Source organism: Gossypium arboreum, chromosome 1, assembly GCF_025698485.1.
Source record: "Gossypium arboreum isolate Shixiya-1 chromosome 1, ASM2569848v2, whole genome shotgun sequence".
In the NCBI taxonomy this organism is placed as follows: Eukaryota; Viridiplantae; Streptophyta; class Magnoliopsida; order Malvales; family Malvaceae; genus Gossypium; species Gossypium arboreum.
The window spans coordinates 4629285-4682423 of record NC_069070.1 but is presented as its reverse complement, the minus strand read 5'-3'; the positions used below and the strand labels follow the sequence as shown (position 1 = coordinate 4682423).

The following is a 53139-nucleotide window of genomic DNA, read 5'->3' as shown; positions in this document are numbered from 1 at the left end:
TAGTACTATCGAAAATAACTCGATTGGAAAACATCTTTTTCTATAAGTAAAATAAAGATTAGATCGGATCATACACATCACACTATCACAAATTTATATAGCATGTATTTCTAGACACTTTACACATCTCATTTGTTTCGAGAATCGGCTAAATCGAAGCTCTGATACCAATAAATGTAACACCCCTTACCCGTATCCGTCACCGGAATAGAGTACGAGGCATTACCAAGGAGTACGAAACACTTACAGATAATTTAAATATATTTTTATAACAACTTGTCTTGATTTCATACTATTTCATACTATTTCATATTTAAGCTTTATTCACCATAGTATTTGAAATATCATCTTTATGCAAATAGCACACATGAGGTACATAATTCCATAATTATGAATGAACATATTTATCAAACATATTCCACATTCATATATCAATGTCTCATGTCTCCATATATCCGTAATATCCTGATTTTGGGCCTAGTCGGAATAGTGGTTTCGTGACCACAAAATCCGAGATATAAATAATTATTTTATGATTATTTTAAGGTCTATGATATGATTGCATGATTGTGTGAAAATTTCGTGAAGAAATTTTATGCATAAAGTGCTTAATTTGAAATTTGGGACTAAATTGAATAAATTGCAAAACTTGTGTTCTAGAAGTATTTTGCATAAAATTGAATTAGATTATTAATTAGAGGTCCTTAAAGAGTAATTTTACCAATTTCTAAGTCTATGGACAAAATTGGACATGGATGGAATTTTTGGAAAGTTTAGTAGTAAGGGCATTTTGGTCATTTAGGGTAAAATGAATTAAAATACAAAATTAAAAGCCAATTTTGCTCATCTTCAACCCCATGGCCGAATATAGCAAGGAGAAACCATGGCTAGGGTTTTTCAAGCTTCCAAGCTCGATTAGCAAGGAAAACTAAAATTCGGGCTAAAATGGGGAAAATACCAAGTTGTGGACGAAATGGTAAAAATAGCCATTTTCGCATACGAGTGTTGACAAGCCAGCTCGAAATCGGAAACGGTCGGAGGCACGCCACACTATCCGTATACCATCTTGGCATAATGGCTTGTATATTTTGAGTATGGCATGTATAGCATTATAATCATTTTGTATATATGGTCTTATGATATGGTTATTGAGTGGTATGGAAATAGAATGTTAGTAATGATTAGCCATTGGAATGGCTAATCATGATCATATTTGGTATTATGTATGTCAAATTGCTAGCTAATCCATGGAAACCATGAAATAGGTAAAATTTACCATAAAATAGATTCAGACAGCAGCAGTGACGTGAGTTTAAAAATCACTAAAAATAGTATAAATGGAATTAAATAATGAATAAGTTATGGAATCGAAGCTTGATGAGTCTATTTTCATATGGAATAAGCAAAACAGGTATATGAGCTATATTTTATGAGATGTTTAAATTTTTGTGAAACAGGGCCAGAGCGATTTCTGGATCCCCTGTTCTGAATTTGGAAATTCACCATAATTTTTACAAAGATAATTAGAAGTCATGCTTTATATGTACAGATTCCTTATTGAGTCTAGTTTTATTAGAGATAAACGGCATAGTCATTGAAGCTCTGTACAGGGAGATATCTGATTCGTAATACACAGAGGTCAGAGTAGTTGAACCCTGAAATAGGGGAGACTTTAACTAATAAACTGTACTAATTGGCCCAACCAAAAATTCTAGAAAAAAATTAGTAGATATATATATGAGTCTAGTTTCAGGAAAAATTTACGGAATTGGATTTCGAGTTTCGTAACTCGAGATATGATTTTTAAAGCGACTGTGATGCAGTTAGCCAGCTTGTCTGGAAATTTTAAAATGAATTGTATGAGCTGTTTAATTAATGAATTAAGTCCGTTAACACCTCGTGTTCGACTCCGGCAACGGTCTCAGGTACAGGGTGTTACAATAACCGTCATTTTTCTTGTTTTTCAGATAATTATGTGTAACCATTCATAAGCATGCAATTCACTGTTTCTTCCTATCAATCACAATTTCAAATAACAAATTCATATGAATGAGCTCAACCTTAATAGGTGTTTAAATTCTGTCACTTTGATTCACATACTCATAATTTACTAACATATACTGTCAAACACAATCTCTGAATGACGAAATCACATAGTTGAGCTCAATAATAATAATGATAACATTATTTACATTTCTTTTTCCACACGTTACATTTATGACTTACCAACTTGTCCATTCAAGGAACGACTTACGGATTTGAGTACATCGTGATCTGAAGCCCGAAGGCTAACTGAAGCACATAAGTGCTAAACGGAAGCCCGAAGGCTAACTGAAGCTCATCAGAGCTGAATTGAAACCCCAAAAGGGTTAACTGAAACTCATATGAGTTAACGAAAGCTCGTAAGAGCTAAACGGAAAGCAAACACGAGAATTTGCAACAAATGCTGAATCTCAATTTATTTGGATCATTTACCATCAATTCATCTTTTTCACTGAAAGATCGTACTCATTTCCTGTGTTCCGTTCCTCCGAAATACTAAGTTCAATTTCATAACTTTTGTACATAATTTACTTATTTTCAACAATTAACATACATAAATATTAATCACCATTCATAAAATAATATTGAAATTTAATAATATTAACAAATGGTCACTAAAATTTAGTTATATAAACTCACAAGTTCGATTTTTGTATTATAGCGATAATCATAATTTCATAATAAATATTCCAAATAAAACATTATATCATTTCTAATTCAATACTTATCGATTATAATCGGGCATGTGATCAATTTATACACAAGCCATTCATATATATATGTATATTTTCCTACTCCTCCTCTCCATCCACATCCTTAGTATAAACAACACACTTGTAAGTAACATTATCCATAATTTTCACTATTTACTTATGTGAATATTCAAGCTATCCATCCGTGTCATAGTCACTAAATTATTTTTATCTTGAGCTACAGAACTCTAAATTAAGATCTGCTAATTTTTCCTGAAACTAGATTCACATATCTTTTTAGTATAAAATTTAACCAATAAGTACAATTTATTCTTTAAAGTCACCCATGTTCTGCTATCTGACAGTTCCGACCCTTTTTCACTAAAAATTAATTATCTCATCGTACAGGATTTGAATGATGTTCCCGTTTGTTTCTCTTGAAAATATACTTATTCAGGATTCTAAAAGTATAAATTTAAGCCCCTAATTATTTTTATTAAATTTTTTATGATTTTTCAAATTCAGAACAAGGGAACCCAAATTCATTCTGACATTATCTTACAAAATTTATTATATCTAATGATTTACAATTTTATTGCTTACATCGTTTCTTCTATGAGAAACTAGACTCAATAAGATTTAATTCCATATTTTTTTCATCTTTTAATTCGATTTCTACAATTTATGATGATTTTTCAAAGTTAGCTTACTGCTGCTGTCCAAAACTGTTTTAGTGCAAAATGTTTATTACCATTTTTCCCCTAAGCTTTTAATAAATATTAATTTCTTCCCTACTCAATTAGGCTTTGAATTGAGCTGATTTTTCTCAATTAAAACTTTATTCTATCACTTTAAATTACTTTATAACCTTTGGAAATTAGAATTTCAGCACTAAACTTTAATTCCAAATATTTTCACAATTAGGTCCTAAAAATCAATTTCTATTGAAATTACCTAATAAAATCAGCTCATAAACAAATTAAAGCTTCAATTTCATGCTATTTCATCATAAACTTACAGCACTCAACCATGATGACTTTCAATTTCATCCATGAAATCAAAAACTAATGAATTTAACAGTAGGACGTAGTTGTAAAATTCTTAAAAACACAAAAACTATAAGAAAAAGGCAATGATTAACTCACTTGGTGAAACAATTATGGAATACCAGCTTATAGAACCCCTCCTATGGTGTTTTGGCTGATGAGAATGAAGAAAAAATGAAGAAAATTCTAGATATTCCAATTTGGTCTCATTTTTATTTAGCTAATTTTGGTAATTTTCCAATTTTCCCTTCTTTCACCCTTTTCTTGATTTTTTCTCAGCTATTGCCGCCCAAAATATCTCCTTTAGTCTTATTTTCACTTTTAGTTCTTCCTCATTTGACAATTAAGCTATTTAATCCTTTTAGCAACTTTTACACCTTTTTCAATTTAGTCTTTTTTTTAATTAACCACCCAAACGTTAAAATTTTCTGACGAAATTTTAATACTACCTCACTAACACTCCATAAATATTTATAAAAATATTTATGGCTCGGTTTATGAATTCGAGGTCTCAATACCTCATTCTCAACCCAGTTTACCTAATTGATTCTTTTAAATCGCCGAATTCACTAACTCAAAAATACTTCTATATTCACATTTGACTCATAGGTATTAATTTATTAAATTTTCGACTCACTCGTCGGATTTAGTGATCTCAAATCTCTATTCTCGACACCGCTAAAAATTAGGCTGTTACACTAAATACGTGTCAAAAATCAAATTTGATTACCAACTTGAATAAAAAAAGAAGAAGAAGAAGAAGAAAAAAGAAGAACTTAAGTATTAATTTGAAAATTAAAACAAAATTCAAATACTAAAAAATAAAATTTTCTTTTCATATTTTTTTTTATTGACATTTAAGGGGAGTTAACAAAAAGCTCTTTGTAAAGAGCGCTCCCTAAAAACTCTCGAAAAATTGGTTGGAGTTCTAGGGAGCACTCCCATGTAGAGCTTCCCATCAATTGAATCTATTAAACTTTCAAAATTTTAATTTAACCAGTTAAACTAAATAATTTAATATTTTATTAAATTTAAAATATAAATTAATAATAATTAAAGTAAAGTAAGTGAAACATTAAATAAAATATATATTGAAAAGAATCGAAGATAATATAAAACATAAAAGAAAATATTCATTTTTTAAATATTCAAAAAATAAATATCTTTTAAACAATAATAACTTTTTTGGTTTTTTTTCTAGTTTAATCCATTCTTTAATTTTTATTTAATTATAAGATAAATTAATTCAATTAATTTCTTAGTGGAGTTTACTTTATTCATAGAAAACTTTGGACACTCAATTTTTTCTAACTAAATTATTGCTTTATTGTTGGTGGCGCAGACCTTCAAGTTGGTTGCTGGTCACAGTTTCTCCAACGTTTTTGTCGTAAGTTTATTTTGTTTTTAATTTCAGTGCACACCGTTGTGGTTTTGTCCACATTTTTTTAGTTTTATTTTGTCCATATTTTTCGTGATTTTTGTTTTGTCCACTTTGTTTTGTTTGAAAGTAAATGTGGTTTTATTTGTTCTTTTAATTTTGAGGCATATTCTGGCATATATGTGAGATTTGTCAATATAAGGGTGCCTCCAGATCTATTAGGAATTGTTCTCGATCGGTTTTATCATGATAGATCATAACGATGGTGATAGATTCAAGATGATCAAAATGATAAATTCCCTGAGACTTGACCTTTTGTGCATCGCTTATGCAATGAGTCTCTTTGAACTTTTGGAAGTTTTTTCTTGGTTGATTGGTGTTGATGTCAGGTTGATTTGATGATAATAAGGCTAGGGTGTAAATTTCAATGATTTGATCAAGTTGCATATTTGGTTTGTTTCTAAATTATTCCAGTGTTGCAATTATTATCAATTTGTCTTTTTTTTATTACTTTGTAGGCATGACATTTGTACATTAGTTTGTAGTGATTTATTTATTATTTGTATCATGTGCAATGTCTTTGTACTTTTTTTTCAAGGTTCCTATTAATAATAGTTATTTATTCAAAAAATAAATAAAATGATTTGTTAAGACTATTTTAAAGCCATAATATAATTTTTAGTCCCAAAACTTGATAACTAGGTCTATTTTGGACCCTAAACTTGAAAAATGTAAAAGTTTGTTGAGACACTATAAAATTATACCACTTTATCACATAAAAGTGATGGCGTGGTACAACTTTATAATGTTGCATCCAATATTTTAATAATTAGATTTTTGGTTCAACTGGTTAGATTATTGATTCTCAATTCAACTTGATAATCAAATTTATGTCTATAAGTCTTAGTGAATTGAAAATTTTGTGATGATTATGAAAAATGACCTTAGTGACCGTATCTCGTTCTAAAAGCAGTTTTAGGTATATCTGAGTCTCGGGCTCGCAACTGATAATAACCCGATCTCAAATCTATCTTTGAAAACACTGAGGCTCCCTTCAGCTGATCAAACAAATCATCAATACGCGGTAATGGATATTTGTTCTTTATTGTCACTTTATTCAATTGACGATAGTCGATACACATTCTCATGGTTCCGTCTTTCTTTTTCACAAACAATACTAGTGCACCCCACGGTGAGAAACTCGATCGAGCGAAACCTCTATCCGTCAACTCTTGCAACTGAGTTTTCAATTCTTTCAATTCCATTGGTGCCATACAGTACGGAGCTATCGAAATTGGTGTAGTCCTGTACAAGTTCGATGTCAATTCTACCTCTCGAACGGGTGGTAATCCGGTAATTCCTCGTGAAAACATCTGAATACTCACAAACCACTGGCACTGATTCAAGTTTCTTTTCTGACTCTTTGCTATCAAGTACGTACGCAAGATATGCTTCACACCCCTTTTTCACATATTTCTGAGCCAACATCGAGGATATTATTGCTGGCAATCCGTTCAGGTCAGTAGACTCAACTCAGATTATCTCATTATTTGCACATCTCAAATCAATGGTCTTTCTTTTGCAATTTACAACTGCATCATGTACAGTCAACCAATCCATACCGAGAATAACATCAAATTCATCAAACGGTAAAAGCATCAAATCGGCTGGAAAACAGGAACCTCGGATTATTAGGGGGCATTTCTTACACACCTTGTCGACAAGCACATATCAACCCAAGGGATTCGACACTCGAATTACGAACTCAGTAGACTCAACAGGTAGAGTCTTACTGGACGCTAATGTTTCACATACGTAAGAATGAGTTGAACCAGGATCAATTAAAGCAAGCACACTAGTACTATAGAGAGTAAATGTACCAGTGATAACGTCAGGGGAGGATGCCTCCTCTTGTGCACGAATGGTATAAGCTCTGACGGGGGCACGAGTCTTAGATCGAACAGTCGTATTAGTAGTCCCTCTCTGATTACCACCCCTGCCTCCTGCATTTCTCGGTGGTCTACCTCTAGTTGTTGTACCACTCGACCTCCCACATTACAGTTTATTTTTCTCGTCAGATTCCGTGCAATCTCGAACGAAATGATCCCGTGAACCGCATCTATAACAGGCTCTGTTAATAGATTTACCCCAACATTCACCTACATGTCGTCTTCCACACTGTGGACATTCAGTTTTTCGCCGATTGTTGCCAACACTAGCAACCGAAGTAGCTCGAGAGTCCGTTGATGGTCGCTCCTTAATAGAAATTCCTGCAGTCGTCTTTGATCTATTAGTATCGTCTCTGAACTTCTTTGCAGCCGAGAAAGAAGTTTTACCAATCGATCTTTTGCGAAAATCTCTAGCTTCAGTTTCAGCTTTCTTTTTCTCATTTCCAAGCTCTTCAGCCTTGCAAGCTCATTCAACCAGTGTTACAAATTCTTTTAGTTCTAAAATACCCACCAGTAGCTTTAAATCTTCATTCAATCCCTCTTTAAATCTTTTACACATGGTAACTTCATCAGCTACACACTCCTAAGCATATCGACTGAGCCTTACAAACTCACGTTCATATTCGGATACCGTCAAACGGCCTTGTTTAAGCTCCAAAAATTCTTTGCGCTTTTGATCAATGAATCGTTGACTGATATACTTTTTACGAAACTCTATCTGGAAGAAGTCCCAAGTAACTCGTTCCTTTGGAACAATCGAAATCAAAGTTTTCCACCAATAGTAGGCCGAATCGCGTAATAAGGATATGGCACACTTTAGACACTCATCGGGTGTGCAAGATAGCTCATCAAAAACACGGATGGTATTATCAAGCCAAAATTCAGCCCTTTCAGCATCATCAGTAGCGGTGGCTCGAAATTCCTCGGCCCTGCGCTTTCTAATCAAATCAACAGGAGGTTTACTCAGCCTCATAGGGTCAGTAGTTGCTGGTATTATAGGCACCGGAGAAGGATTATTCAAATTCGGGAATTGTTGAGCAGCCGGGTTTGTTCGGGCATACTGTGCAACCCACTCATTCATCATGGTAAAAAAGGCTTGTTTAGCCCCATCATTTTGATTACTCGCAGATGGTTGAGGTTCAACAGGTGCTGTCCCTTGCGTAGGAGCAGACGTTACACTCTCAACATCATTCGCTAAGGCTCTCTCTGGAGTGGATTCCATTTACTAATCAAACAACAATTTCAACCGTCAGAAGTCATCACACTATCATATCCTAGCATTATGGCATGTATAGCTAGACTCATACGCGCTACGGTAGTCCTAGAATCGACTAAACTGTGGCTCTGATACCAATAAAATGTAACACCCAAATATCCGTGTCGATTACTAGAGTAGGTTCATAAAACATAACATGCTCAACTTTTCAATAGAACACTTGAGATACAAAAGAAAATTGAAAAGTAAAATCTTAAAATTTACGAATAACATTACCCGATTAAAACCCTTCTATTCATTTTATGATTTATCCCCTATTGACCGAGTGCACATACATAATATATATAATTCAATCATATCACAAATATGAAGTTCTAAATCAAGATTTATAACCAAAACATTTTCAAATTCATACATAGAACTTTAGCCATATTCGTATGGCTTTATATACAATTATATCAAAATAGCTAACCTCCCAAAATTACTATCCTATACATGCCATAATGTCTACTAAAGTTTCAAACAAAAGTACCAAAAAGGTTGACAAAAGTTGCGATGACTTCGTGATGGTTCCCAAGCTTTCCTCGAATAAAATGATCTATACCAAAGCGAAAAACACACCGAGTGAGTTATTAACTCAGTAAGTCCTAAGAGAATTTCAATACTATAATAATTCAATTATCTACAAACTAAATAATTTACTCAATACTATTCAAACTTAGCCATGATATCACAAGGAAATATATTATGTCACAAACGTACCTTATGTATTTGGTACATACTTACCCGAATACACCATATACTCCTACTCTAAATATTCACAATTAAAATACCATGGCAATGTCATATACAACCATTGACGTATATATATATATGTATATATATAATATACAAAGCCTAAAATTTAAAGCATAAACCAAGCCACTCCATCTATCAATCAAATCTCCAATTTAATGTTTAGTTGCATTCTTAATTGCCACAAATAATACTCCATAATCAACATTTCACACTTAGTGCTCGATTTGAAAGTCCACACACACAGTGCTTTTACTTATTCGCACACATAGTGCAATGTTTTCTCGCACACATAGTGCCACATAGCTTCGCACACATAGTGCTGTATTTTCTTATCTTTAATCATCATATTATCATAGATTGATCAATAATTTCACATTCGATTCCCAAGAACATATATATACTATGATATCTTATCTAACTTAATTTGTCTCATCTATGGTCAAAGTTAACTATAACTTGATTACCTAAGGACTTACCTTTTTAATCGGATGACAACTCCGATCGGCTACTCCATCACTCTTGCTTTCCCTTTTTCCGAACTTGGCTCCCTTTGATCTTGAGCTCCAACTCCAGCTAAGCAAATAAAATAACTAAATCATCGTAACCACAATTTATACTTCTTCCTCATAGACACACACACACAAAGATTCGGTATTTGCTCATACATAATTTAAAATTTAAATCTTTAAACTTAATGTATATCCAACATACTTCTCATATATTCCTATAATTCAATACATTATAAGATCAATTTCGGCAATTCACATTTCCAAATTTTATTAGCTAAGTTCATTTTCGGTTAGTGCTCTTTTAAAATCTATCAAGCTCGTATTCCTCTAATTTCATGAGTTCAACATCTTAGTGCCCATAGTAACTACTCAAATAAATTTCGAATACATAAATTAAGTCACCCCAAACTATCTTGATTTAAAATCGACAAACATACATATGTCAAACTATTTTAACCAAATTTTACTTATCACTTATACTAAAATATGCACTTAAACTTACTATGTTTACATCATGCCTTACACTCCCAAAACATAAGACATCAATCTATTTTCTTCTTCCATGTCTCAGTCAACTACTCATTTTACCTCATAATCTTGAATTTTGCATTTTAACGTATCTATCATGACTTATTCGGCTTACATTGAACCATTACTCATACAAGAAAATAGCAAACAAAATGAATATTCCATTCAAATCCTCATATGGCCGAATACACAATGTACTACCCAACTAATAATTCAACAAGTTCAACCTCATTCTCTCATCTACATATTCAAAACAACATGAAAACAACCTCCAATTCTACTACATTGATATACGGCTTAGTGCCCAAACTACCATAGAACTTTGATTTTTTTTTTTTTTGACATGGCCAAGAGATGCATTTACAATTAACTTAAACATATAAAGGAAAAATTCTAAAAATAACTTCAAATCTTACCTCCAACTAGCCAAGAAGGTGCCGAATTGCCCTAATGAAATTTCTTTTTTTTTTTCTTTTGTTTCGGTTTGTAACCAGGAAGAAGATGAACACTTTTCTTTTCTTTTATTCATATTTTTATTTTTTTATTCATTAAGATTTGAATATTTTATTCCTTTGCCAATTTAATATACAAATTAATTTAAATTAGTGGAAGGGCATCATTACTTGACTGGCCACTTAGTGCAAAAATGACCATTTTGACATGCAAGTCCATGCTTTTTCACCTTATTGTTATTTAATCCTTACAATTTACCTATCATCTTTTCTAAATTTCTCAACTAATTCCTTTCAAGAAAATTCACATTCCTAAGGCTAATTTTAAGCATTTAAATTTTTTTCACACATACACTATCACACATAAATATATACAATTAAAACAAAAATAAATTTTTGTGACTCGGTTTTATGGTCCCAAAACCACATTCCGACTAGGGTCTAATTAGGGCCGTCACATAAATAATTTGGTGGAATGTCTTCATGCTTGAATTGTGTTAGTTTGGCATGGTAAAGTAGTTTTTATTTGGTGAATGATTGTGTGATAGTATTTAAGGTTGGTTTGAAAGTAATTGACTTGATATCAAATGTGCATTTTGTCAAAATAAAGGCAATGTCGTGACTAGGAGATTTCGTCATCGCAACCTTGTCTGACAGTGAGTGGGGTCGTGACGTGGAGATGTTTAACATCACGATGTAACTCACTGACTTGCGATGTGAAAAACATGGTGTCGTCATGTTGGCTCGAGATTTTTCAAACTTCACAATTTAGTCATATTTCATGCTCAGGTTAACAAAAGAGTTTTCGTAAGATTGAGTAGGGCCCAAAAATGATTGTGTATTACTTTATGTACATGAATGATATTTAGTTATGTATTTAAATGATGATATGTTACATGATGTTTTAAATTTTATGAAATCGATAATCATAACATCTCGAAACTCGGACTCGACGATCAGATCAGATATAGAATGTTACAACCTCCATTCTAGAGTTTGGACTTTAATATTCACCTATTCGATTCTGATTATAAGTGACACTATTATACTTAATCTTTTTATTTATCTGATAACTATATCCAAGCACAGTCAATAGATGGCTAAGTCTGCAGAATGACATAGCTTTTAGCTTGGGTTGATGATGCTAGCCTAATCATGAAAAACTTTTATAATCATTCTACCTTTAGGAGGTTGTTGTTGCTGGTTAAGAGAGAGCACTATTTTGATTTTATACATAGTTTCTTTCCTCCGTAGGCCTTGGATTGACTTCAATCTTATATGGTTTTTTTTTTGCTCGTGTTGCTCAATTGATCGTTTATAATAAAATGAATTTTTAATGTTACAAAAAATTAGAGGAAGTAGGCTTTGACCTGATTATGGGTTGAGCATGTTTTCTAAACGGGCTGGACCTCGAGTTGTTTGTCTAAATTTGCTCAAGTTTTTTTCACTATTGTTTACTAATGTTTCACTACTATTTTGCTATTGTTTGCTACCATTTTGATGTAGTTTTGCTATTATATTGTTATTATTTTGTTGTTATTATTTAAATATTATATAACTTTTATTTTATTAATAATTTTGCTACTATTTTAGAGGTATTTTTTGCTAAGTTGTAACTATTTTAATTTTATTTAAATATAAAGAATTTTTATAACATATTTTTAATTTGTTGAGAAATATTTATTTTAATATTTTTAGTGTATTTGATGTATTATATTTTTAAATTTTTTTCAAATAAAAATAATATAAAATTTTTAATGTGAATAGCCCAAGTTAGGGTTTAGCATAAAATTTTATATCCAATTTTCAAACTCAAAACATATTAAAGGAGAAACCAATTTGGCCATGATTAAATCTAAGTAGGCCTTATGAGTGACACGTGTTGGAGAATTGTATGCGATGCGACTCACCGCACAAAAAGAAAGAAGAGGGCAAGGCAAATAATCTATCGTCTCTTAGACGGGCGGCCTTTATATATTCCAACATCACACATTTTTTAATTTTACTGAACCCTAAATATTTCTTTTTTTTCTTGTTCTCTGTCCCCTAAAACGAACGACACAAACAAAACAAAAAAGCCCTAGATACATCGTTAAAGGATGTACGGTCAAGACGGAGGCGAAGCTGCTCCGCCTTCATATGGTGGTGGTTATGGCGGTTCTGGAGGCTATGGAGGCGGCGGCGGGGGTTATGGTGGAGGCGGACGAGGTGGAAGTGGAGGTCATGGGGGTCGAGGTGGAGGCGGCAGAGGAGGTGGTGGAGGATATGGCGGTGGTTATCAAAATCGAGGTAATTTTGTTTGTTCTTAATATTTTTTGTTAGATTTGTGGGGTAGCGTTGTTGAGTGTTCGTTTTCTCGCAAATTTGATATTGGTTTTTTGGAGATCAATCCGCTTTTAAGGTCTTGTTATGTTCTTAGTTTAATTAATGAGATCTTGATGCTGCAGGAGGCGGTGGAGGCTATCAAGGAGGAGAGCGTGCTGGAAGAGGTGGCGGAGGAAGAGGTGGTGGTCGTGGTGGAAGCGGCCGTGATGGTGATTGGCTTTGCCCTAACCCCAGGTAAACGATCTTCCACTGCTTTTGATTTCCTTATGGGGGGAGGTTTTCCTTTCCGTTGTGGATTTTGCATTGTTAATTAGTCAAATATTCAGGTTTTGGTTTGCTGCTGATATTATGATACTACTGTTAGTTGTTAGATTTGTGTTTATTTGAACTGGCATATGTTTATGTAGCTGTGGGAACTTGAACTTTGCAAGAAGAGTTGAATGTAACAAATGCGGTGCACCATCTCCTGCGGGTGCTGGTGGTGATCGTGGTAGTGGTAGTACTGGTGGTGGTTATAGCAGAGGTGGTGGTGGGGGATATGGCGGTAACCGCGGAGGTAGAGATGGGGGTAGAGGTGGTTATGATAGTGGGAGGAATAACAACTATGATGGAGGCAGAGGTGGAAACAATGATAATAGAAGCAGTGGTAGTAGAGGTGGTTCTTATGGAAGTAGTCAAGGGGGAGAAGATAGTGGGTACGGTCAAGTTCCTCCTCCAGCACCCAATTCTTATGGTGGGAATTATCCACCTGCTCCTAATGCATATGGTGTGAATGCAAATTATGGAATGGACTCAGTCGCTCCACCTACAAGCTATACTGGTGGACCTACATCATACCCTCCATCTTATGGTGGCCCTGCAGGTGGTTATGCTGGTGAGGGTTTGAGTGATGCACGGACTGGTGGTCGCGGTGGACCTCCTGGTGGATATGACGGTGGGTATGGTTCTGGTGGTCCTCGAAATCAGGGAGGTGGTTATGGTGGTCCTCCTGTTGATGCACCAGCTAAGATCAAGCAGTGTGACGGCAACTGTGGGGATTCTTGCGACAACTCAAGAATATACATAACAAATTTGCCACCTGATGTTACTATTGAAGAATTAAGAGACCTTTTTGGCGGCATTGGACAAGTAATGGCCAAATCTTATACTTTAAATCCATGTGCTGTCTAATGGGGATTATGTCGTCTACTTCATACTGGTGTTTCTGTTTTCTTTTCAGAGATGGTATTTTTGGTTTATGATAATTATTCTTTGAAACTTATTTTGTTCTCTAGTTCCATGTTTTCATGGACTTAGGGGTGTTTTATGTACGTGGTTCTATTGACAATTTCTTTTTCTATTTTGCATGAATATTTTTTTATCCTCACTAGTGTTTCTAACAATTCACTTCTTGTTTAGGTTGGAAGAATTAAGCAGAAGCGTGGCTATAAAGATCAATGGCCATGGAATATTAAAATATACACAGATGAGAAAGGAAACCAGAAAGGCGATGCAGTTTTGTCTTATGAAGATCCTCAGGCTGCCCACTCTGCTGGCAGTTTCTTTCACAGTAAGTACCTACAAACTTCTTCGTTTAGTTTGTTGCCTTAAATATTTCACCTCATCCTTGTGGAATCTTCTCTCAGATCATGTCATGAGAGGCTATTCGATCGGTGTGGCTATGGCAGAGAAGACTGCGCCCAAAGTATATGATCATGGGTATCATTTTAACCTTTGACTACCTAACTATAACCTTTTCATTTAGATGCCTTTTCCTGTCTCGAAGTGATTGAGATGTCCCATTGGGGTTTTCTTTGGATTGAGTTCATCTATATTGCAATTAGATGCTTTGCTTGACCATGTTATTTATGAATATACGATGCCGATAGAGCATTTTTTTCTGTCTATATTTTATATTGCCCTGTAGGATTCCTGCTTTTAAGGTTTTTTTTGCTTTCATTTCCTTTTGAAACCAAATATTCAAATGAGCACCTTTGGTTATCGTTAACAGCCTATGTTTTACTTCTCTTATCTTGAAAATCTGTGTATGGTTTGCATGTGGCAATATTTGGTTGCCCCTTTTCACTTTGGAAGTGAACAGCAAAAATGATTGCATAAAAGTTCTCACTTGTGTTTATACCAAGTAAACTTGTTCTTTTCCTAAATAAGTTCTGTTTTTTTTTTTTTTTTTTTAATTTGACAGAGGTGGTAAAGGTGGCTATGGAGGTGGTGGCGACAGGCGCAGGGATAGTTACAGAGATGGTGGTTCTGGGCCAGATAGGCATTACCATGGCGGAAATCGTTCGCGCCCATACTGAGAGGCTCTCAGCTTCAAGTATTTTATGCACTAAGAATGTGGTCTAAGGGTTCTAGTTGTGTTGTATTGACGGGATTGTTCTTGAACAGGAGACTAAGAGGTAGGTTGTTCACTTGTCTGGGCAATACCCCTTTTTTCTCCTTTTCCTCCTTTGTCTAGTGTTAGCTGGGGGTTCTTTCTTTCTAGTTGTCGCATTGATTGAATTTGCCTCAATGTTTTATAGAGGCAAGTGGATTAACTCCAAATTGCTTGCTGCTAAGGTAGGTTGATAATTTCAGGTGAGTGCGGCTCTTTCAAATCACATATTTACCCTTTTTATTTGGTAGTTAACTCTTAGTGGTGGACTTGATTTTGTTTCCTGTCTGCTGATCATGTTGGAACAAGCTTGTTATTTATATGCCTGCATGGGTATCTTTTATATCGAAAACGTGCTTGATTTAAAAGATGATGGGACATAGTATCCCATGCTGGAAACTAGGTGTTATTAGTGACAATCTCAAGCTCATTAATCTACTGGACATAATGTGACCTAAACTATGTCAATATATTAAGTCTCTATGCCATAATGTTGGCGAATTAGCTTGGTTTGGGCTTTAATTTTTTGTCATGTTGCCAGTGTCGTCAAGGCGTGCGCCTTAGAATTTTTCAACAAAAAACGCCTTTGACACCTCCAGGCAAGGTCGATTTGATCAGGTGCACGCATGATGCTCCTAGACATGCCTTCTTGTAAGGCTATAGGCATAAGTTTCTCATTTTATATACCTGTAATGGCAAGAAATGGATCATCTCAAAGTCCTCAATATTTGAGCATTCAACATCATGGACCATAAAGAAATAATGCATATTTTCTTTTAAGGAAATTGCATGTTTCATGGATAAACTAGACCGCACTTTCGAGACTGTAGATCTAAGCTTTATTATACACACACACGACTTCCAAAAACTCGTACACATACATGACGGTTGTGCTTTGTGCCAAAGATGCATCTTTGGCCCTAATTAAAAACTAGTTAATAGCTTGTACATAGTTGATTTGCTAAATAAGTTGGGAATGATGAGTGGTTGAAATGGCATCGGATGATTGAATACACGCTTGGTGGTGGCAGCTGTGTTATTGGTGAAGTATTTGAAATGCAGAACAATGGCTGAAGGGTTGTGACATTCCTTCATGATCTGGTTTCGTTGTAGCTTTGAGCCTAGGATATGCGAGCAACTTGTGATGCTGCATGATGTTGTTTAATAGTTTTAGTACCGATGGTGGTCGTCATGGATATCCATAAGTGTTCTGTCTAGAATAATGTCTTAAATCTTTATGCATTTAGCTCCACTGTTTATTTTGTGAATGTTATCAATGGGATTTCTTCTGCTTTTTAAATAATGGAGACGCATGTATTTCAAATGCACTAATTAGATAATTCACTGATTTGGTATTTCTTTGTTTAAATTAAAACTTAAATATGAAGGTTGTGGATTTAATTTTGTACTCTACTTAGGGTTTTTATTGTATTTATCAATTTAAAAGAAAATTGTTCTGATAAATTTATGAAGTATTTTCAAAATTTTATGCAGTAAAATTATTATTATGTGTTATTATTCACCAAATTTGTGAAATGACTAAAAATTTAAAATTTAAAAAGTATTGAGATTTACTATGATTTAATTGGTGAATTAAATTCACAATTTAAGTGTAATACAAGATTACTGATTGGATTATTGATTGAATAAAGGATAGGATTACATGTTAAATTTTTATTTATAAAGTAGTTGGATATTAATATAATATTAAAGTGCAAAGATTAAGTTTATAATTTTTGCAAATTAATAGTAGGATTTAACCTAAATTAAATTGATATATTTGTGAATGCTTAAAGAATGTGTTAAGGAATACGTAATTGTACGTTTTCACAAATAATGAAGAATTCATCGCAAATAATAATTATAATTAAAAATGGAATAAAATAAAATATAGAAAACGTATATGATTGGCGTACATTATATGTCTTCTTAGTGTTTATCTTTTATATTTATTTTATGATTGACGGTTTTAGCTTCTCTTTTTAATGATGTCCTCAAAATTTCGTTTTGTTAGGTTCAAATTATAGGATATCATATTTATTGTCAAAGTAATTGTGATAATTTATTTTCAATTTATATTATCATACATTTAATTCTCGAGCAATATACAATATAATATGTTATATAATTATTTTCGAGTCTTATATGAGCTTACAAAAACTCTATTGGTAACTTGAATTTCAATTATGATTAATTTATAATGTTTTTAAAGTTCAAGTTAACGTTACGACTTCTGGGGTTTCTTATCGCATTTTTTATAGAGGAAAGTAAGGTAAAAAGATTATTGCCGGTTCCTGTACATCAAATTTAGCTAAACAGTCACCCATGTTTACTTATGCTCTTATTTTGATTACTCATTTAAAAAATTTGTTCTTTTAGTCGTTTTTGTTAGATAAGTTGTCAATTTTAGTCATTCTATGGATAAATATCTTTGGTCAAAATTTGTTAGATATTACTCATTTAATATTAATTACTTAAAAATATTCAAAATTTGTATTTCATGTATCAAAATATTAATAATGAATTAAAAAGTATTTTTATATTTCATTGATATCATAATATAACAAATTTAAATAATATTTAAATGTTTTTTAATTTAGTATATCATGTCTAAAATGACATTTTATTTTTCAAAAATATTTTTGACAAAGAAGTGTTAAATACTTAATTTTAAACTAAACTTTTAAAAGCAATACTAAACTAACCGTTAGAATTTCAGTTTTTTTTGGGTTTCCATTTTTATATTTATTATCATATAAAATTATATGAAAAATTATTTGATACATTACCAAAGTGGTATAGAGGTTGATAAATGTCCTATAAATTCATTGTAAAACATAATATATAAATATATATATATATTAAAAAAGAGACATGATAATTTTTAAGTGCTTATGGATAAAAAATATACTGTTAATGTATCAAATATTAACCCAAATTATATTTTTATTTGTTACCAAATTGTTTATTTAACTAAATATTTTAATAAAAATTTCATTTATAAATTAGATATTTTTATATTTACTATCAAATTAATTTATTTAATAAGGTATTTTAATAAAGACTGTATTTTTATATGTTTTTAATTTAAATATTATGTATTTTTATAATACTTTTTATTTTTTAAGTTTTAATTATATATATATATATATATATATATATAAATATATTTAGAACTAGTATCAAATTTATAAAATATGCAAATGTTGTGGGTAAAATTTGTTATTATACCAATCAAAAGGCTACCATGTAAGTATTGCATCTGGTGACCATATGTGTTTAATAGTAAAGTGACTAAAGTTGACAACTTATCTAACGAGAGTGACTAAAATAATAAATTTTTGAAATGAGTGACCAAAGTAAGAATACAAGTAAACTCGAGTGGCTATCTAAGTAATTTACCCAAAGAAAGGTGAATTTAATAGAAGGGCAAACAACACCACAAGTTACTTAACTATGAGCCATTTTCTTATGTGGTCATCAAATTATGAAAATTTTTAATTTGATCACTGAATTATGGATTTGTTTTTTTTTTTTGGTCGCCCAACTAACCAAGATTGTTTTTTATTTTGTCCATTTCTGTTAATTGCACTAATGAGAGAGTGATGTGACCATTAAAAAATCAGTATAATAACAAATTTAGCTATCAATTTTTATACATTATATCGATTTAGTCTTAATTTTTAAAAATTAACCCTCAAAATTTACTACCTCTTTCGCTTCCTCCATTGCCACTACCATTGTGGCACGATTTCGCTACAATTTTGTTGCAAATATAGTTGTTCTTTATAAAATTGCCACTAAGTGAATAGACTTAAGGTGGTTATGCCAAGATTGATAGTTAGCTTTGTTTCTAGGAGAAACATCACTGATAATATCATTTTTGTCCGGGAAGTGATCTACTTGATGAGAAACCGTGAAGGTAATTAGTGTTGGATGACTATTAAAATTGGCTTGAAGAAAGCCTATGACAGACTTAGATGGAATTTTCTGAAAGATTCTCTCTTTGATGCTGGTATTCCAGTTGATATGGTGCAAACTATTATGCCCTGTGTCTCTACTGTCAATATGCAAATCTTGTGAGATGGGTGTTTAATTAATGAATTTACTTCGTCGTGTGGCATTCAATAAAGGGGCCCCATCTCACCGTATCTCTTTGTTATCGGTATGGAATGATTAGGCCAAAACATTTATAACTCAGTGGAATGTAATTAATTGTATCCGATTAAACTTGTAAGGAATAATCCCTCCTTTTCTCATCTCTTTTTTGTTGATGATCTTTTTTTTTTTTTTTTTGTAAAGCAGATTTAGACCAAGCTTATGTGGTGAAGAATATTATGGAACTGTATTGCCAGACTTTAGGTTATAAAGTGAGTTGTTTTAAAACAAAGACATATTCCTCAACTATTGTGAAGGAGGACAAAGTTCACACTATTTGTAGTATCCTTAATTGCAATCGAGTTGATGACCTGGACTCGCATTTAGGGGTTACTTTATTCCATAAAAGTTAAGAAAAGCACTTTTCAATTTATTATTAAAAAGGTCTGCAATTAGTTGAGTGATTGGAATGTGAACTTACTTTCAATGGCGAGAAGAGTGCACATTACTAAATCTATCCTCTTAGCAAGCCCTAACTATTTTAAGCAAAACTGTTGGGATTCCCTTACGGGTTTGCAATGAAACTGAAAAGATTGTTAGGGATTTATTTGGGGTTCTAGCATTAATAAAAAGAAAACCATGCTTGTCAATTGGACTTCTTGCTGCCAGTCACTTGCTAGTGGAGGCATTGAGATACGTAAACTTGACTAATTTTGATGCTTTATGGGTGCAGGTCTTGCGTACTAAAGATTAAATTACAAATGTTTGTCCCCACACTATCCAGAGGAGCTCAGCTTCTTATGTTTGGAAATCTCTAACTCATGTTTGGAGCTTCCTTTAACAAAATGTTTGTTGGTCTATTGGTGATGGTAAAGACACTCGTTTTGGGGAGGATGTTTGGGTCCCAGATGTTGGCCCTTTGCACAATTATTGTAGGGACCCTAAAAAGATTTTGAAAGATAATTGAGCAAGTAATTTGGGCAGTGAGGAGGTTATTGGATATGGAAATTATTTGCAGATCAGTTAGACCATTCTACCATCTTAAAAGTTAGGGCTATTAGACCTCCTAATAAGGTTGTAGGGAGGGATATTTGTATTTGGCTTCGGGCACAGAATGGAGAATTCTCTGTGGTTGAATCTTATAAACCATTTATGAAAGATAGTTGGTCAGCATCTGATGATTTATGGTAGAAAATCTGGAAGCTTAAATGCCCACAAAGAATCAAACACTTCTTGTGGCTGGTTATGAAAGATAAGACTTCTTGCTTATTTTGCGGACACTACAATGAGACTATCATCCATATTATTAGAGACTGTCGCTTTGCTCAAGTTATTTGACAAGACTGTTCAAAGGTGGCAACTACAACAGCAATATGCATGCTACCATGCAATTATGCACGAGCATACAAGTGACCAAGCAGTCTAGCTGAGGCATTAAAATGTCCATGGTGTAATTTGGTTGAAGAACCATTTTTGTAATAATTGACTTTTATTAGTTTGTCTGTTATCCTTTTATGTAATGTTCAACTAAGATTAATCATATTCTTAGCTGATTTAGTAGTCATTTTAGGTTGTCATTATGCTGATTTTACAGCTTAGCTACTTGCACAAGCAAGCCTTGTTTTCTTTCAATGTAATCCATCTACTTATGTATCATGTAACTTTACTTTTCAAGTAACAAGTATAGCCAACTTGTTCTCTCATTTTGTTCATCCGATTTTGCTTCTGTTTTGAGCTTTCAAACACAAAATTTCTTTGCTTTGTTTCATCGAACATTTGATTGAAACTTAACACATACTTTATCCGGGTTTATTACTTTGTTGCTCCAAATTCAACAAGAGGTTCATATTTTATTGGGGTAAATTAGATCTGTTTCTCTTCCTGTGTGAAAAAACTCAACAAATGGTATCAAGAGCCTGTTGTCTTTGAGGGCCTTGGTTGTGCACAGTTTGTGGCTGACTCCTGTTTGAAAGAAAGAAGCAGGAGCTGTTGTTATTGGCCTGTTTTTAAGTTGCTGCAAGTATGAGCTTCTCACCATCACCACCACCTGTTTTTGCTGGTGAAAATTACAACATCTGGGCTGTGAAAATAAGGACATACCTGTAGGCACATGACCTGTGGAATGTGGTTCAAAATGACATTGAGCCACCTCCCTTAAGAGCAAACCCAACCATTGCTCAGATCAGGCAGTATAATGAAGACTGTGCAAAGAAGTACAAGGCCATGTCATGCCTTCAAAGTGGAGTTTCAGATGTGATCTTCACAAGGATAATGGCCTGTGACAGTCCAAAGCAGGCATGGGACAAACTCAAGGAGGAGTTTCAAGGATCTGAGAAGACTAGGCAACAGCAACTAATAAACTTGAGAAGGGACTTTAAGAATCTGAGGATGAAGGAGTCAGAGACTGTCAAGTAGTATGCTGACAGGATAATGGCCACTATCAACAACATAAGATTGCTTGGGGATGATTTTAGTGACAAAATGGTAGTTGAAAAAGTTATAACAACCCTGCCAGAGAAGTATGAATTAAAGATCTCTTCTTTGAAGGACTCGAGGGACCTATCAACTATTCCATTGACAGATTTGATAAATGCTCTCTATGCACAAGAGCAAAGAAGAGCAAACAGAATGGAGGAGTATTCTGAGGGAGCCTTTCAGGCCAGAGGCAACGAAGGTTCAAACTCGAGCTCCAGCTTCAAAGGCAAGAAGCCTTGGAAAGAAAAGAAGGACAAAGGCAAGAAAGAAGTCACCAAAAGAAAGTTTCCACCTTGTACTCATTGCAAAAAGACCAATCACCTTGAAAAATACTGCTGGTACAAGCTTGACATTCAGTGTAGAGGGTGCAAATAGCTTGGACATATTGAAAAGGTGTGTAAAAACAAACCAAAACCACAGCTACACCATCAGAATCAAGCTCAGACTGCTGAAGATGTTGAAGCACAAGAAGAACATGTCTTCACATCTTCTTGTTTTGCAAGCACGAGCAAGGTTAGCAAGATGTGGTTGATTGATAGTGGGTGTACTCATCACATGGCTTCAAACAGAAGCATGTTCAAGGAGCTAAACACCATAATTGTGATCAAAGTCAGAATAGGGAATAGTGAGCTCATAGAGGCCAAAGGCAAAGGCAAGACAGTGATTGGCACAAAGTCAGGAAACAAAACTATATCTGAGGTCCTCTATGTACCTGACATTGACCAAAATCTGCTAAGTGTTGGTTAGTTACTGGAAAAGGGGCTACTCTCTCATTTTTTAAGGCAAGGTGTGTGTGATCAAAGATGCTGTTGACCAAGTGTTAGCAACAGTAGCCATGAGTGATCGAAGTTTCACTTTGGATATAAATCTGCTAGAACCAAAGACACATGTGGCTCAGGCTGATGAGTCAAGTTTGTGGCATAGGAGGCAGGCCATGTGAACTACAAGTCACTTGGCCTACTGCACAAAATGAGCCTGGTTGAAGACATGTCCTGCATTGAGCCAAAGAAGAATGTGTGTGAAGTCTGTCAGCTTGGCAAGCAGACTAGACTGTCCTTTCCAGCCAACAAAGCATGAAGAGCTCAAGAGAGGCTCCAGTTGGTTCATACAGACATTTGTGGACCCATGAAGACCACTTCCCAAAATGGGAACATGTACTTTGCACTCTTTATTGATGATTGCACTAGGTTCTGTTGGGTAACTTTTTTAAAGCAAAAGTCAGATGTTGCTGACTTCTTTTACAAATTCAAGGCTTTGGCTGAAAAACAAGCCAACTGTAAACTGAAATGCTTAAGGTCAGATAATGAAACTGAGTATGTATCTCAAAGGTTCTAAAAGATATGTGATGATGCTGGAATTCTTCATCAGCTAACAACCATCTACACACCACAGCAAAATGGTGTCTGTGAGAGGAAGAACAAAACAGTTCTTGATATGGCCAGGTGCCTTTTGTTTGAGGCTAAAATGCTTAACAATTTTTGGGTTGAGGCAGTAAACACTTCAATTTACTTGCTGAACAGACTTCCAACTAATGCAGTGAAAGAAAAAACACCCTTTGAAGCTTGGTTTGGATAAAAACCAATAGTGTCACACTTGAGGGTATTTGGTTGTTTGTGCTATGCACTGGTTCCAGCAAAGAAAAGGACTAAGCTTGAAAAAAGGTCCATGCCAGGGGTGTTTGTAGGCTACAGCAATGTGAAGAAACGCTATAGGATCTTTGATCCATTGACCAAGAAGATCATTGTGAGCAGAGATGTAAAGTTTAATGAAGAAGGGTATTGGAAATGGGATGGAACTAATGCAAGCCTACTTGAGGAAGATCAAAATAGTCCTGACCTGCAGCTTACTGAAATTGAAGCTGAAGCTGAAGATGACTATGATGATGCACCTATTCGAGGCACTAGAACTCTGGCAGATATCTATGAAAGGTGTGCCATGACCATAGTTGAGCCATCCTGCTATGCTGAAGATGTAAAAGAGAAATGCTGGCAAGAGGCTATGGAGGCTGAACTGAAGATGATTCAAAAGAATGACACTTGGAAGCTGGTCAATAGGCCAGAAAATAGAAAAGTCATTGGTGTTAAATAGGTGTTCAGGACCAAGACAAATTCAGATGGGTCTCTGAACAAACACAAGGCCAGGTTGGTTGTGAAGGGCTACAGTCAGCAGCAAGGGGTCGATTTCTTTGAAACCTTTGCACCTGTTGTAAGGTTGGATACCATAAGGCTACTATTTGCCTTAGCAGCTCAGAAACAGTGGAAAGTGCACCAATTAGATGTGAAATCAACATTTCTAAATGGACTTCTCAAGGAAGAAATCTTCATTGAGCAACCTGAAGGATTTAAGGTCCTAGGTGAAGAACACAAGGTCTTCAAGCTCAAAAAGGCCCTGTATGGCTTGAAACAGGCTCCAAGAGCTTGTTATGATAGAATTGATGCCTACTTGTCAAGGCTCGGGTTCACAAAAAGCATAAGTGAACCCACTCTTTATGTCAAGAAGGATGAAAATGAGACCCTGCTGATTGTGTCATTGTATGTTGATGACCTGCTAGCCACTGGCAGCAAAGATGAACTGATTGAAAACTTTAAGAAGCAAATGCAAGACATTTTTGAGATGACTGATCTTGGTTTGATGACATACTTCCTTGGTATGGAGGTAAATCAGGAAGAACAAGGGATTTTTATAAGCCAGCAAGCCTTTGCACTAAAAGTTCTAAGCAAATTCTGCATGTCAAAGTGCAAACCTGCTAGCACGCCAGTTGCACTAGTACAGAAGTTTGGTTGCTTGCTTGCTCTACCTAACAGCAACAAGGCCAGACATCCTATATACTGTCGGCTTACTCTCAAGGTTCATGCACTGCTGCAATGTAGCACATTTTAAAGCAGCAAAGAGGGTCCTAAGATATGTCAAAGGGACTTTGAATTTTGGTGTGAAGTTTGAAAGGTCAAAGGAGTTGAAACTTGTTGGTTATTCAGATAGTGACTGGGCTGGTTCAATTGATGACATGAAGAGCACATCAGGCTACTTCTTTAGTCTAGGTTCAAGTGTTTTCAGTTGGAGTTCAAAGAAGCAACAAACAGTAGCTCAATCCACTGCAGAGGCTGAGTATATTGCAGTTGCTACAGCTGTTAACCAAGCCATCTGGCTTAGAAAGTTATTGGATTACTTAAATGTTAGACAAATGGAAGCAACTAAAATTAAGGTTGACAACCAGTCTGCTGTTGCCATTACCAAGAACCCTGTGTTCCATGGCAAAACAAAACATTTCAAGATCAGGTATCACTTTGTAAGAGAAGCTGAACTTGATAAGGAAATCTGCTTGGTACATTGTTGTTGGAGGGATTAGCTTGCTGATGTTCTGACCAAGCCATTGGCTGCTGGAAGGTTCGAATGTTTAAGGAAAGAGATTGGAGTTTGCTACCTTGTAGCCAAGGAGGAGTGTTCAAAGGTGGCAACTACAGCAGCAACATGCATGCTACCATGCAGTCATGCACGAGCATAAAAGTGACCAAGCAGTCCAGCTGAGGCATTGAAATGTCCATGGTGTAATTCGGTTGAAGAACCATTTTTGTAATAATTGACTTTTATTAGTTTGTCTGTTATCCTTTTATGTAATGTTCAGCTAAGATTAATCATATTGTTAGTTGATTTAGTAGTCATTTTAGGTTGTCATTATTCTGATTTTACAGCTTAGCTACTTGCACAAGCAAGCCTTGTTTTCTTTCAATGTAATCCATTTACTTATGTATCATGTAACTTTACTTTTCAAGTAACAAGTATAGCCAACTTGTTCTCTCATTTTGTTCATCCGATTTTGCTTCTGTTTTGAGCTTTCAAACACAAAATTTCTTTGCTTTGTTTCATCGAACATTTGATTGAAACTTAACACATACTTTATCCGGGTTTATTACTTTGTTGCTCCAAATTCAACAAGAGGTTCATATTTTATCCGGGTAAATTAAATCTGTTTCTCTTCCTGTGTGAAAAAACTCAACAAAGACTTATTCCTAATGACATCTTAAACAGATTCTTTGAGGTATCTTTATCAGTTTGGATTAATGATAATACAGAAAGCTCTCTTAATTTGCTTTTGGATGATTTTGAATGACCTGTTTTTAGACTCCTCTGCTGGTTCATTTGGAAACAACGTAAGAACTTTGTCTTTGCAAATGAGAATTGTAATGCAGATAATATCATCCTACAAAGTAGGATTAGAGCCATGATCGGCATTTGATGGGTGCCACCAGAGGATGTTTGGGTGCTATTAAAGGAGATGAACAAATTATGATGGTCTTAATTCGGCCTGGAAAAGGGCTTTCAAGAAGATACTTGTAGAAAGTGATAACATGCATGTAGTGCAACTTCTAAGTATAAAAGAGGTGAGCTCCAATGTTGGGCTGGTGCGAAGCATTGTTGAAATGATGGATAGACATTGGACTGTCAAGTTTTCTCATGTTTATAGAAAGTCTGATTTTATGGCTAACTTTGCTGCATCTTCGACTCCCGGAATTTCCCATGAAAGGGATTGCGTAATTTGAACATTTTAGTTGATATTAAAAAAAAAAAAGAGGAGACTTTCAAATTTATATGAGTACCGACAGTTGGACTTGGAGCAGAGTTTCCAAAAAAAAATCAAACAAATCCCTTGCCCGCCAATTCCCATTCCATTCTCCAATCCAAATATGTCAGATACGGACTCTATGGTAGCTCAGCAAATCGCTCTTTTCCACTCCCAAATCAACAAGAAAAGGTTCATTCAATGTCGCAGCGAAATCTTCATTTTTCCATCATCTTGCTTTGATTACGTTTAATGCTTTTTTCCTTTCGATCTTCGCAGATTCAACGACGATTCTCTTCGCATTCTGGAATCAGTTCTCGCCTCCAATGACGTTAAATCGCTTTTTCAGCTACGATCCACCTTGAAAGAGTTCATCAGATCTGAATCTCTCTCCGCTATTCGCCATATTGCAGCCAAAACTGTGGATCAGCAGCTCTCAACTCTCGAATTCTTCGTCGGAGCCTTCGCTATCATCGGCGATATAGAGGTTACAAAATATCCTTAATTTCCTCTGATCGTTGCTATTACCGGTGTTTAATTCACTCGGTGTTGTCACGGTGATTGGCATAAAAACATCCGATTGAAATTTTCATCATCATCATCATCATCATCATCATATATGCTTTTACTAGCAAGAAATGAATCCAACTCTATACTTTTTAATATTTGAGTATTCAACTATCGACTAGAACCATAAGAAAATCATGCATTGATCAATAAAAAAAAAACACGTTTGGTAGTTAAATTGGACGAAGAAAGTCATGCATAATAGAGTTCTTTTTTAGTCTATCTAAAATAACATAGATCATATGGAAATGTAAACGTAAAAACCCACACACATATGTATAGCGTTGTACTTCAAGCTGGCAATATAAGGATTTTACTATTTTCCCTGTCCTTGATTTTTTCTTTCTTATGGTTCAGAGTTGTTTGGCATTGAGGTACGAGGCTCTGGTTCTTCGCGAACACAAGTCTCATATCCATCAATGGTTGCAAGTTTCACCTGTGGAATGGCTCAATTTTGCGGAGCAATCATTAGATAACTGTTTCTATGCTATTGCTGCAAAGGTATTTTTAAAAAATGAATGTTTTTCACCATCTATTTCAATTATAAAAATAAAGGTAAACTACAAAAATAATCACTTTTATTTATTTAAGATTACATTGTAGTCACTTATGTTTGAAATATTACATTTTAGTCACTTATGCTATTATTATGTTATGAAGTGGTCACTCTACCGTTAAACCCCGTTACCTCCCTAACAGTGGTCCTACGTAGTAGTCCAAATGGGTTTTAAATTCTAACTTAGATATCTTACGTGGCAGTTCAAATTAAATTTATTTAATTAAAAACCTATTTTTATCCCAGCAATTGAATATCTAAGTTGGCATTTAAAACCTATTTAAATTGCCACATAAGACTGCTGTTAAGGAGGTATCGGAGTTTAACAATAGAGTAACCGCTTCGTAACAAAACGATAACATAAATAATTAAAACGTAACATTTCAAATATAAATAACTAAATTGTAATTGTAAAAAAATTGACTATTTTTATTGTTTATTTTTTTAAGCCTTTGGGATTTATTCTTCAAGTTAAATGAATAGTGTGGGTTTCTCGATTAATTTGATTATGGCTTCTACAGGCTTGTGATTATGCATTATCATGCTTTCACAGGAACGAAATTGTACGGTCCAAAACAGATGAATCGTGTGAAAATTTGCAACTTACTGAAAAAATAACCAAACTCAAGAACTGTGCTCTAACACTGGCAGCTTCCCGCTCTGGTATGTTCCTCGGTACATATTTTATTAGTTAAAATTAGGATGTGCAATTTTCAGTTGAATTGAATTACTTCGATTAGTTGGCCATCAAATTTAATTTGATCAAAGATAAGTTAAATTTTTTAATTTTAATTATCGATTAATTTTATTTAAAATTGAATAATATCAATCAATTAGCAAATTTTAATAATATATGTTGTACATCTATGAAACGATAGCTATATGCCTAATATATTATAGATAAATTGGATATATAGTATAAAAGCCCACCATATAAAAACTAAGGAATTGTAATTATTGCATTTTTTAACTTTTATAAATTAATAAAATAAAGAAAAATATTCATTGTGTTTTTATCATGTTTTTAACTTGTTTGAAGAAAAAACTACAAATTTCAGTTAATTTCATTAAACGACTGAATTAATCAAAATTAATTTAGTTTAGTTAATAAGTTTCAAAAAAACTTTCAGTCTAATTAAAAGTTAAAAGTTTCAAAATTTTGATTAATTCAATTAATGATAGCTTAATTCAGATATTAACTAAACTGACTATTTGAACATCCTTAATTAAAATATGCTTCAAGTTCTTATACTTTTTGTATATTTATTTAGTCCTGCTTTTATTTCTAACCTATCTCTCAACTTTTCATATTTTAAAATTCATGTCCAATTGTTAATACCATTAAAATTCCTGTGTTAAACTCACTAGTGTGACACTTTAAATAAAAACACACTCAGTTGATAGTCATGTAATAAAAAAACTTAACGTTGCAATGAATCTAAATTTAATAGAAGAATTTTAACAACTGAACTTGCATTTTAAATCCTAACTTGCTATATTATTTGTAAATTTGAAATTTAGTCCCTCTACTTTTATTTTTAAGAATCTAGTTCTAGTTTGCAAAATTTCAAAATTCAGGTTTAATTATTAACATCGTTAAATTCTTTTGTTAAATTTGTCATGCGACATTTTGAAATAAAAAATACTCAAAACTTTTTCATTTTTATTTCTAATACTAACATTAGAAAGTGAAGAAAGTGAGGTTTTATAGTTGAAATAAAATGAGCTGTATTTTTAGTTGTTTTATTAATTCTCTCTTGATTTGCTTCATTAATAAATTTCTTAATATTTTTTTACTAATTCAAGAAAAAGTTGGGTATTAGTTTTAGAATATTAATGATATATATAAGAATATCTATGTATATATTTTAAATGGAAAATTTTATTAAAGGAAAAAAATTCGGATTAATTGAATATATATATTTACTATTTGTCAATTTTTTTATGATTCTAATATTACATTTTTAAATTAAAAATAGAGGATTGAAATCGTAGAATGATTAAAATTGAAAGGTGAACTTTGAACCATATTTTAACTTTTATTCTACTATTACATGTTTACAATCCATTTCGTATGCATATCATTGGTATCGAATTGATGTTTTCCATCTATATGCTAATGAAAAGCATGCAATCGCTTTATTCCTGCATGTGCATGATTTCATGCCCTGAAAAGTGATTTAAAGCACATTTCACAGTTAAGGCACAGGCAGCAGAATACTTGAGAAAGAGAGCGAGTGAGGAATGCAACTCACAGCCTCCAATTTGTAAGCCAGCACCTTGTGCTGCCAGCACTCTGTACAGAGATGGCATTAAAAAGCGCAATGACCGGAAACTGAATGCAAGTCGAAGGGTGGTATCGTGTTCAAGTCAACCGTGAATTAAAGGCATCTATACCCGATTTCCCTGCACCAGGCACAATGAGTTAGCATTGAAGGTCCCTTTCTTTTTTATGCTGTGTAATTTTACTCTTTCACATTCACATGATAGGAGTTTTATGAAAAATAATATGATAACTAGCATATCTCCTAAAACGCAGTTTTGAGAATGTCTTTCACACACTCATTCTCTCCAGCTGAAAACCAGTCTCTTGCCTTTCAATTTTAAGCCCTGCTGGCTCTGCTATGGGCTAGAAATTATAGATTTTATACATTTAAGCTAGCAAGGTTCAGAAACAATATCCATAAAGGTCCTTGCCCTGGGCAACCAAAAGGTAGCCCCAAGTTTGCTTATCTATCATTGCACTTAAAAAAAAAAAAGAAAAAAGAAAAAAAAGGAGTTTGGACTTTAGCTAACCCATTTTGCCATTGCATTACATATTGGTTGCTAATTATACTCCTAGTTGTTATATATTTTTACATTTAAAATTTAATTTCTCTATTTTTCAGATTTAGAAATATTAATTTAATTGTTAACATCATTAAAATTTTCATAATAAATTTAAGTTTATTACATAATTATCAAGTGATACTTTTTATTTTAAAATATTTGTTAACATCATTAAAATTTTCATAGTAAATTTAAATTTATTACATAATTATCAAATGATACTTTTTATTTTTAAAATTATATAATTGAATTTAACTGAAAATTTTAATAGTGTTAGGATCTAAACTTTTAAATTTTAAATTTTCAAATCGTTTTCTTACTGAAAAAAACACTGTTATTTCCTGAGAATGCGTAATTGTATAGAGTTGCTTAAGGATACTTATTTTAATTCGTTGGTTGGACTTTGGACAATTTAACTTTTGTAGGCATAAATATTCAATAGTCAACGCTACTACCAAGGTTAGAACGGAACATGTTTCATCATGTTTGAGGAATTATTTACATTAGTTTTCCTTTTTTAAGTTTTCTTATGAAGTAGGTTAAAAGAAATGGGTGGTATTTTTGTTGGTTTTGACTTTTGACCATTAATTTGGAATAAAACGCCAACTGATTCTGCAATATTTTAAAAGTCATTATTGCTAAAGAAATTAAGGGATGGCTAGGCTAATTAGCAGCTTAGAAAACAAAGTTAAAAATGTTGAAAACATGTTATAACTTAAAGGCTAAAAGCTATTATACTTTTTTACTGTTAAATAAGTCATATTAACCTAATTTTAACATGTATCCTCAGCCTTAATGTTTGAACTTCTTCTGAAATAAGCTCCTAACTTTTAATTTTATACTAATTTGATTATAATTACATTTCTTATTTAGGATTACATCTGTACATGTAGTCCTAAACTCTACCACTTTAAAGGTAAAGATAAGACTTAGCACTGCAGCAAAGAATCGAAATTGCGTGTTTATTCATGTTGTGTTGATCATGTGCGTAATTACTGCTTTCTCCTTCCGTTGTTATTTTATTTATTCCATGGCATCGAGTTTGATTATTAGACTCTTATTAATTAATATATACATTTCAGTTTGAATGGATCAGATGTATATATCTGTTCTCGCGTTGGAAATCCAACACCACACACTGTTCAAGCAATTGAAAAATTTTCAGGTCAGTAGCGCTTTGAGATGTTCCCATTCTTAAAAAGATTGCTTCTAATCCCCACCGTTTTCTAGAATATTGAAAAAATTATGCATAATACAAGAACCGAATCTTCCAAATCACCATCTTCATTTAATGTCCTGCATCGGAGCTTGCATGTTTTATAGGCCTCTAAAATTGTGAAAAAAGATGTCTGTTTTTCTTTTTCTTTTTTCCTTCATAAAATATTACAGTAAAAGATGTTTTACGAGTTTTTTTATATTGACCCCCTTGACTTGGGATGTCAATTTTTTTTTTATCTCTTCTAAAGTTTAATCTATTTATTTTAATTTGATATAATTTGAGATTTTATTTTTATAATATTGTTAGTTAATTCAATTTGTTAGAGTTAATTTATCATTAAGGTTAAAAATTATTTTTGAAAAATATTGTAAAATAAACTTTTTAAAAGTTTAATAGTGTCTACTATTACTGTTAAAAAATGTTGTAATGAGAAGATAAAATGTTACTTCATTGCAAAACACTTTTCCAAAAATTAATGATTTTGATTTTTAATTTAAGTTAAAATTTCAATATAAAATCAAATTTTGGTTTAAAAATTTATTTTAAAATTTCTTATTTAAAATCAAAGTTTAAGTTGAAAATTGCTTTTTGCATATGATTTTTTTAAATTAATTCATTGTGCTGACGTAATATTTATTTTTGGAAATGATGAATTTAAAACTAAAATAGCTATTATTAACATTTATAAAAGTAGTAGGATTAGACAATGCTTAGGGGTTTGGAACTTGGAAGGAAGCCAGCCAAGAGCCCAATGCAGTGAATACGCGCTTTGAGGTAATGCAAATAAAAAGGAATTTGTTTAAACTTGTGATAAGAATCATAAATAAATTGAAAAACAAAAGACATAGACTTAGTTTATAAGAAAAGGTTCATATGGCATGACAACTAGGGAAGTAGGAGAACATTAAAAAGGAGCTTGGTATCATGTGGAAGACATTTAATGCAACAATAATCCTAGATAGGTTTTAGGGTTTCTCCTACAAAACTCTTTTCAGTTTTAATTGTTCTTCAATGTTAGCTTCATGTCAGATCTCATTAATTGCTTCTAAGTGTTGTGGCTGCTATTCATAATATATTCTTCCATTTCTGTAAAAGCTTAGGCGAGGAAACTTAAATTTTCATTAGGAAAATAATGCATCAATCATCACAAACACACATTCATATATAAATATATATATATAACATGTTAAGTAGTGTAAAGCAAGACAAGTTATAATTTCCTACAACAAGAAAAAAAAAAAAACCTAAAAGATAAGGTACTAATCCATATTACATAATAATATAAGTAATAACTATATGGTCTCATTAACATCAATTGTTTCTTTTTTATATAAATCTTATTAGTCATCAATCTTTATACTTTCTAAATTTTGAACGAAAAATTAATCAGTATTATAGAAATCACGATATTAGAAAAATCATGATATTAGAAGTTATATTGTATTTTATTCTTTCTATTTAAAAATATGTAATTTAGTTTTTATACATTATATCGAATAACAAATTGGTCATTTCTGTAAAAATTTCATCCATTTGTATTGTTAAAAATTGACTTGATTGATGAATAATAAAATAGTGACACATGGCGTTCTATATGTACATACTTTTGTTTCTGTTATTTTTTATAATAAATATATTTTATGTCTTAATTTTAGATGTCACAATGAAGTAGTTATTATATGCTTATAACAACCTTTATATTTAAATCTTTTAAAATTTCAAATTAAAAAGCTATAATATTAAGGGAAAATATTTGACTCTACAAAGGGTTAAGGGGTTGATAAGTGTCTTATAGATGTATAGTAAAACATTAAAATTAAATATTAAAAAGAAGAGAGATGCATGACAATTTTTAATGATGCTTGTGGAATTAAAAAGTACACTGCAAGTGTACCAAATACTAACCTTAATATTAATAATATTATCAATTAGTGAGACTTAAATTATATCTTTAATAAAATCTATGAAAATAATTTTATTGATTAAAATTATCTTTATTTAATAAAAGTTGGTCATTGTTCTTATATATAAAAAAATTAATTTTACAAGAAAAATGATTGATATAATGAAATATTGTTATAGAAGGTAAGTATTATAGAGGGGTTATTTGTATAATCTTTGGAGTTGTTTTACGAATACAATATCAACAATTATGAACTCGACATAATTTATTTATAATTTTTGTTTTAAATATAAAAAATAATGTATAAACAATAGTTATAATGAAGTGAAGTCAAAAACTTTCGAGTATTGTCTGTTAAGAGTCGATGAGTCTTTCAATAAATTGGTTTTTTTTTTTGTCAAGATTTTATCTCCTACCTCTAGATAGAGCTTGAATACTAGAGGCTACTTGAAGAAGTGAATGAGATTTCCACAAAATAAAAATAATAATACCTCAACCTAAGACAACACTGATCCATTAAAAATTATGTCAACTCCTAATAATTAACACTTCAAATACTTCTTAAAAAAATTAATCTCTCCTCACCAAATTCGAATTAGATAGTAAACTCACCTAAACTCTAAAACTCTTAATTCAAATAAGATAAATAATCTAAGACAGGTGAATTTTATATAAACTCAAAATAAGAAATATATATATGGTGGTATTGAATGTTAAGTATACGGGTGAGGTGCTAAACGTTCATTAATGGCAGCCAACATCGAGATTCGCAGGGTTAATGAAACGATGAGGGTGTGCGTATGAAAGAGAACGAGAAATGCTATGTATGTTTCCATGCATGTGAATGTACGCCAACAAACATTCATATGTAGCTCATTTCTCATAGTCTCGATCCGGTTTAAGATTTATATATTATTTTAAGTTTAGAATTAAAAGTGTTAATTTCAAATTCTTCTTCATTCTTTTTAAAAGATAATTTTTTAAATATTTTTTCTCAATTTATAAAATTAGAAATCATTTTTTTTACTATTTAATTAAATAATGTTACATATTTTTCAATTCCCACTCTATACTAATATTGCCCAAAACCAGGCACTCTTAAGAATTACTCTTCAACTCTATCATTATAATTAATTAATTTGTTCACACGTTATGTACGTAAATTTATAATTATATTTCCATATCTGTTAATAAATATTTCTTCTTGGGTATAATTCTTTAAAATACACATAATTTATTTCTATTAATTTTTCTGTCTTACTGGTTCGAGTATAAAATTATAGAAGAGTCAAACATCAAGAACGTGGGAACTACACAACTGCACCTGCATGGATGACAACCTATCACGCGCCAAGGCGGTGGTCAACTCACACCAGTTTGTTTCCCCCATAAGACCTCACTACCCTTGTTAATATCATGAATATTTGTGTTATACAGGGACATAAGTGTAAATAAAACACAGATATCTAGTGTTTTTTTTTCCTTCAATTATATTAAAATTAGCCTCCCTTTCATCAAATTCGATCCCAATACTTAAAAAATATTTTTAAAACCATTAAACATGTGGATTCATATTCCACATTAGGTGTGCAGTGATGGTGAAAGCACCCCCATTCAACCATTATAAATAACCCCCCATTTTATTCTCCTGTCTCTTCAAAACTAAGCTTTTGAAGTTTCAAGTTTCTTCCTTCTACATCAAAGAAACCTTTTTTTTTTTTTGGGGGGGGGATTTTGGTTTTTGGTTTTGGAGTATAAGAAAATAAAAAAGGGAAAATGGGGAGTGGTTCATCACCATGTGCGTCCTGCAAACTGCTAAGGCGGCGATGCGCAAAGGACTGCATCTTTGCGCCTTACTTCCCTTCGGATGATCCTCACAAGTTCGCCATTGTTCACAAAGTCTTCGGTGCCAGCAATGTTAGCAAAATGTTGCAGGTTTCTTTAACCTTCTCTTCCTCTCTCTCTTTCTTATGCATGCATGTTGTTGGAACTTTTGCTCGTTCTTTATTTCAAATGTTTTAGGTCGTATTACTCATGAAAACCTGATTTGATTAACCTAATTTAAATCTAATCAATCACAAAATTAGATAGTTTTATCTCTTTTAATTCAAGATTTCAACTCAAAATAATTCAAACCTAAATTGAAAAACAGTACAATGAAATCAAGGAAAAAAAAGTGCCTCTAGAAAATGAAAAAAATTCAATCAATACAATGATTTTAGATTCTTAAAAAATTATAATTCAATTTTTTGGAAATTAACTTTTAAGTTAATATAATTTTAGAAAACTTAAAAAATTTATTACTTAAATTTGATCCCAAAGAGCTGAACAAAAATAACCTAATCTCGAAATAACCCATAGTCAAATTGACCTGAAGTTGATTAGCAGATGGAAAAGGTTTTTTTTTTTTTTCTTTTTAAGTTAATGTGTATCTTCATTGTAAATCTGATATAGGAGCTACCGGTTCAGCAGAGAGCAGATGCGGTAAGTAGTTTAGTATACGAAGCAAATGCAAGAGTGAGGGACCCTGTATACGGATGCGTTGGGGCCATATCCTACCTTCAAAACCAAGTGTCGCAATTGCAGATGCAGCTGGCGGTGGCTCAGACCGAGATACTTTGCATTCAAATGCAGCACCACCAGGATGACTCGGCCTTGGCCTTGCCTACTCAAATGCAACACCATGATGATGATGATTACAAGCCTTTCCTTTTACCCACTACTCATAACTTAGATAACATCTCCCAATACATCAATTTCGCTTCTTCTAGCAATGTAATCCAAGACCCTGCTGCAACTGTCAAGAGAGAGTCCCTTTGGACTTAAATAAATAAAGTTAGCTCCTTTTGCCTTTCTAAAATGAAACCTTAATCCATATTTTCTTTAATTTCTCTCCCATTTTTCTTTTTTGGTGGGAATATGTATGGTAATTTGTTTTTGGGGCTTGCCCAAAATCACACTCCAATCCATGCTTAATTAAAAGCCAAATATATACCCTGCTCATTGAGTTGGTATTATCATTAAATTAGATACTAATTTAAATAGAAAATTATTAAAATTCAATTCTCTTTACATATTATTTTGATTTTTAGAGTTTTTTTATATAAAAAAATTTAAAATCTATTAATAAATATATGTTTTACATCAACAAAAGTTGGGTCTAATAATAACAATAAAGTATATTATACTTTACTAAGAAGAGAATACAAGTTTAAAGAAAATAACTTTAAAATGAACAGTTATAAATCTCGAAACTATTAATTAGATCCAACTTAATTATAAAATTACAAAACCCCATTATATACATAATTTTCACCAATGATGTGGCATAACATAGATATATAATGTTGTTGGGATGTGGAAAGGGAAGATTACTTATGATGGAAGGAGTCAAACTTGCATGTGAGGCAACGAGAATATTAGGGTTTTTATTAGACTTTAGAAAGCTTCTCTTTCTTCACAAACACGCCGTAACTTATAATGAATGGTTTGTAATTTTGTTTGGTCTAAACCTATCGTTAATCCTTTTTTTACTTTGACATTCATCGAAAATTATTGTGAATAGTTGATTCAATCGAAGTTTCACTAAAATGTAAGACTACAACTACTCGTTACTAATATATTTTTGTCATTCTTATATCGAGCCGTATAATTAATTTAACGAGTCTTCTATATTAAATGAGAAATTCATCAATCAAAGAAACAATATATAAAACTAAAAATAAAATACATCCGTAGACTTAAAAAGCTTAACCAATTCAAACATTTCACATCACTCACATAGTCACATTGTGCAAGTGCACCCCTAACCCAACAAGTATAGGGAGATTTACAACCTCACTTGCGCACAAGAGAGAATATTAATTTAGCCATTCAATAACTAGTAAGTTCGTTCACATATATAAATTCTACTTTTGATATCTAACCAATGTGAGACTAAACTTTCCATTTTTCTCAACATAATTCATAAATAGCTTACTTTAAGTATCAATTTCTCATTCATTACTCAATCATTTTGATCATATGATATTCCGTTTTAAAGATCTTATGGAGAGGAATATAAAACCATAATTTTATGATTCAAATCTCTACCTTTACTAATCAAGAATATGCCTCAAAGCTTCCAAAATATCTATTTTTTCAGACACTTGTATCAATATTGACAATTAAATACACTTGTTAAGTCCCATAATGATTTACTTTTGAAATGACTAACTTTAATCAAATATTGAGATTTAACTACATGTTTTAACCATCTTCTCTCCTGATGGGTTCTTTAAATAAAACTAACCAAGTTGGGTCAATTATAATTATTGTTTAATAAAATTCAAATTAGATTAAGAGCAGCCTATATTAGAATCAAGAAATGGATTAATATGTTTGGAGGAACACAGCTAGTAGAATCCAAACTCAAGCTAAAATTTTTATATTAGAGTTGAGGAAAATTTTAATTGTAATTTTGAGAAAAATTAAATTACTTATTTAAAAAAATTATTATAGTTTTAATAAAATCAATAGTTCCAAGCATTAAACTGGATAATTAAGTGAAAAATTAATTTAATTGAAACTGACTAATAATTAGGACAAATATATAGAAAAATTCACATGTTTACACGTGTGGTACTCAAAGTTACTGTTTTATGTAATACTTTCAGACTACATATGTATATACTTTTTATATACAATATTTAAGGTAAGAGATGAGGTCACACTGTTTAAATCCGTAATAAAAGAGTGTCTAACAAAAGTTTTAATCATTACTTCATTCAAATACATATGTATATACTTTGGCACCATATATATATGCTAAAACTTTCTTTAACCTACTGTTCATGACATGAGGAGATATAATTATGAAGAACTCTCTTTATAAACAAAGCTTTTATATATATATTTAATACTATATGATATATAAATATTATAACAACTACACATTCATTTCAAATTAAATAAATGTTATATAATTAAAAAAGTAATTAAGAAACTAATGTATCTAAGTTTCTACACAAGCATATAAATTTTCATTCTTTGTAAATATTTGAGTATATACTTAACTGTTTGTCAATGCATTGGACTATGATTTGCCTGATATCAACTCATCAACTCTACTGCGAAATAGATATTTGGATGTGTGCATAACATAACATACATGAGGCTGCTGGGAAATGTGCTCATATTGCAGTAAACATGTAATTGTTTTTTTTATGTATTTGAATGATGAACAAATAAATAAAGTTAATTTCACATTTTACTATTATATTTTTTGTGTTTCTATCTTTTATGTTTTGCATACATAGTGAAATTGTGACAAGTAAATATTAGTTCATTGGTTGTCTATGATCAGTGGCATTGTAAGAATGTTTACATTGCGAGAAAGACAACTTACTTCAGTAGATAATCTAAACGAGTCTATAATCCCATAAAAGAATCAAAGTGAGCATTTGATTCAAATACTCGAAAAGATATTTATGTCATCTACAATTCCAATTAAGGAGATGACTAGTCTTAGGTAACATTCCAAAAATTTTGAATTTGTCGAAATTTTGAAAAAAGTCAGAAATTGAAAATTTAAAGAGTTATGAGACATAAAAGATAGGTGCATAAGATATTTGGAAAAGTAAAAATATTAATATAAATTTATTTAGAAAAACAATTAAATTAATGGAAAGTATTGGGACAAGGTGAGAAAATTAGGTGTTGAATGATTAAATTAAATTGATGAAAAAGGAGGAGAGACTAGAGGTGAAAATATATCAAAGGAAATAGGACACATGGGTGTTATTATAGAAAAAGTGAAAGGGTAAAATGGTAAAAGAATTAAAATATAATTATGAAAAAGTAATGGCTTAATTGTAATTAAGTGAAAAGGGCAAGATGGTAAATAACATAAAAAATATTTTTGTATAGATAAATTGATGGAAGAAACTAGAGAAACGGAGAAAAGAAAGAATAAAATGGTTATAATTAGCCATGGTACTTCACGTCAGCCACCGTTTTTCCACCATTTCAACTTTTATTTTTCTTTTAATTTAGTCCCTCTCACCAAATACAAATCAATTAAGCTAGTTTCTTCTAAATTTCTTCAAGATCAGTGAGTAAAATTAGTAGAGAAGTGTAGTAACTACCCAACTATTAAAAGAAATGCATTCATGCCTGTCTCGGAGGAGAGAGAAAATAACAATTAGTGTTGAATACAAGTGATTAAGAAAAAGTGAAGGGAAGTGAGGAACAAGTAGAGAAATAAAGTAAAGGAAGAGCTAAAGGAGGAAGAAGAGGAAGAAAGCTTGATTCCATATTTTGAGTTGTAAGTACAACTAGATTCTTACTTGTTTTGATTATGAAGTTAATTGTTAGAATGAATATAATTTTAATATGGCATTTAATTACAAATTTATAAGTTGAATAAGTGAAGAATAAGGCTTGATAATGATTAAATATAATAAACAATGAATTGATTGTATTTAGTAAGTAATATGTGATAAAGAAATTGAAAGAGATGTGAGAAAATATTTAGAGTGCAAAAAATACTAAATTATAAAGGATGTAAAAGTCGATGGAACTATATATTTATGTAAGTAAATGTGAAGAGAAATATCTGAAATAATGATATGTGAAATAATGTACAGAAGTTTGATAAAAAATAAAAGACAAGAAAAGAAATAATTAATAAAGATTAGTGATGAATTATGGAAATTATATTAATTGGTGAAACATATTTCATGTATTAAAAGAATTATAAATTCTATTTGTGGATTTGGTGCCTGAAGGACAAAATTTAGAGAAAAAAATGAAAATGACATGTGAATGTGATAAGAAATTATGGCGGAATATGGAAGTTAAATAGAAAAATGAAATATGTTATATATGAAATTGAAAGAAAAAGATATTGTTACATGAAATGTCATGATGAGGTATAAATTGTAAAATAAGTAAAAGTGATAGGTGAAATGTATAATAAGAATTATTAGTGGAATTATGGAAGATTATTAAATATTGTGACAATTATACGAAGTATTGTTATAAGGATTAAATGGTAAAAAGTGTAAAAGTGACGTGTGTATATTATGACTTGCCCCAATAGATGAGATAAGAACTATTGACATATTAGTGGCATGCCATTAAAGAATTTTAGCACGCTCTCTGATTATTAGTACGTTAGTACTCTCTGATTATTAGCACGTCAATGCTCTCTGTTCAACCGTCTCGGCGATGTCCTGTTCTGTTCCGTATATCCTGTGTGTTCTATTAAGTTTAATGAGCCTCTAAAAAAAGTACAAAACTATTTTAGTGATTATTGAATTATATAGATTATATGTGTTGAAAAGTTTTGAAATAGAAAAAAAAAATATGGTTGAAATAAGTAAAGCAAATTATTAGAAATTTTAGCTTAATGGAGTAAATGAGAATTTAAAAGCAAATCATGTGATTCTAGTATTATATAGATGTTAATTAAATTAATATGTTTAGTTGGTGTTTAATGAGTAAATAATAATAAATGTGGACTTAATTGTAAGAATAAGTGAATTGATTGGTAAATTATGTATGATGAATACAAGCAAGTCAATTAAATGTTTCCATGCAGTAAAAATAAATAAATAATAATTTATAATATAGATTATGATCTAAATATTAGTTGTACTTACTAAGCTAGTAATAGCTTAATGCGTGTTCATACGCATAGGTTAAAAGTAGAGGAAAATTATTTTTGAAGATTAAAGGCACCTCATCAGGTATTAATTTCTGTTGTTTCAGTAAATGGCATGTACCTAGGTGTGTGTATTAAGGTTGAATGTGATGGGACTTAAATGCGAGTCTCGATGTTTGCTTAATTCATATGAAATAGTTTAAATGTCAATTAAGTGATATAAGAAAATTAGATTTTAGAATGCTTAATTACGATTTATTGAATTAAATTGGCTTAAAATATGAGATGTGAACAATGGTTAAACTAGGTAAACTTTAGGAATTAATTTGGCAAATTATCCCTTGAATTTCAAATTTAAACATGATTACTGAAATCCACATAGTCACATTCCCTATTTTTCACAATGACCCTTCTTTCACTTTAGTATATTGTTCTAAATGTAAGAATGCTAAAAAAAAAAATTTATTTCGACTTATCTCTAACATCAATAATTAATATACTAAAATAACGAAACTGATATGTACAAATTATAATGTTATTTTTATTTAGAAATTATTATTAGAGTTTCTGAAAACCAATGTATCACTTCTATACTTGATTCAGTAATCAGGTTGGGCATAGGGGTGTTACATCTTGACTATCAGAGCAATTAGCTCCACGAGTAGAGACATAGATGTACTCATTGGAAGAATGATTTATTGGATTGGACCAAAGTTGAATTAATTTTGAATCTGATTGTGAATTGATTCACTTGTGACGTTCATTGTGTGACTTACCTAAATCCTGAGTTAGCCACTAACTATACGTATGTAACTCATTTGCTTTGATATAAGTGGAGACTTATGCTTTAAAGATGATTGAGTCGATAGTCGGTACGTTGGGTACATAACTTGTGTATGGCATGAATTTATTAGCAAGAATGAAATTCAAACTTCAAAATTGAAAAATTCAAACTTAAAACAATTTAGAATTCAACTTCGTGGCTTAATTAAGTCCTAATTTAAGAATACTTCTCAAAAATATTTTTGAAATAAAAACATTTCTAAACAAGCTGTTTTTTAGAGAAAAAGTGACTCAAAAACACTTTTTCAGAAATTAAAAATTTTAATTTCTTCCCAAATTTTTTTTTTAAAAGTATTTTTAAGAAGTATACTTAAACTAGCTAACAACAAAAAGAAACAAAGGGAGCGCCATCCTCAGACCCATGCCCTTTATTATGGATTCAAGTCCAAGCTTGTAGCCCAATGAATTTTCTGGTCAAAGTTGTTACACGATTGATTGTTGTCCAAACTAACTTTTTAGAAGAAAAAGATTTCTTTAAAATTTTTATTATTTAAGGACCTAAAATGTTTTGGTCAAAATTAACTGCTAAATTATCAATTTTATCTTGTTGTACTTTAGAAAACTATGTGGTCCAATAAAAGGGTTTGATATGTTATGTTTTCATTAGAAACTATCCTGTTTTGAGAAGCAAATGAAAAATTTCCCAATTTTGACTTTTAGCAAAAAGAAAAGAAAAAAGAAGAGGACTAATTGGAAAAAAAGGATGTAATTAGAGGACTAATTTTGGATTTAAGCCAAAACAAAATCAAATCTTTTATTCAAATCGCTCTGCTTTGACAAAAACGTAAAAATTGAAAAGAAACCCCGAATTCTTGGAACCCTAAGGCGACTTGTCCAACTTCATCTCTGACTTTTAGAGCTTCAAGTTATCCCCCAGTAATAATAAGAACCTTGAAAAACAAAGCCTTTTTTTTTTTTTTCTATACCCCCATCTCTTCGAATTATTCCATTAAGTCTTAATCTTTCAATTTGGAAGAATAAATCTTTGAATGATTCCTTCATTCCAATAAAAAGCCCAAATCTTTGTTTTTGATGTCAACAGAAGCTGCCACAACAAATTTCCAAAGTTCAGATTTCCAGCCGGTGGCGCAGCCGCCGGATTTCCGGCCGGAGGTGACTGTCAGTCCCCATGACGGGCTCCGCTTTTGGCAGTTCATGATTGCTGGCTCCATAGCCGGCTGCGTTGAGCATATGGCTATGTTCCCGGTTGACACCGTTAAGACCCATATGCAAGCTCTCGGGTCTTGCCCCATAAAATCAGTGGGTGTACGTCAGGCGCTCCGTTCCATCCTCAAATCGGAAGGCGTACCGGGGTTATACCGGGGAATAGGGGCAATGGGTCTCGGGGCGGGTCCGGCCCATGCCGTTTATTTCTCCGTGTACGAAGTTTGCAAGAAGTATTTCTCGGGTGGGAACCCGAATAACTCCGCTGCTCATGCGGTTTCCGGCGTTTTCGCGACGGTCGCGAGCGACGCCGTTTTCACCCCTATGGATATGGTGAAGCAACGGTTACAGTTGGGCAACAGTGCTACTTACAGAGGGGTGTTGGATTGCGTTAGGAGAGTGTTGAAAGAAGAAGGTTTTGGGGCGTTTTATGCTTCCTACAGGACGACGGTGGTCATGAATGCGCCGTTCACGGCGGTTCATTTCGCCACTTACGAGGCGGCGAAAAGGGGTTTGATTGAGATTTCACCGGAGAGTGCGAATGACGAGCGGGTCATTGTGCATGCTACTGCTGGTGCCCTTGCCGGAGCTTCAGCTGCCGTTGTCACTACGCCGCTTGATGTAGTTAAAACTCAGCTGCAATGTCAGGTAAGTCGAGGCCTTTTTTTCTTGCCTGTTTTTATTTTCCTAATGCTTTAATCTGTCTATGCAATGCTTTTAGGTTGAAAAGTTTTTGAGGATTCAATTAGAAGGATTTAAAGTTTGGTATCAATTTAAAGCATCTTTTTTTGTTTGAGGACATTTGCTGTAATTAACCCATGCTGTAATTTACCCATTTGAAGATTGTTAATGCTTTTGTTATCTTGATTTAAACCTTACAAATTCTTCATTTTTAATCCCTCTAATTTTAGAAACATGCATTTCAATCCCGATGCCAACTTTTTTACATTAATTCTGTTGAATAACATGTGATGATGTGGCATATAGACATTTGCATTTTTCTTTTGGAAAAAGAATTGTATGAATCTGTGATTGCAAAAAGAATTGTATGAATCTGTGATTGCACTTCGTCTCTATCTCTCTCCAATGCGAGACCTCCTGATTTTCAGCTTTTTTATTCTCAAGAGAAAAAATCTGATTTGTCATTCTCATATTAAAAAAGGATAAAAGATGATCAGAAATCACAGTTTACTTCATATTTTAGAAAGATAGAAAGGTATAACATTTGTCAAAGTATACATTTCGTGATGAAATTATAATAGAGGATTCAAATCGGCCTATAGGGACCTTATATGCAATTTTAAGTGTCTAGCGTTGCTTCTATACAATTTACTAAAGCATGCTTTTCCTTGTATACAATACATGTGCATTTAACTGCTTGCTCATAAAGTCTTTTCTCTTGCTCCATCTTGTTTCATGTTAACATCCATTGAATGTGTATTTTTTACTTAAATCTGTTGATTCAATTATGCAAAATGTATTACGGCAGGGTGTATGCGGATGCGATCGGTTCAAGAGTAGTTCTATCAGCGACGTGATTAAAACGATAGTTAAAAAGGACGGATACAAAGGCCTCATGAGAGGATGGATTCCTCGAATGTTTTTCCACGCACCTGCCGCCGCGGTCTGCTGGTCTACATACGAGGCCGCTAAAACGTCCTTCCAAGAACTCAATGCTAGCACCGAGAGTGGCAGTGTCACCTGAAATACCTTACGATTTTATGGCCAATGTATTATGCAGTTGCGTGACCGACATCGGAAGGTATGGTGGAAAGATGTCGGGTTCACACAGTGGTGGTGGAGGCCTGGAGAGGTGAGGAGGACTTGCTTACAGGCATTGTTAATGGTGGCACCCAAAGGGTGTATCCTCTGCAATTTATTGTAATCAATTGAATGGTAATAAAGGTTTGGAGTCATTTCCTAGCCAGTTATTTTTGTTAAATCATCATCTGAGATCTTTTGTTTTTGGTTTCATGAAATGCAAGGCTTTGATTTTTATACCCAAAAGATTAAAAATATTATGATGTTTTTTATTTTAGTTTTACATATGTGGTTTGTTATTTTACCTTTTTTTTTCAATTTTGTAAAGTAAAAATAATTTAAATAATTTAATATAATGATAGGTAAATTTTACATCTTAAATATTTAATATAAGTTATTTATAAAATCATGTTATCGTATTTTATAGAATCTAAATTCATATATCAAAAGGGATCTAGTAATCAAATTTAAGGAATAAAATAACAATCCTATTAACAATAATATAATAATTAGTGCTAACTAATTTTTAATAACAACATACGTTGCATGTGATTTTACGTGTTTAATTTTTTAATTAATTTTAAATAAATATTTTTTTTTATTATAAGAGAGGATTCAAATCCGGCTATATGGACTATCCATGAGAATTGATTTCCTCCATTATTCACCACCAAAACAGTCGACTTTTCATCCTGTCTTAAATAGGGTGAATCAAATGTTATCGATAAATATTATTGAAAACTCAAAACATTATTAATCCAACAAAACTTTCTCAAACTATTTTTCCTTATTTACAAATTTCAGGAGGTGTTAAAAAGTGTTACATATACTATTGCTCTACTTTATTTTGGATTAGAACAATTTCAATTAGGTCATTTTGTATTTTAAAATTAATTTCGAGTTTATATCGATTTTTATTTATGAAATTGTCAATTTGGTATAGTTTTGAGTTTTGCACATTCTAGATTCGTATAATTTTGAGTCAATTCTAAATTAAGTACATTATCAGCTAATCAAACTTTTTAAGCAAGCAGCACCATTGGTCTAGTGGTAGAATAGTACCCTGCCACGGTACAGACCCGGGTTCGATTCCCGGCTGGTGCAACTTCTTTTTTGTTTTCTTTTAAATCCAATGTTTTCCTCATTTATTTTGACAAATCCTTTTTATTCAGAGGACCTGTCTTTCTGGTTCCGGATCTCTCTGTATTTGCTTCACCGCCTACAATGAACGCCATCTCCACCTCTCATATCGATCTCATTCAAGGTATTATTTATTCTAAGGTTTTTTTTTTTTTACATTTTTAAAAAATTGAGTAAATTTCCCCATTTTCAAAACTGTTTCTTCCCTATGCACGCGAAAATTTTTATGCAGAGAATAACAATGGCAGTGGCAGCGACTCCGATACCAGTCACGATGACGCGCCTGAATACTACCAGCCGATCTCAGCCGTGGATGATGATGATGACGACGACGACGATGAGGATCGAGAAAGTTTCGATGATCAAGTCAATTCAGATGAAGAACACCACCATCGTAACCTAACGAGTGGTTACGTCAATCGAGTGGAGAACGGGATCTCGTCTCTTCATGTAGGCAGCGTCGCTACGGAGCAAGAAGAAGAGGAAGAGGAAGAGAGGAGGAGAGAGGCGTCTGATACGGCGATAAGGAGGGCGTTTAGGGAAGAGGAAAGGCGGAGAAACGCGCCGTTAACGGCGGAGAATGCTATGAGAGTGAGGGAAGCGATGCGTGGGGTTGCGTTCGCTGGATTGACTCCTGATTGGGCCAATCAAATTCCCGAGGACCGGTGGATCGATCAGCTTCGGCGGTTGAGGCAACCGCAACGCCCTTCCAGAACGGTTTAAAACCATCTTTCCTAGATTTTGGGTCAATTTCAATGCTTTTTTTGCCTTTTTGAATTTTGGACAAATCTCTGGCAAATTATAGATCTTTATCTGTCCTTTTGGCAAAACATCAGCATTAAAGAACAATTGCTCAGTTGGATCAATTCTGTTCCAAAAGAAGTTTCAAAAATCGATTGCATGATCAGCATGATCAGTCTCAAACTTTAACCTACTAAACCATTAAGTTAGGTCTTAATAATTAAACCGTCCATTAAATATGTTGAATTGAACTTTTTTTCCCCTTTTTTTCTCTCTTTTTTTTTTTCTCTTGTTTATTCGGCTTGTGATTAAAATTTTATATTATATTTTTAAATTATTATGTCTATTATTGTTTCAAAATTTTACCATCAAGTATCTTTAAATAAGGATGTAAATGAGATGATGCTTGTAAGCTATTTTAATCAAGTTTATTCAGACGGATAGCACGGAGGTTGTTCTACCTATTTAGGTAACTTTTTAAGATCATCTAATTCAATAATTATGAGATGTATTTAATAAATATGGTCTACAATGGTACTATGGGAAATAATATATACCCTAAAAAAGAATATAGAAATTAATCGCATTACTAAATTGACTTTTAACAAGGATGTTAATTGTTGATAGTTTAATATAACTATTGTTATTGTTTATCCTTTTCACTAAAAAGAATCAAAAAAATTTATAATTATTGAGTTGAGTTTAAGTATTTTATGCCATCAATTAAGTCATATTCAATTCACACAGTTTACATGTCTAATCAATTGTTTCATTTTAATATATTTTTGTGTTATAAAATTATATTTTTACTTTATTATATAAAAGAGTTCAATTATAAATGAGATTAAATACAAATAAGTTTAATTCAATTTTGAGTACAAAAATTAATAAATAAATTTAAGTAGTTTGATTAAGAGTTGAGCAAAGCATAAATTTTGAAATTGTTTCGATCAAACTCGAGTTTTCATTGATGGTGTTACTCATTATGCCTGTCTGTCATAGCATCTTTCATCTATGATTTTACACCTTATACCTTATATCAGGCCACCACGACATCTTTCATCCATTGTCTTACGCCACGTACAATTTATTAGACTACCATAGCATCTTTCATCTATGGTTTTATGTCATAAACTGTCATCAAGGTATCACTTCGAAAGACCAGTCGGTACCACTGTCACAGTAAATACCATTCCATGATTCATATTACCTGAATCCACTTCCCATTACCTCTTTTACGCCACTTAACCTTGATGCTCGAACACCATAGTGTTTCGTCCGCATGGCCTGGAGCTTTGCCCTAGGCGATATATAATAGGGTCACTCCCCATTCCCACCCTAACTTCATTTAACCTGTTTAGGTTTTTTCACACTGTTATCATTCAGAACATGCACATATTTTCATAAACATAATAGCTTGGAGTACAACGAACCTTTAAATCATTCCATGATCCTTCATATTAACATACAACGATGATTACTCATGCTATCCTGCATACATGTCTTTCTATCCCAACAGGAATTAGACTAGTCATATTGGATATTAGAATCTCACTTCAGATTTAGCTTTACTCAATTACACACGTATCTTTAAATTAAGTTTAAAAAAAAATAAAATTAGACTCGTTTGTTTTAGGGCATAACAGATCCAGTTAATCTATTTTAACAGTCATAATTAACCATTCTAACCAACTTAGCCGACAACTATAAGTTAAACCACTTTGTTCACTCCTCGGAAAACATTTTTGGGGATATTAGGAGATGGATTGGGAAATTGAATAGCAGAATGTAGGCACTGCAGTTGAAACGATGAATGACAGAGGAGTGTTGTTACTTGGCCTATTTCTTTCTAATGAAAAAATGCTAACAAAAACACACACATAGACACAACCGACACCATCATTACAAGCTAGATTTGCAATATGTCTGGTCATAAAACCTCAAAACTTCCAAGTTGCATTAACACATCATTCAATATGAATGGTGGAGTAGCCACAACTAATAAAAAAAAACCCTCCTCAAGCACCAATGTTCTCAATCTCAGCACTTTTATCCATTCTCTTCACAATGCCAGCTATGACCTGATACATGACCCCAAAACAAAACTCAACCAATGAGAATGAATGCCTCCAGAGAGAGAAGAAGAAGTTTGTACTAAAGCAGTCTATAAGATTTTATTTTTTACCTTTCCAGGCCCCAATTCATAACTCTTTTTCATCCCTTTGGTTAGCAAAGTTTTCACTGTGGTTTCCCACTGAACAGGAGAAGTCGCCTGAAATTCCAACCATAAACTTAAGTAGCTATTCTTAGCCCATGTGATGCAGAGGAACATATTATGGACTGCTAAAATTATAAGATATATTTACGATTTAAATTTAGGGCTAGATTTATCAGTTTTTCTTTTTGCAAGAAAGCCTGGGTTTTTAATAGAGAGAAACTATAGGTCTTGCACAATCCTACGGATTAGTAGAGTTCCAACTTCTTTCTATTCATTTTCAGGCCAACAATATTAGCATTTTCTTTTTCAATTGATAGAGAGAAACTATAGGTTTTTCACAACCCTACAATTTCTAGAGTTCCAACTTCTTTCTACTTATTTTCAGCTTTAATTCTATTGTTTTACGGCTTTTTTTTCTCCCTAAACACACCACCAAGGAGGAGTAGAAAAAAATGGGTATGAAGCAAGCTTACTTGACGTGCTAGTATTTTCTTTATAGTCTCAGGATCTGCATGAGGCTGAGCATCGACATTTGATATGACAGGTATTCTTGGAGTTCTAATCTGGGTTGCTGCCAATGCAGCCTCCAATCTTGAGACTGCTGGGTCCATGAAACTAGTGTGAAAAGCACCAGCAACAGCTAAACGTACCTACAAAAGGGGAGAACTATGTTAACACTAGCAGTCAGATTGTAGCTTAGATGTCCACGTTAGCACAAAAAGGAAATGTATCAATTTACAATCAATCAAGGTAAATGCAGAAGGATCACATTTTTAGATAGAAAATGACAAAGAGAACTACCGTCATCCGAGCCTTGAATGACTTTGCTTTAGCTTCCACTGCTTCCACTCCTTTGAGACCCCCAGATACTGCATAATTTCCCTGCCAAAGAAAACACATTTTCAGTACCAAAGTCAACACATATCTGGTCTCCTAATTAGCATTATACCAAGCACGACACAGTTCATTTGATCAACGAGACATAAATGAATCTTATATCCTTACAGGACACAAGTAATTCGCAATCTGCACTTTATCAGCTACATCAACTTCTTGGTTGGCAGCATCACACAATTGCTGAACCTTCTCTGAATCAAGTCCTATGATACTGACCATAGCACTTTTAGCAGCATCTGCGGCTTCCTAAAAGTAGAAAGAACCATGATAACCAGCAGGAATCATAAAATCATCCACACTACAAAGCACTATTAAACAGAAACAGATCATTACCTGCATCGCTTCTCCTCTTAGTTTGACAAGCTTGAGTCCATCCTCAAAGCTTTATACATGAAATCAAATTCACAGGGAAAAGGGCATCAATCATATGTTTCTTCTAGTTTTACATACTAACTCAAAAATTAGCAGACAGGTGATGGTAACTTCTATATGCTTTAAACATGGAAATACAACTTTGGACATTGACTTAGTCATTACGGTATACATAAACACTCACCTAAAAGCCCCAGCAAAAGCTAGTGCAGTATATTCACCCAAGCTGAGACCACACGTGACATCAACAGAATCAATAATCTGCGGGCCTCCATCACGGGCACGAAGCAGCTCCACGGCAGCTAGACTTGTGACATAAATAGCAGGCTGCAAATATGAAGATAACACTAATTTATTGCTCTCTCTTGACAGAATAAATCATAGTAATACAACATTGATAACAGAACATTTGTAGGGGTGGATGGCAACCAAATGAGAATGCAAGGTACCTGGCTTATGACAGTTGAATCTAACTTTTCCTTGGGACCATTGATGCAAAGATCTAGAAGATCAAAACTGCATGCAGATGGAACATGGTTAAACTATAAAGACGATTTTAAATTAAGGGGATAGCAAATTAAGAATTAAATTTTGGTCTTTTCATCCCTATTCTATAAACAATTTTAATATTTACTCTCTGTACTTTTAACTTGGCATAATTTTATCTCCTACTATTATTAATGTTTTGCTTTAGTCCAAATCACTAATTCCCTTAAATATACCATTAGTTGGCTAATATGAAATTTAAAAAAGAATTGAAACTTGAAAATCAAAATTTGTAAAATTATAGTCATCAGAATAGTTATTTTCTACTAATTTATCATTTAAAAAGAAAAATTAATCTCAACCTCATAATTTGATTCCTTTTTTTTCAATTTCACATCAATCAATAGATTTTAGTGATTTGGACTGGAGCATGACATTAGTAATAGTAAGAGAACCAAATTATTCCAAGCTAAAATATAGGGACTAAATCTCCAAAATTGAGTACAGTACAAGGATGAAAACCATAAATTGACCACTAAATTTCTGTGTACCCTAATATATTATTTGCCTTCTTATACAATTCTGCAGCAGCAGGCACAGCCTGAGCTTCTTTTCCCATTCCAACGGCTTGAGCGCCCTGAAATTTTCATGGTGTACATTGGAACTAATAAGAAGGCAACGAAACAGATTTATCCAGGTAAAACCCAAAAAGGAAAATGGAAAGTAAAAGCCTTTAACATGGGAATGAATAAATTTAGCTTAGCAGAGCCTGCACAGTCCAAAATTGATGGAATAAGGAACTAACCTGACCGGGAAAGAGGAAGGCGGATGTGGGCTTGTAATCAGCGAACAAGGCATCATCGACGACAGTTTGGGATCCAACGGAGACACTCATGAAAACCCTAGATCTTGAGGGGTTGTTGAGGCGGAGGAAGCATCTAGAAGGAAGAGGTCCATTGGAGCGAAACGAAGAAAGGGGAGAAGGGAGAGCGAGGGAAGCGGAGGCGGCGGACATTGTGAAGAGAGACTGGGAATGAGCGGAAGAAGCTAGGCGGAGACTGTGCATGCCAATTGTTTGATATTTTTTCTATCTTAAATAAATACGCTTTGTGTTAATGTTGGCGGAGATAACGAAGGTAGACGTTGGAGATTGGCTTGAAAACCAAAGAAACCGCCCATCTGCCACTGCCTACTCGCCAACATAATTACTACCCAAGTTGAAATATCTATTAATAAATTTTAACAAATAACTTCAAAATGGACTCATGTTTTAGATGTCGAGCTTGCTAGACTGATATAAAGGGAATTATTAGGAAGGACCTTGGGCAATCAAGGCAGATTAAGCAAGATAATTGTTGAGTATTTTTTCGTTTGTACTTCAAATGGTGTGATCTATCTATTTATATGATAGGATATTGTTCATCGATAAGACAAATTAGGAAGAATCCATGTACGTAAACATATTCCCTACTCTAGTTTAGACACGTGTCTTCATAGTTCCAAGTTCATGCAACATTGCAATACAAAGACCAAGTTTGATTCATCAACTTGCAAACTTATCCCGTGAGTTTAGTACTTAGGTCAAACTTGCGAGCTCATTAGGATCCAGCCAAAGCCCAAACCTACTTGATGAGCTTAGTGCTTGGGTCAAGCCTGTGAACTCTAATCCAAGCCCAAACTTGATACAGATTTGGGCCAATAATGATAATCATCCTAACAACAATAAATTAGTATAGTCAGTAATCAATAGTCATATATCAAGTTGCCCTTTCAACAATCTAAACATTGAATATAAATACTTAGGTACAATTTCATCCCTAGAAACTAGATTCTTTATCCTCTCACCACTTGAAACTAGTAGATTTAAGCTTCGAATCACACCCTATAATATAAACTCTGATACTCTCAAAGCTTGCATCAGTATTGTAAGAATTTCTTGCCCTTCAAATTCGATATGATGTCCTCCACAATAGACTCTCGCCTAATTCATCACACATACAAATAAATAAATCAACGGCCCATTTTATCTTACAAGATTTTAGTTAATGATGAAGTTGATGTTTTGAAAATTTTGAGATTTTATGTTTGTGTGGTTTCCTTCATATATATTTTAATTACAGTTAGTTAAACTTTAATTTTCGAATTAAATATTTTTAATTATAATTAATTATATTTAACTGTCTAGTTAAATATTTAGATAAATGCTTGTAATGATACAATTAATTACAAAATTAATTCAATATTCAATAAGTGGACGAATATTTATTTGCCTTGCTCGGAAAGCTCTCACGGTTAATTATGCCATTATTGGGTTACAATGTAGGCAGCCATGTGGATGTTTTGAAAATTCAACCAACCCA

General features: G+C 32.7%; 6 protein-coding genes and 1 non-coding gene across 8 annotated transcripts; 6 read left to right on the top strand and 1 right to left on the bottom strand.

Annotated features, from left to right (window-relative positions):
- The first annotated feature begins 12475 nt into the window (after window positions 1-12475).
- LOC108483440 (transcription initiation factor TFIID subunit 15b) lies at window positions 12476-15706 on the top strand. Of its 2 annotated transcripts, XR_008281176.1 has the most exons (7): window positions 12476-12900; window positions 13059-13170; window positions 13344-14064; window positions 14335-14485; window positions 14562-14634; window positions 15119-15332; window positions 15456-15706. XR_008281176.1 is itself a non-coding variant. In XM_053026439.1 (6 exons), exons 1-6 carry the CDS (start codon window positions 12711-12713, stop codon window positions 15231-15233), a joined length of 1362 nt encoding a protein of 453 aa, XP_052882399.1. In that variant the 5' UTR covers window positions 12476-12710; the 3' UTR covers window positions 15234-15706. The 2 variants fall into 2 exon arrangements, 1 of the variants encoding a protein (XP_052882399.1); XM_053026439.1 differs by having other exon boundaries at window positions 15119-15706.
- Window positions 15707-26226: 10520 nt separating this feature from the next.
- On the top strand, window positions 26227-29941 carry LOC108481574 (protein DOUBLE-STRAND BREAK FORMATION). The gene is made up of 6 exons (XM_017784687.1): window positions 26227-26409; window positions 26497-26630; window positions 26718-26925; window positions 27363-27506; window positions 28083-28224; window positions 29760-29941. Exons 1-6 carry the CDS (start codon window positions 26227-26229, stop codon window positions 29939-29941), a joined length of 993 nt encoding a protein of 330 aa, XP_017640176.1.
- Window positions 29942-35170: 5229 nt separating this feature from the next.
- On the top strand, window positions 35171-36377 carry LOC108482389 (LOB domain-containing protein 12-like). The gene is made up of 2 exons (XM_053025645.1): window positions 35171-35447; window positions 35967-36377. Exons 1-2 carry the CDS (start codon window positions 35289-35291, stop codon window positions 36336-36338), a joined length of 531 nt encoding a protein of 176 aa, XP_052881605.1. The 5' UTR covers window positions 35171-35288; the 3' UTR covers window positions 36339-36377.
- Window positions 36378-42772: 6395 nt separating this feature from the next.
- On the top strand, window positions 42773-45180 carry LOC108482064 (uncharacterized). Its single transcript, XM_017785168.2, has 2 exons — window positions 42773-43812; window positions 44654-45180. The coding sequence occupies exons 1-2, from the start codon at window positions 43033-43035 to the stop codon at window positions 44867-44869; spliced, it is 996 nt and encodes a 331-aa protein (XP_017640657.1). The 5' UTR covers window positions 42773-43032; the 3' UTR covers window positions 44870-45180.
- A 778-nt stretch (window positions 45181-45958) lies between these two features.
- TRNAG-GCC (transfer RNA glycine (anticodon GCC)) lies at window positions 45959-46029 on the top strand. The gene has a single exon. It is a non-coding gene; the product is annotated as a tRNA-Gly (tRNA).
- A 17-nt stretch (window positions 46030-46046) lies between these two features.
- Window positions 46047-46895, top strand: LOC108482013 (uncharacterized). Its single transcript, XM_017785119.2, has 2 exons — window positions 46047-46189; window positions 46298-46895. The coding sequence occupies exons 1-2, from the start codon at window positions 46150-46152 to the stop codon at window positions 46786-46788; spliced, it is 531 nt and encodes a 176-aa protein (XP_017640608.1). The 5' UTR covers window positions 46047-46149; the 3' UTR covers window positions 46789-46895.
- A 1653-nt stretch (window positions 46896-48548) lies between these two features.
- LOC108483777 (uncharacterized) lies at window positions 48549-52269 on the bottom strand. Its single transcript, XM_017787349.2, has 10 exons — window positions 51585-52269; window positions 51331-51416; window positions 50743-50809; window positions 50478-50620; window positions 50255-50303; window positions 50030-50167; window positions 49826-49906; window positions 49498-49674; window positions 48992-49078; window positions 48549-48887 (listed from the first exon to the last, which is right to left on the bottom strand). Exons 1-10 carry the CDS (start codon window positions 51843-51845, stop codon window positions 48825-48827), a joined length of 1152 nt encoding a protein of 383 aa, XP_017642838.1. The 5' UTR covers window positions 51846-52269; the 3' UTR covers window positions 48549-48824.
- Window positions 52270-53139: the final 870 nt, after the last annotated feature.

Bases quoted from the DNA above. Each gene is read 5' to 3' on its own strand.
- LOC108483440 (XM_053026439.1), top strand. From the start codon at position 12,711: ATGTACGGTCAAGACGGAGGCGAAGCTGCTCCGCCTTCATATGGTGGT. The intron at 14,065-14,334 runs GTAATGGCCAAA...CTTCTTGTTTAG, and splicing joins TTTTTGGCGGCATTGGACAA to GTTGGAAGAATTAAGCAGAA. The intron at 14,635-15,118 runs GTATCATTTTAA...TTAATTTGACAG, and splicing joins CCCAAAGTATATGATCATGG to AGGTGGTAAAGGTGGCTATG.
- LOC108481574 (XM_017784687.1), top strand. From the start codon at position 26,227: ATGCATGTAGTGCAACTTCTAAGTATAAAAGAGGTGAGCTCCAATGTT. The intron at 26,410-26,496 runs GTAATTTGAACA...GACTTGGAGCAG, and splicing joins TTTCCCATGAAAGGGATTGC to AGTTTCCAAAAAAAAATCAA. The intron at 27,507-28,082 runs GTATTTTTAAAA...TGGCTTCTACAG, and splicing joins TCTATGCTATTGCTGCAAAG to GCTTGTGATTATGCATTATC.
- LOC108482389 (XM_053025645.1), top strand. From the start codon at position 35,289: ATGGGGAGTGGTTCATCACCATGTGCGTCCTGCAAACTGCTAAGGCGG. The intron at 35,448-35,966 runs GTTTCTTTAACC...AATCTGATATAG, and splicing joins ATGTTAGCAAAATGTTGCAG to GAGCTACCGGTTCAGCAGAG.
- LOC108482064 (XM_017785168.2), top strand. From the start codon at position 43,033: ATGTCAACAGAAGCTGCCACAACAAATTTCCAAAGTTCAGATTTCCAG. The intron at 43,813-44,653 runs GTAAGTCGAGGC...GTATTACGGCAG, and splicing joins AAACTCAGCTGCAATGTCAG to GGTGTATGCGGATGCGATCG.
- LOC108482013 (XM_017785119.2), top strand. From the start codon at position 46,150: ATGAACGCCATCTCCACCTCTCATATCGATCTCATTCAAG. The intron at 46,190-46,297 runs GTATTATTTATT...ATTTTTATGCAG, and splicing joins TCATATCGATCTCATTCAAG to AGAATAACAATGGCAGTGGC.
- LOC108483777 (XM_017787349.2), bottom strand. From the start codon at position 51,845: ATGCACAGTCTCCGCCTAGCTTCTTCCGCTCATTCCCAGTCTCTCTTC. The intron at 49,907-50,029 runs GTAAGGATATAA...TTTCTTTGGCAG, and splicing joins TTGCGAATTACTTGTGTCCT to GGAAATTATGCAGTATCTGG. The intron at 49,079-49,497 runs GTAAGCTTGCTT...TTGGAATTTCAG, and splicing joins AGAAAATACTAGCACGTCAA to GCGACTTCTCCTGTTCAGTG.